The 72,089-nt window shown below is 43.0% G+C and overlaps 1 protein-coding gene across 2 annotated transcripts; it reads right to left on the bottom strand.

Moving 5' to 3' along the window:
• Positions 1-21,911: 21,911 nt before the first annotated feature.
• LOC146991411 (axin-2-like) lies at positions 21,912-40,499 on the bottom strand. Of its 2 annotated transcripts, none has more exons than XM_085770117.1 (11): positions 40,197-40,499; positions 37,656-38,620; positions 34,917-35,057; positions 32,078-32,180; positions 30,016-30,156; positions 28,456-28,883; positions 28,201-28,350; positions 27,472-27,705; positions 27,244-27,348; positions 26,463-26,588; positions 21,912-23,928 (listed from the first exon to the last, which is right to left on the bottom strand). In XM_085770117.1, exons 2-11 carry the CDS (start codon positions 38,507-38,509, stop codon positions 23,802-23,804), a joined length of 2,409 nt encoding a protein of 802 aa, XP_085626243.1. In that variant the 5' UTR covers positions 38,510-38,620; positions 40,197-40,499; the 3' UTR covers positions 21,912-23,801. The 2 variants fall into 2 exon arrangements, with proteins under 2 accessions (XP_085626243.1, XP_085626332.1); XM_085770206.1 differs by lacking the exon at positions 40,197-40,499 and adding an exon at positions 39,565-39,813.
• Between the last annotated feature and the right edge of the window lie 31,590 nt (positions 40,500-72,089).

Below are 72,089 nucleotides of genomic sequence, written 5' to 3'. Positions count from 1 at the left end.
ATTTCTGTGGATTAGCATAAGAACCTTTTCTTGCCAGGCCAGCTAATAATATTCATTTAAAATAAATACATGGGAAACGAATCTGTTTGAAAAGCGGGGCGATTGCACATATTTACTGAAGGGGCCGTCGAAATGAAAGAATGGAGTGCTCGGAGGGATGTGGACTTGCAAATCGTCAGTTCTTTGAAGTTCCAGAGACTGGAAAATTAAAGTCTTTACAAAAAATTAGAGGAGGAGAAAGGTTTTATGATTCAGTGGGATGTGAAGGAATACAAGGCTGAAGATGTCAAGCACTCGCAGTTATTTTAATGAATTTATTAATTTTGTTTGTCATAATCGTGCCACGCAGCAGATGGTAACCTTTCATCTTCCACCTATGGCAGCAGTGACTTCTCGGTGAACCACGAGTAACTTAACTCCGGCGCCACGAGCTTCTGTCCCTGATTCAGCGATGTATCGCTAACGAGAGATGTGAAACTTTTGTTTTGTTAGCGAAGTCTCAAATTTGTGACATGAAACAGCGAGCTGTCAGTAGTCCAAACACATCAGGCCTCTGTTGCTCGTAGGTTCTCTGTTGCTCATGAGTTCGTAGGCCAAGCCAATTAAAATGACCCCCGTACCCCCCTATAAACAAACACACTCACACGTACACACTTCCACGGGGCCTTGTTTATATACCCCGTGTCAGCAAATGTGTCAATGTGTGCCCTGTGTGTGCCGGCGTCTAATGATGCTGGCCCATCATGACGGCCCAGTCAGACACTGACAGCCAAGCGCTAAAGTGGAGGAACTCCAGCCGTTTCTATAGCTACTGTGGAGTTCAAAGGCGGCCATCTTTTTCTGAGCATAACAAGAGAAGAAAGAGGCCATCACAGAGCGGGAGACCAAAGACGACCTCCGGGGTTACACGTCAAACCTGGCCCCCTCGACCCGCAGACCCTCACAGCCCCCCTTACCCCATGGTGCGAAGGCACGGTCCCAGGATCTGTGCTTGGACTGTCAGAAACCTGGGATGAGGTCAACAGTGCCAGGTAAAGATTCTCCTATCAGTATTATATTAGCCCACTTTCTTAAAGTCAAGGCTTTGAAGTGACACCAAAGTCTGTTGCAAGTATCTCTCATCTTATGTCCTTTTTTCTAAAACACTGCAGTGTCGACATTTCAAGCATCTTTCAGTGTTTAATGTTGAGCCTTTGATTTTTTTTAAGACACTAATTTTAACATCTTCAAGGGAGAAGTGAAGCCTCTGCGTTTGGGTTCTTTTGTCTGTTGTCTTCTGCCCTTTCTCTCTCTTTATGATATGAAAAGATCTTAAAAGGAGAACTTGTTAAAAGGCGGATCTCCATCAAAAGTAATGCAGAATGTGCTTTTTGGTGACATTTCTGCTACTTGGCCATTTTAACACGATGCCTGTCATCCTGGGGCTACTTCTGCTGCTCTCAAAAAGATTTTTTTTTTTCAAAGCACACACACAAAGAGGCAAACAACTTAGATTGGGAAACCTTTGATATATTAGTTGAACAGCAACCAATGCAGACAAAAGCCAAAAAAAATTCACTTGTGTTGTGAAATTTGGGTATTCACTGTTGCAGTGTGTGGAGGCATCCGCCAAACATCTGGTAGTGAAATCATGTCAGAATCTGCTGGGTGAAACTGAAGACATATGCATTTACAAATGACTATTGACAAGGGAGAGGGATGGAGGAGTGAATGTTAAAAGAAGGGGAAAAAGCACTAGCTTTCAAATCACTCAATCCAATTACAGTCTTCAGAATCAATAGGTTCACGGCTTCCTCTGGTTTGTCTGCCACACAGTGCTGAAAGGGTTACTGCTAACATTAACCACCTCATCCCTATTGCCTCTAAAGGTATGCTCAGACAGTGATGTAAAAACTGAGGTACCAGCTGGGTTTACATTGGGTTTTACATTACATCCTACTCCTCATCTGAACAGACACAAGTCACACACACATAATATGTAAAGTTTCAGATAGTAACAACAAACTATGTATGTCTCCTCTAGATTGGCTGAGTGTTGCTGTTCAAATGAGACTCAAACATTTCTACTTTTTTCTTCTTTTTTTAAGATGAAGAGACAACACAGACACACTTTTGTGCAAAATTGAGCAGAGTCCAGTGACAACACAGAAGTCGCATTTAGCACTGAACCGCAGACAAAACAGTTGAACCTGATTCAACTCTTGTCTGATCACATCATACTCTGGGAGATATTACTCTGACAGGACTTCATGGATATTTCCTTGTGTCCCAAGTATCTCTAACAACCAGAAACAGCTTTCTGTAATGTTTCAAAACAGTCCTGTATTCGGTTTGAACATCCACTAAGGCATATCATAACTATGGGTATCTAGATTTAGATGTTTGTTTAAATTCACAGCAGTGATGGGACACTATACCTTGTCAACTATCTTCATTGTGTATAGCATTTTACTACACCAGTGAGGTAACCTGACCAGACTAAAACAAAACCCAGTCCCTGTCCAGAAAAGTATATAAAGAATCACTTATATGCTAATTAAATATTTACCATTGATAGACAATGAGACGGAATCTTCTCAAACTCATTGTCATAGTTTGTCTCTGGTTTTCCACTTGTCCTGTCTTATTGTGAAATTCCCTGTGTCTTAATTGGCACAGGAAGACAAGACACAGGGAATTTCACAATGGCTGTGTCCGAAAAAAACTCACTCATTCGCTACTCCCTATCACTTTATAGGCAATTCTATATAGAGGACTTTATTGTGAGCTTACTGGTAAAATGAAAAAACACATTCAGACACTAGGCTACTCCGCCGCACAGGTAATTACGCTTTTATGTTGCATAATTAAAATGTTGCAAAATGTTAGTCATAGTCAGTGCATTATGGTTAGCCTAATTGTGACCATTGGTTATACACTACTTTTCAGGCTTCATTGTGGGATAGCCTACTATGAGTCCACAGTACTGTACTGTACTGAGGAACTATGCAGGTCTGGTCGCTTTTCCTCTGTGTTGCTAACCCTCCTCCTGGCCATGTGCATTTGTTTACAACAAAGCCGACAAGAAATCAATCAATAGAGCGGTAGATAACATTATATATCATATACGATGTTACAACGTGTATATTTGTGCAGTTTAATCCATCATAAACAAGAGATTACGGGTTAAGGGGGCGTTTGTGTTGCGGTGACGCAGAGACGAGAGCTGGGACACCGGGGCGGCGGTCCCAATCTTACAAAGTTGTTTTTCAGCCAAGATATGCAATAAGTGACACACACCTGAGAGAGCCTCCATTCTCCTGTAACAAGTTAATCCATTTATTAAACCATCACAATTATGCCAAATCTGTTAAATTAAGGTAAAATTGTTGCATAGTTAAGCTACAAATCCTGCATAGTTCCTCGTTAATACTCACTAAACATTCGGACAGCACTACAAAATGGCATAGTCACTACATAGTGTGAGTAGTGAGTGATTTCAGACACAACCGATAAGACAAGACAAAAAGGAAACCAGAGACAAACCATCCACTCACTTCAGATCTCCCACAGAGAACCACATAAACCAACAAGTTGAAAAGATGAAAATATTGTTATTGATGATTAAAAATGGCAGCAGAATCACAAAGGTGTGAGTACTCAAAGTGTGTTGTCTTGTGAGAAGAGAGCTGCCCACCAATACACCTCAACTCCTCGTCTTCACACATGATGACCAAAGTGATCAGATAGACGACGCAAAATGATTTGAAATGAAAATGTTACACATAAGACGATAATGATTCCCGCTTCTAAGTCAGACTCCTAGCCTCAGCACATCTTAAGAGAGTGGCTTGATTGAACAAGTTAAATTTGCCACAGTATAGTCTTAGTCAGTATAAAAAAGGACTGTCTGAGGGCTGACATGAAGAATAATAATTACTGATATATTTTCTCGTTATGTTTTAAGACAGTCTGCCCTTTAAATCTTGTTTTTCCTTCCTCCAACCTCACCATCACACTCTAACAGGTGTAGTGCAGCTATAATATCAGCCCTGTCCCTTTTTCATCCTCTCCTCCCCTCTCTGCTCCTCTTCTCACTCTTTTCCAGCCAAGGATACCAGTTTGTATCTATGTATGGAATCATCAAACAAAAGTGAGCTTCACATCACATCAGGTAAAGAAGGCATGCCTGGGCACTTCTAACAGCCTCCCAAAGATGCCTGTTTCAAGTCCTCACAAGAAGGCTGCCTCTCATTGAAGTTCAAATGGATAGCTCTTGGGCACAAGCTTACCAGGGGGAGGGGAGGGGAGGAGAGAGGAGGGGAGAGGGGGGGCGGCTTGCTCACCTCTGTACCAAACTCACACATCCTACCAGGGAGCTACGTGACGGGGAAAAAAAATTAAAAGTGCAGCTCATGGGCAAAGCAACTGACTCCTTCTTTCCTTTCTCTCAAGTAGCCCCCCTGCCCCCCCCTGCCCCCCCCCATACCCCGTCCTCTTTTATCACCCAGCCGCCCTGCGCCGCCCCCATCCCCGCAAGCTGCCATTGCAATGTCAACAAAATTGGCGCTGGGAACGTTGGCCGTCTGATGAAAATCAGCTCGCTCAATTGGATCGTCACATGAAAAGAGCAGTCCTCAGCTCAGATTTCCGTATCTATCATTAGGAGCCCCATTTATAGTGAAAATGAACTAATCGTCTGGTTATTGGTGCCTTGTTATCCACAGTGTGCCCCAGCTGAATGGTGTTTTGCCACAAGGACCTGCCATTGAATAAAGACAATTAAACTACAAAGGGCTCGATTACAACTCTGCCACTTTGATGAGGGAACAATAATTCCACCAATACCAATCCTTATGAGTTCCTCAGGGTTAAACATTTGGGGGAAACAGTGTTAAGCTGTATCAAATTAAGTCAGAAGGGGGAAGTTCATTTAATAGCTTGGAACTCCCGATCTCAGACTAAATATCTTCTCCCATGAGCCTTTGCCTGCTCTGCCCCTCCTCCCTCCCTGCAGTGAGGCCTAATTTTCCTGTTTTTACCAAGAAGATTTCACGGTTCACAAGATCAAAAGCTTGCATAAGCTCCGCGTTTGTTTACATCAGCCTACACTCAGGAAAATAAAGCAATATTGACTATCTTTCTCTTTCTCTTTCTCTTTCCTGGCTCACACTCGTCCGCCATCACACATGACCTCCCACCTCCACTCGCTGCAAATGTGCTCTGATTCACTTCCAACGCTTACAGATGGAGGACATAGGATCAGGAAAATGAATCCCCTTTTTCTTTTCTCCACGTGGTCCATATTCATGAGGCCCTTCCAAAGTTACAGAGAAAGCAAACGCCACTTGGATCTCCTGAAACAGCCGTCTGACATCTTCGCCTCCGTCTCCACGTGGTGTATTTTGACACAGCCCCAAATGAGGTCCTTTGACATTTGAAATGGAAGTGTGACAAGGGGGACAAAAACAAGCATCGAATCAACACATGAATAAATAATCTGTTTGCCTTTTCAGTGTCCCATTTGCGACAAACCACAGGCCATCCTTCCTGAAAGATGTCTGTGACTCATTTAGTGCCCAACTGTTTTGAATGAACGTGCCTCTTTGATGTTCGGCTGAGTTTCGACATGTCTTTATAGCTCTGTTGTTTTATAACGTCTCACTAAATGAAGGCCCTCAAACAATAAATATCAAATATCATGTGAGCTTAAACAAACTTATTAAATATTACACATTGCAATAATTAACTTGTGTGTCAGAGCTGAAATCTGAACTATTTTTTCTGCACGTCCTCCTCCTCCTCTGCAGTGGCAAGTTGTCATTGGTTTTCTTAAATGCAACTACACCGCTTAATAATTGCATTGCAAGTGACAGAGTAACATTAAACACAACAGAGAACCAGAAGACCCAGACTGTAGCAGTAAACACAACGGCATAAACAACAAAAAACACTTTGTTTGTTCTCTCCTAAACCATAGAAACCAACATCATCTATTTATCACTACGCTCTATGTCCAGAGAGCTGGAGCAGATGGCTTCTTCTACTTTCCAGAAGCAGCTGCAGGAAATGACCAAAAAAAAAAAGAAAAAAAATTCTCGAAAATCTTCTGAGAACCACTCTTATTCCCGTTTGCACTGGTTGCTTCCTTTGGTTGTTCTCATAAAAATTCATTTGTCACCAAAGCCAGAACATCAGCCACAAAATATTTGCCTCAAAAATGTTCTTTGACATAAATTGGAACAAATTTAATCCAAACAAAGGCAATGATGACTCAAGGAGCACTGGTGAGGCCAAATATTATCAGCAGGAAGTTCAAGATCCAGATTTTTCACAACTCTACCACATCTATTGGCACGAGATGTGTTATCCATTATCAGTGTTATTAGTGGTTCTTGGTCTTAGCTCATGTTCCCCCCTGCTCTACAGGCTACGTGTTTAGCCTGGCTCCATGCCCCAACCCAAATATTCATACAAAAACTTCAGTCTCTTTCAGAAAGACCTGCCCAATGCAGATTGTATATACATTTGTGAGGATTGGATGGTGTTTATTCTCATTTGTGGAATGTGTGAAAATGAGTGAGAGGAAATTATATCATGTTGAAAATTTGATGAAATAGTCCCCGGGTGGATTCCACATCTGCTTCATACCGTTACACTACAATAGAAAAAAATGAATATTGCACAGTCAGATGTGACTGATATTGTTTATTTTACAAAGAGCTAAATCATCATAGAAACACTGTGATTATCAACTGTGTAGACCTAAGCTGTGCACTAGCTGCCACCACAATGCAATTTCTGAGTGTCAATATGATGTGGATGATAAAATCAATACGACATATTAATAAAGAATCATTCGCTAAAAGCCTCAGTCATTCAGTCAGTGTAACGTTAGCTTCTATAGCAGCTTTGCACACAACTGCTTTTGATTCTGATGTTCAAGTTATTTTAAGGGGAACTACACAAGTCCGGCCCCTTTTTAGCTATTTTGGTCCTTTTTTTCCTCTATGTAGCTCCCCCTACAGTTTCAAAGTGCATATTTTCACTGTTGTAACCGTCGTGGAGCCTGCCTGTGCGGAGGAATACTGAGTGAGTTGGTTAGTTCCAGATTCACGGGAGGTTAGGGGGTTAGGGGCGCGAGTCTAAGTAATTTGACATATTTGAGCATTTTATTAAAAAAAAAAAACGTAATAGTAATAACGCTACAGTTACTTTTCCTGGTAATTATTTAATTTTATAATGTAGTAATTCCTGATTTAGCTACTTTTACTAGGTACTCATTTTGATGTCTCACTTTACTTAGGGTAATGATTAAGTAATAGTTAGTCCCTTATTAGTTCCTCAGTAATTTGATTGGGAGTTACTGAAGAACTGACCATTAACCAATAGTTAGTTCATCATTAGTTCCTCACTAACTACTCTAATTTTTGTGTAACTTAGTTTCTTAGTAACTACTCATTTGTTCCTCATTAGTTCCTTATAGTTCCTCAGTAACTATTTTGTGTACCGCAGTTCCTCACTAACTACTCATAGTTCATCATTAGTTCCTCAGTAACTACTCTAATGTTGTGTACCTTATTATAAAGTGTTACTGGGGAAAGTAACTAGTAACTATAACTATTTTTTAAAAGTAACATGCCCAACACTGGCCAAAGGACTATAGGGGTTTGGCAGTTAGGAGCCCCCAGTCTCCCAGCAACAAGCCATTTAACCATCGCAATTATTCCAGAAATGTTTAATTAAGATGTATAGTCTTGCACACTTCATTTTAATGTTTCTTTTCTGCTCTGTTCCAGTAACTGCTCTGACTTCAGTAGGATTTAATACACCAGAGTCCTGGTGTAATTCTGTCCGTAGTTGAAATACAACACTTGTATAGACTGCTAGCTCTCCTTTGATGAGTCTTTAATGACACTGTCAACAAGGACAGGTGCAACCTGACATGTCAGGACAAGCTAATAGGTAATTATCCAAAGACTGGGAGAGGCCAAACACACTGAATGAAACCACCACATTATGTTTTCAAATCCTCCACCACACGGATCTACTTTTTCTTTCTCCAAAACCATGACATAACAACCTGTTGTTCGTGTTTGTACTTCATTTACAGGCAACTTGATGGGCATCACAACCGTTTGCAGTAAAATGTTTTAATCCCAGGCCCTCAAGCTCTTTCCTGACCTGGTGATCTGTACTTTGATGTTTAACGATCACACAGGGAGAAATCAACCGTTAGATAGAGATGTTGAAACAAGTATTCAAAACAGCCCTGTGAGAAGTTACACTTTAACTAAAAGCTCTGGTTTAATAATGGAAACTTAAAGCAGTGACCAAAGTGTTGCAGATGAAATCCAGTATTGCTGGGTATTAAGTATTTAAATTGAAGTTGCATCACAATAGAAACACCTGGAATCACTGATTGGTGATGTTTAACAGTGTTAGAGTATCCAAGGGTGTAGTTTTCCTTCATTAGAAAACCAGACCCACAGCTTCAATAAATTTACACACAACCTTTACATCCCACAATCTGTGAAAATTACAAGATGATAATACTTCCCACAGAGTGCATAAAGTCTGGTCTTGAGCAGATTACAAGTCAAAGGTGTGCAAAGCAGAATGAAATCCCCCACACTCCCCGCTGCCTCCCCCACTAGGCAATTGGACAACCACCGACTTATGTGGGTAGGAGCTGGCACACCTCAGAGACAGGGGGGGGGGGGGCAAAGTACCTGGTTTTTGGTTCTCATGAATGCTTTATAATGGTGAAGCTGGTGCCAGCAGTTGAGGTGCCCAAGGCATACAGAGTGAAAGAGTTCCAGCAGGGGAGTGTGCACCTTTGAGCCTCGGCCATAGAGAGACACGGAGAATGTGAAAGTGGGAAAGTTTGTATCACTTTATAGTGAGCAACTATTTTCACTTCACAATCAAACCTCATCATTTTCAGTAAATGTCAACTTCTCTGCTTTAAACTGCTTCTTTTTTTTTATCTGAAGTGTATTTGTGTACATGAAAACAATCTATATATTAAAGTAAATACTTGATTTCAAGGAGAAGCTTCACTAGTGCCTGGGGAGGAGTCAAATTTGAAGATGATTACAAGAACCTATTTCCCTCTGCTCGTCACAGGAAACAAACAGTCCGGCTCTGAATTTAACTCAACAAACAAGAACCATATGCCTGTCTTTCTTCTCCCGTCATCCTCTTCCACCACCCTCTTTTCCATGAGAAACATGTAAATACAAAGACCCAGAAACACATGTGGTTAGTCATAAAGCTGTAAATGCAACCCCCCCCCACCCCCCCCCACTCCTCGTTTTTCTTCTTCTCTCTGTTCCGCCCCCAGCCTCAACCTCCTCACCCGAGAAACAAACCCGCAAGACAAGAGGGAGAGAACCTAAGGAACAGGAAAACAACAACAAAGAAAAAAAGAAGAAAAAAAGAATGTTAGAGAGGATCACGGCGTTGGGAAACTGACTTAATTGCCTGTGTGTGAAAAGCAAAGGAGAAGAGGGACAAGCTGGCGACAGGGAGGCAGCAGACAAAAAAAAAAAAAGACAGACAGACAGAACTGCTGTGGGCTCCTGCAGACTGCAAAGCCATTCCCTCACAATGGTGGCCTCTTGTCGTGCCAGGGGGGCCATGTTGGCCCATCAGTAAGTGGCATGTGGGATGAAGAACACAAACAAGGAAAGACGGAGCCACTCCAGTCCTCATTAAGAGATGACTGAGCTGTCTGGTCGTCCATTAGCTTGTTGGAGGCGAGCGGATTCCCTCGGAGGCCGCTGCCATTTTGCGTTCGCAACTTTCTTCCCTCCTCATCCAACTTAGTCCCTTCCCATCATCATGGCTGTTTAGCCTAATCGTTTGTGCCACAGGGATGGTTATCTTCTTGGGTGTTAGATGAAAATGGTTTGCAGCTGGGTTGTGTACAGCTCAATCTCTAACAGGTGCTGGGCTCTGTGGGTAAAGAGTAAACAATGGTGGCTAAGCCCGGAGCTTTGCCAGGCAGAGCGTCTGCGATGGGAAACAGTGGTGCTCCAGGGCTCGTACACCCACAACCCAGGTGGTTTTTAGAGGTTCATTTAGGCATATGTAAACTCTTGGTGTGGTTTAACTTGTTTTGGATGGTGAAAAAATAGAAATAAAACGAAGGTTTAGATCATTTTAGACACTAAATGCTGATCTGGTTTCCATCCTCGCTGCAGGGCAAAAACACAGGCGATAGAAGGCTGTGGCTTTATGGGATCATGAAATAAGATATAATACATATGAATTCTGCTCACATATCATTATATTGACTAAACTGATGAAAATCCTCTTTGCCTCTCCTCTTTATAGGACACCAGTTCTGTGAGAGTCACGTGACTGCATCACATGACGCGGGCTAGTTTTTATCCCCGTGGTTCCTGGGAGGCCTCCAAACCCAGAGTGGCCTCACCACTTTTCCCACAGCCGTCTGGGGAATGGACTGTGGACCTGAAGGTATGTGTGAGGCACAACACTGAAGCACTATGGCTGTCTTAGGATAAAAGCGTGGAGAAATTCCCCAGTTTCTAAAAAAGAGCTCAGTTCAATATTGTCAGTGGCAGCCACACCCAAGCCAGACATGTATGGATGACAATGTCTGGTCTGCTGCTGCAGGTTCTCTGTGGTTCAAGCCTCTTGGAGCATAAAATGTTCTTTGAATCAGTTTGAGCTGTAATAACAGGTATAAATAAAAATGAGATTTTATCCTGTGCTATTTATTGATACATTTTGGTTTTAAGCTGATAAATAGATGGGTGTACATGTGCACTGCGATAGCAAAACTCCATTGTGCACTTTTGCAATATGGGTTGAGTCAAGCTGAACTGAAGTGATAATATAATGATAATAAAACTAAATCACAGACTGGACAGCCAGCTCCATGTTGCAATGTATCCACACCCAACGAAGGAAGGAAACAGCACAAGAATGAAAAATCTGACCGTTACTTCTTCTTGATGTCTGAATGAGGACAACTTTACTTTTGTCCACGTTTTCTTTCACACCCACTAATAGTAAAGTATCATTTTTAAAAGGACTTGTTGAACAACCACAACAGTCCAAACGACGACCCAGAGCTTTTATCTGTGGTAGGTTTCAGTTTTCCATCTTGTCCATGCCACTGACTCATGAGTGGACTTGCAGGGCTTGAGTGTGGTGCTGGTTTATTGGTCTCATCTGTCCCAGATATAGCTTTATGACAGGAGTATGTTTAGCTTCAAAGCCTCTCTGACCCCAAACTCCAAACCAGCTCTCTGTTTGCATACCAGGCTGCCCGCAATGTAATGTGGGCCGACGTGTTAACAAGACTCAAGGTTGCCATATCTTGACACATTAACATACTTTGTGTATGTACAACGGCCCTGAGGGGAGCTCGGTTGAAGCGTTCATGTGAAAAACAAAAAGACAACGCCTTAATCGCTGTATTTTTAGAAAATGCCGCTCCCAATATTCTGGATGGTACAAGAAAAGACAGGAGTCTGATGGATTCAAAGTACACCACACACCCTCCAAACTGAGGCCACAGGCGAAGCCTTTCGAGGGACTGCATTCCGATGGGTCACAGAGGAATGTGGACAAAATTGCGTGCCATGACAAACTTGCGTTATCGGATCATTTGGCCTTTCTGAGGTTCTAAACAATGGCGGTCCGAGTGGTGGTCAGCATAGACCAACTTTGGGCCGCATGGCATAATTCTATCTCTGTTTCTCCTCTTGAGATCTGAGAAAGATACCGTCCTGTGGTGTTTACTGACGAAAGAAGACTGCTAAATGGAGCTGTGGTTCACCAATCTGTAAATATGGCCCTTGCCAGCCAAATTGTTCCCCTTGTTGACAGTGGTTTGGGCCCAAAGCTCTATCTTGCCCAAAGAACACAGGCTTCCCTTGGGGGTGGTTTGAGACCCGACAGGGGGTAGTTAGACAAAACAGACAATGCTTATCCGCCGCTGACACAGAGTTGGCAGAGGAAGAGAGAAAAGAAAGGAGATGGATGGATGCGCCCAAAATAAATGAACAAAAGTTGTCCAAAAAGAGTGCTCTTAAATCAGAGCAGAGAGGGCTAGACAGCTACTATATGCTTTTTCTTCCTATGAGTTCCTATGGACAGAGTCTGATCACTGTAGCACAGAACTGCTGATCATGAGATGATCAATGTTATCCACAATTTCTCAATAAATCTGCTCAGAATTTGAGCAGAAAAGTGGATAAGCAAGGGACACCACGGAGAGCATTACCACACATAGATGATGGTCACTTACCAAAGAAATAAATGTCCAATCAGTTATTTAGACTTTAATGTGTTTTACAGTTAAAATCATGAGTTTTTCACAAGCCACAGCTGAGCGGACTATTCACTATCTCTTGTCCGCAGTCCAGAATACGGAAACCCGCTGTGGCTGCAGTGTAGAGCCACAGCAGCTCTGCTGCAGCCTAATGGTTGATCAGTGAAGGGAAGTGAGATGATGGCTTAATGTTACGTGGTACAAAGCAGCTATTTCAGAAAGCCAGTGCACGTCTTACCACTTGTGTGTTACAGACTCTGGTCAGAGGATGATGCACTGAAGAAAGCTTATTATGCTCTGAGTCTCTTTTGCGATGGTTACCAATTAGCGGTTGAGTCAGCGCAATAATTTAGGCAACTGTAAAAGTGTCTTTTAGCCCTTTCTAACAGACACCCTGCAGCCAATCAGAATTGAGTATTAAAAAAATTTGATTAGATTAAAGACAGGGGATTCGACCTTCACCTGCAGGTCCACATTTAGGCCTGAGGTACTTCCATAACAGATCATCACTCAGTCAGTGTTTAGACTGAGAGAGGCGAGAACATCAAAGTGACGTCACTGCATGCAACTTTATGGTAATGAGCCGTGATGCAATTTGGTGGGAACCAATCAGAGCACAGAAGTTTCGCACCCTCAAGAGCACAAAACACAACCCTGTAAACTTTTTTTTCCATTAAATATTGGTTTCACAGCAAAATGATGGAGCTTTGGTGGTAGATGTCCCCATCCCTTACAATGTGTCCCTGTTCACTAAGAAGGACTTAAAGATTCCATATTATTCAGAATGAGAGTCCCATGTCTTTTTTTATTACAAAGCAGATCTACCTTCAATATTAAAACTGTAAAAATACCAAAGCGCTCAGTCACAGAGAAATGAGAACACATCCTGTTTTCAGGAAGCACGCTGTCAAGACTTCTGTGACAATAGACCTGTTCAGACCTGGTATCAACCTGTGTCTTCAGTGATCTGATCACCAGTGGTCCACTCCAAGTCTGAGAGTGAGATGGAGAAAGAGGAAGAGAGAGCAGGTTGTGGAGGGGTAAAACTGATGAATGTTCAATGATGAATCACAGATGAACAGGGCCTTTGTGATGCCACCGCAGTAAGTCATAGCTGAAAACGCATCCACCTCGGCTCACCATCTGGTTAGTTCTCTGATACCCTGTTTACACCTGTGATAAGATTGCAATAGTATAGTGCTTGACCACATGAAAGTATAGATGTAAATGCACCCAAGATACCTTGAGGATGGATTGGGATCCGATTGGCCAAACCACCTCTGACGGTGGTCAGTGTAAACAGTAATACGTCCTGTATCCGCATACAACTACGTGGTGGAAATACATCATGGCGACATGCGTTACGGTTTCCAAGACAAACTAGCCAGGCGGAAAGCGTTGTAGATACTCATAGATCGAGTGAGGATGGTTACCATTTTCTCTCTTCTTCTACTATTTATTTTCTTCCATTTATATCTTATCCATATATCTTCCTTTATTTTCTTCTTCCAGACACAATCTGGATATGAGGTGCATGTCAATGCCAGGTGTAAACGGGGAGTGAGTGAACACCTGAAAGCTGTCTGTCTGTCTGTCTGTCTGTCTGTCTGTCTGTCTGTCTGTCTGTCTATCCATCTATCTATCTATGGAAGTATGCCACATTTCTTTTAGGTATAGTCAGTAGAACAAACAGAGTTGTGTACTTGCTCAACAAACATACATAATGCTAGTGGTGGTTATGTTGAATCTAGATATTCCCTCCAGATAGTAGATACCCCCTCAACACCCTCACACCCACATACACATCACCCTCACAGCAGAATGACAGAGAAACAAGATAGTTCAGGGGAAATGGAAAGATAAGTAAACTTGACAATACAAGAGAAGAGAGGGTGAGAGAGACAGACAACCAGACTGGAGAGAGAGAGAGAGAGAAAGGGGGGTAGAGACAGGGGAGAGAGAAAGAAGGAGGGATCTCCAGCAGTGCCAGCCGAAAAGAGGATCAAGGTGATTTTGGATGAGTTTCAGAGGTAAGCTGTAGTTAAAACCCCCAGCTTGGACTGTTCACACGCAAATGCCAAGCCCCACCGCACACATCATGAAAAACTAGACAACATTCAGGTGTTTGGTGACAGCAGAGAGGACAGCATCCACTGTTTGGGGTTCGCTTCAAGAATGAAAATGCAGAATTATTTCTAGTGTCCCTCCATCATGTCCAGAAAATTCTCATATTGCACTTGTTTGTTGTGCATGTGAACGTATGAAGATAATCTCTTTATAGATGCTTCTTTCAGCTCAGCTTTAAACTCAAATCCATCTAACGAATTGTGGCCTAATTTATGAGAGTAATGATTATAACATGATATAATAACAGAGCAAACTCCAGTGAGCGGTTAAAGTGATGCATGGCCTGTTTCTTCAGGATGCAAGTGGCTGACTTCTCAAAGCACTGAAGTCAACAGTGTATGATGTTTGTCAGAACACCCACACCTGTTGTTTTCTTTATAAGTCTTCCTCTACTGTACCCTGACTTCTTTTGACAGTATCATGTGCGTGATGTGTTATGCCTGCTCCCCTCAAGTGTGGCAGAGGGAGGGACAGAGCTGGCTGAAGGATGAAAGTGTTTCATGAAAGAGGTATATATAGAGAAAACAGGCGCTTGAAGTTTTTATATATCGCCCAAAAGACAGAGATGATCAGGGCTATGTGGAACCTTCTTCTGCCCACTTGAGTCTGCAGTTGTGAATAGGCGTTGGTAGTGCAGTATATCAACTTTATAAGGTGTCAGGGTTGTGTTTGCAGCTTGTTATCCTGGCTCTGATTGGCTAAAAGCAATCAGTGAATGTCAGAGATGGGACCAAGACACACATGTGCAAGTCTCAAGTAAGTCTGAAGTCCCCCTTTAAAGCAGTACTAAAGAACTTTCAGTTTTGGTTGAGTTTGGAGGCGCCAGTGGCCCAAAGCGGTAGTGTTTTGCCTGCAGGAAGACTCCATTTCCCATGAGCACTAGCGCGTAGTGCCGTAACCATTCTGATCTCCCGGTACATGGAAATTAACAGAAGACGTCCAAACTAAGTTTCTGTTACCAGCGGATCATTTCTCAGTAAACACACATACACAATCCGATGGAAAGGTGCCGCATTGCCTGCTCCCTCCTCGTCGTGACTCGCGAAAGTGAAACTTAAGTGAGAGCCGGGTTCCTACCATGCTCCTCAAAGCTGCTTAGTGCCAGTGAAGGTAATACAGACCCCTCAGGCCATGACAGAGGTGTCATTCAACCTGTTGTAAGTCGATGTACCATCACAAAAGTTATGAAAATATTATATGAAGGTTGAAAAGTTCCTTAGTGTTGGTTTAAAAAAAGAAAAGAAAAAAAGATTTTATTTATTCCACTTTGATTCACAAAATATACTTTACATTTCAGTAATGAACAAGTGCCACCAATGCTAGCCTTACAAACAAAATAAATTACCAACAAGTAAGTAAGTCCCAAGTCATTTTTTCTTGGCCAAGTCAAGCCCACTTATAGGTCAAGTCAAGTCACCTTATTATTGTAATTTTACCCACATAATATGATCTTAATAAAGTGAAAAGAGATTATTAGAAACTGTCAGTTCACATCATTGGCCAGTTTATCCAACCTGTTTAAAAAGTGTGACAGTGAATGAATTTGCATTGCAATTACTGATATTCAGTAAAATACATGGAATCAAACATGGGCATGACTGATTGACAGGGTAGTGATCCAATCATGACAACGCCATTCTCAGCCTGCGCTCATATGGGGTAATATTAGACATGAATTTATATTTCATAAAAACATGAAATAAACAACACTCAAGTCATCATGTCTCAAGTCAAGTCCTGAGTCTTTAAAGGTGTTCAGAAATTGCCGTTTGTCCTATTCGTCGCGCCGAGTTGTCACGAGTTGCCGCACGAGTTTACCCGAGTAAGGAAAACTAATTTGATTGGTCATTATCGAGTGGGCGGGATATTCAAAAATAGAATTTTGCACAAAGTTTGGCCTACATCGTCTGATAGATGAGTTATTACACTAATGTTAAGACCCACAGTGGGCTCAAATTCAATTTTCTTTTCTGTACAGCTTTAACGTTCAAGTACGAGTCGAGTCTAAAGTCTTTCATTTTTTTGTCAAAACAGAGACTCGAGTCCAAGTCACAATGTGTCATGCCCTGAACTTGCTGCCACTCAGTGGCTCGGTTTTTTGTTCTTTTGGATTCTCATTTTGGACTTTGGACTCTTGTTTTCTTTAGTTCCTGTATTATTTTGAAGTTCTGTGTCTGTCATGATCTGTGTCTTGAGTTCCTGTTTTACTTTGAAGTTCCTGTCTTGTCTTCCTGTGTTCTCCCTCCTGTTTGATTACCTCATGTCATGTGTCTCACCTGTGTCTGACTGTACCACCTGTGTCTCATTTGTATTTAACCTCTGTGTTTCCCATTGTGTCTTGTTGGTTCATTTGTCATTTGTCTTTGTGGTTCCATTGTGTGTTTCCTATGTTCCCCCTGTCATCCCTGAGTCCGGTTAATAAAGCCCTTTTATTTCAAGCCTGTGAGTCTGCATCTGGGTCCTGCAATTCTTGAAAACCCTGACACACTTGAGTTCCCATCTCTGGTAAATGTCAAGTTTATCACTTGAGTTATTCTCAGGTTGTTCTACGTTTGTATGATTTGACTAGCGTTATGGGATGCTAAACTGAACATCAATAACAGTTTACATGGTGTAGCATCCATCCAGTTGGTTTGCTCAGTAAACCAACAGTTCCAGTCATGAGGATGAGACACAACGAAGTGCTCGTGACTCATGATGGTACCGATGTGAATCCTCTGGTCTTTAACCTAAAGGTCTGACATGGCCGTGGCCTCCTATAATGACTGCCAGCCTCCAGTCAGTCGATTTGACCCATCCTCTCCATTACTCACCCTTCGGTCATTACAGGAAATGAAAGTGAATAAGTCCAACTATAGCTTTTCTCGTTCTCACTTTCCTCCTCTGTGTTCAACCCTTCTATCTGGCACCGGGTTCCAATGTTTATGCATTTACTGAGATTGCTGGCGGGATTGTCAGAGAAAAAGGAGGGTTTATTTATTTTTTTTCTTTTCTCTCTTTCTTTTTTTTTCCTGTGCAATCTCTTGCCTTCAGAAACCATTAATGCCCATTCAACATCAACATCAAGGCACAGCTTTGATGTCTATTCTGGCAACAGACCTCTTTCTTTCTCCGCTGCCTGCTGCTCTCTCTCTCTCTGTCTCTCTTCTTCTCTCTATCCCCCTTTATCCCTTCCTCTTCCCTTCGCTCACTCTTTACGGTTACTGTACAATCAAATAATTAAACGGATTGTCGACAAAATGATTTTACCTGGCAATTAAATATGCAAAGCGAGTCGGCAGGCAGTGTATGAGAAGGCGATTAAAAGGGGCCCGCTGCAAATCTACAAAGGCTTCAGCAGCACAATAGGCAGCAGCCCCTGCCTGCCTCGCACACTAGCTTAGCCTGGGGAGTGACTGGTGCCTCTTTATACCAGTCTCACACAGCCATGTTTACAATAGCCTCAACCATGCTATGCCAATTACCACAATACAAGGAGAAATGAATGCCACTGTTTGGAGAAAAGACAGGGATGAAGGTAGTGGGATATGGGACGTATGAGGCGTACGAAGTGGTGGGAAAGAAAAGCGCACGCTGCCAAATGAAATCAAAGTTACACCATAGAAATGTTCTCCATTGATGAAAAAGGCACTGTGAAAGAATTGTGTGCTTCAAATTAAAAATTAAGGAGCCAAAAGCGCCCAAGTGGGAAGTTAAGTTTCTGTGAAAACGGGAACTTCAGAGCCGACATGTAACCTGCGATGCACTTCAACAAAGCACCTATTAGGACTGGAATGCCACAGAAAGGGTTGAGGGAAGACATGGGTGGGGGGGGGACGGGTGGAGGGGGTAGCGGTTGGCTCCTGATGTGCAGGAGAGGGAATGCGACAGTCAATGTCCCTCTATCAACGCTTTGCTGGGGAAAAATGCAAGCAATTTTCCTGGATAGGTTTCCCTTCAAAGCCGAAGCCCCAAGAGGCTGTAAAAATAGAGTTGGGGGGTGGGGGGGGCAAGGGGGGAGATGGGAAGGGCAGCAAGCAGAAGGGTGGAGGGTTACACCTGCCCTGTTCCAAAGAGTTCAGCAGAAACGAGCTGGTTCAGCCTGATTAAACCCCCTCATTGTGAAGTTAAGACCATGAAGGAATTGATTTTCGGGTTTTAGAGGGTATGTAATGCATTGATTGCATGTTGGAGTTTTCACCACTCTGTGCCTTTGAAGAAAGGAGAGTGGGAAATGCATCTGCTAATTATGAACTTCAACAGCATTTTCTAATGTCAAGAAAATACATACTATATTGTACAAAACTAAGTATTCAACGTTTTTCTCAGTAAAGAGATATCTAATGGGGCTATTGACACAAAATTTTCACCAGATGCCGGCAACAACCCAAGTCATCCAAACATCCAAAGAAATCAAAACATATGTCCATAAATTAAGTGATGTGTTATAAATTGAAATGACACAGGGAATAATTATTGACAACATGAAGAAAAGGAAAAGGTGCAGAAAGAAATGAAAGACAAGAAAGCAGCTGGAGTCTGTCAGTCTTTAGAAGGTCCTGTCTCCTATCTCCTCTCCTATCAGTAACATCAGCTGCTTTAGTCCTAATTGATGCCCATAAAAAGGTTTCTCATCACCAAGGTGTCACACAAGAAGGATCTGATGATGGGTCAAAGCAAAGAGCTCTCTCCAGACCTTCACATCCCTATGTTGAAAAGTACAATAGCCTACACTGACGGCGTTGGTTACAGACGTGTTTCTGAACCCCTGAATGCACCGCTGAGGCCTGGAAGTGACAAGAACATCATTTGACCATAAAGCGGCCATGACTGCTCCTGTAAGATTTCTGACATAACAAAATTGAGTCAAAACAAAACTCTGAAGAGTTGTCCGAGAGCCAATGAGCACTCACAGAGCTTTCGGCCTTGTCCACACGGAAACGGTGCTTCACCCAAAACGATCTTCTTGTTTTGAAAAAATCAAGAAATATCTGCGTACACACAGATCCACTGAAAATGACTGAAATAAGCTGTAGTACATACTCCAGGCCTGTGTGGAGCTTGTGTGGCGCTGCAACACTGCCACACATGCACCAACAACAGAGCTTCCCCACTGTGTTCAAACTCCAAACGTTATAAGTGGATTAAATGTTGACTGGGAGTCGTGTCAGTGCAAATATGACAATCGATGATGATTTAACGTCTAGCGGTGTGGCTCAGGTTACAGGTTAGAGCGGTGGGGGGTATGACATCATCATCATTTCACAAAATATCCGTTTGGGGTGTCTACACGAAAACGCTGGGGCGGCGTTTTGATATTTTGCCACTATGGGACCTGTTTCCAAAAAAATACAGTTTTCACCCCCCAAAAACGCTGTTTCCATCTGGACAAAACGCCAAAACGATATAAAAACGTCACTGAAACCCGTACCCGTGTTGACGCTCTCTGAGTAATGCACTCCACCACCATGGCCTCTATGCACCATGCAAGACTGTTCTGACACATTCAGTACCTGTTTCCCCACTGTATATGTGTGTTTTCAGAAAGAGAAAGCCTGTCCTACAGTATCTCATAAATGTGACAAGCATTGGCAGCTTGTCTGTTTTTCTCCCTTTTCTTGGCCACGATGCCAGGAACAACTATCAGGGGGAGAAATGAATGAGAAAATCATTTTTGTGAGAAGTGAAAGCTCGTCACTAATGACCGTTGTAATGTTTGCTACGTGGCTACCGCTGCTTTTTGCCAATCGCAACTCTATTTTCACGTCAGCTGAACTGTGACGGCGTTGCGCTCCTCACCCCCGCCAATGATTCCCCGGTATTAAACGGTGTCCTCCCCCCACCGCTGAAATAAATACAGATAATTGAGGCAAACATGGCTGGGCCCTCTGATGAGGAATGCAGGGTGCTTCATTAATGTTTGTGTTGACTGTCGGAGAGCGGCGCTGGTCCTCATTGCTCTTTAATAGGACCAATTAGCCCATGCCCCCATTTCCATGCCTAATGTCTCCTATTTAAGTGTTGAATACGGAGCCTTCACAGTGAACCACCGTGGGACTGTAATGTAGGTTGCAGCTTTAAGTGATTTCTTATTAACACGTTGGATTTAAAGTAGTATTCCTCTTCCCTGGTTTCACTCATTTTTGAAACTAGTAGCAGTAAGGAATTCATTTTCTGAACTGTTTTTTTTTTTTTTTTTTTTTTTGGGGGGGGGGGGTTCTACTGTTTTTCTAACCCTCCTCTTGGCCAAGTGCCTTTTTTTTTTTTCAACGAAGCTGGTGAAAAAAACAATCAATAGAGCAGTAGATAATGTTATTTATCATTTTGTGCATTAGTAAGATGTGCCGTATCTGTCATAAAAAAGATATTATGGGTTACGGGGCGCGTTTGTATTGCGGTGCCGCCGCGAGGCTGATCTTACAAGGTTGGTTTTCAGCCAAGAGCCTCCATTCTCCCTGGAACAAGTTACAAGTCATTTATTTAACCATCACAGTTACTCCGAAGCTGTTTAATTAAGGTAAAAATGTAGGAGAGTAAAGCTAAAAATCCTGCATAGTTCCTCTTTAATCTACAGGACAGTTTAATAGGGAGACAAAGAGGGTAGCAAAGGGCCACCGGTGCAATCAAACCGGGGCCACTGCACTGCAGTGACCATAGCCTCTGTATTTGGATCGCCTGCTCAACCCAGCGAGCTATAGCTTCAAAGTGTTTTGTTGTAAATGTGGATTCACCTCTCTGTCATCAGTCTACATGGTGATGTGATCACCACATGAACGCTACTGTTCTTCTTTAACGACGATGACAAGAACAACATTCTACGTTCCTCATTACCGATGAAGACGCGAAGGTCACAGAGGCGGCAGGTAACTGTCAGGGACGATTCCTGCCGGTGTGTGAGGAGGAGCTTTTCTGCATTGCAAATTCTGTCCTTATCAGTATAGATCACCTGACTATGAGCACAGAGCGGTGCAGTTTCTACTATCCAATATTTCCTATCATTTAGCGTGTTATAACATCTGGCAGTGGTGTCTCTTAGAGGCATTTATAGCAACACACCCACTTCCCCTGTCTTAGTGTATCGGTGAAAAAGCTTGGAGTTCAACCTGGGTGCATGCACGGTATTATTGAGATTATTTGTGATGGCCGTTTGGTGCAGCACATCAGCCAGTGTGACATGCAACAGATGTCTCTGGCCCAGAATCATACCGGGGACAGTGTAATTACATGGTACACATCTTAAGTCAGTAGGCCACCAGGACACTGTGGCACTTGACTGGCTAAGTGATACTCTTAGTTTTGATCCATGTGTTCTCTTTTTTTCTAGATTTGCACAACTACAAGAACCTTTGTATCTGACATGATGTTGTTTATACATGTGTCCCAGGCATGTCCAGGTTTAGGAGGACAAATCTCAACAGTCCATTCATGAACTGTTGTGTATATGAGGGGAAAACATGCTGACAAAAGGTGTGAGAATCTTTGTATGGGCAAATAAAATCATTGCAGGCACAGCAGCTTTCATTTGAAAAATATAAAACTTTAATAAAGGCTACATCTCTCAATAATTACAATAATTATAGGTCCATGTAAATCTTTAAATGAAACTCTTTATATAATGTATAATTTACATATTAGATAGAGAGACAAAACAAAAAAGGCCGTGGTGTAAAAAAATAAAACAAAACAAAAAAACAAAAACAAAAACAAAAACAAAACAAAACATGATTACAGGATATTATTAAAAGCATAAAAATATCTTTTCAACATAAAACCCTTCTGAGAATCAAGGGATATATATTAAAACCCTGAAACAGGGTAGCACATGGTATGGCATCCATGTAGGCACAGGTGCTGTACTCATAAAACACCAGCGATAGTGTGTGTGAGATGTGTGTGTTGTGTATTGTCTATGTGTGCATCACATGTGTCAGTATCCATACTTCAGAATGCATAATTACAATGTATACAGGAACTCTGCTATATACGATGTTATTGTAACAACATTCAAAGGATATCGGAGCCATATTTCTTCAATATTCACTTTTTTTTCCTTTTTTGTGTGTGTGTTTTTTTTTGTCGACACGCTAGCTGACTTCTCTCTCAGAAGTCACTCTCAATCACCCAAACTGTTTTTTTTTTTTTCTGTTTACACAAGTCGTTTTGGTGTGCAGGCTGTAAACGCTGCCGTCAGGTGGTACGACTTGTGCTCCAGGTCTCCTCTTGTGTGGATTTGCAACCACCCACCCCACCCAACCCCACCCACCCACGCCCGCCCCTGTGCAATGCCTGGTTTACAAACAAAGGCACAACAAAAAAGATTGAGCTCTGTTGCCGGACTGAGAGAAAGAGAAGGAGAGAGGAAATGGGGGGAGGTAGGGAGGGGGGAGACGAGGGAGTTGAAACGCTAGTGTGACAAACTTAACATTACAAACTATCAGCAGCATTTAAGACTGGGATTGCCCATAAAGATAGTGGAGGGAGCGCGCCTCAGACAAGACCACTGCTCGGGTTGTTGTTCGTGGGTCAGACAGGGTGGGGTGGGGGTGGGGGTGGAGCTACAAGGCTATGGAGGGTGCTATGCTAGTGTCACATCCTTTTGTGTAAAAGTAAAAACAAAAACAAACACAAACAATATCACCACAGTATTCTCCCAACATTCAAAGCAGCTTGCCCATTGGCTGGAAATAGGGAGAGGGAGGAACACAGGTTAAAGGGAGGCTAGGGGAGGAGGAGGAATGGGTTGTTTTTTTTTCAATAAATACTTAATAAAAACTTTCAACTCATGACAAAAAGCATCTATATATATAATACATGTATATATACATATATGCATGTATGTATATGCACACGTACAGACGTTTTTGTAACGATGTTGGAGTGTTAACGTTTTAAGAGCAGGTTGGTGGCGCCGCGTTCTCCGGCGCCTGCTAGTCCGCTGCGCTCGGCCTCAGTCTCTCTTCACGTCGCGACAAAACAGTCATCTACGTCTTCAGTGGTTATGTTCAAGAAGAGGCCGGGGCCCTCGTCTTGGTCGTGACGATCCTCATCATCCTCATCATCCTTGCATTGGCCTTTTTAAAAAGTCTCTCGTATCATTCCCTTGTGTTTCTAAGGCTGATTGGTTGAGAAAGTTAGGGAGGGGCGGCACCTCCTCTGGATTCGGTATACTTCATTGGCTCATCTTCCTTCAATCACTCCTCTTGTGCTGGATATATTAACTCTGTTTAGCTTAATATTAAGAAATAGAAAAAAATAAACAAAACAAAACAACAAAGGAGTCCAGAGTGTTTTTGTTAATTACATAGAGTCTCTTGCTCAAGTTTTTTTTTTTTTTTTTAACTTTAGAGACAATTTAGCTTTTGGTTGGGCAGGGAAGGGCATTCGTTGGCCTGCAACAAAGTGGCTTTTAGTCCATCCTCTCCACCTTGCCCAGAACCTTGCCCTCATACATGGGCAACACGGTGGCATCCTCCCACACCTCCTCGAACACGGCGCCGCACTCGAACTCATCGCTCGCCTTCTTGAAGTAGTACCTGAGGAATAAAAAACAAAGAGAAATGCCTGTGATTAGAAAATGTGGAGCGTGGGAGTATATGTGGGAAAGAAGGAAAAAAACAAAACAAAACAAAAAAAAACACAAGAACTGAACTTAAACGAAACCTGACAGAGTGGCAGCGGGAGAGCATCTGATACATTTCATCGCGTTTTAAACCGCTTTGAGGCACCTACACAGCTACTTCCATATACATGCTTGCGCACAACTCCCTTTAGTCCAAATCAAACACAAACACACACACTCTGAGAGCCAGAAATGGATCCTGCTCAAAACAACTTAGTCATAGCCTTCAATGCCATCCCTGCACACTTCAAAGGCAGAGCCTGACTCCACATCACACCGCTGCACAAACAGAGCTGAACCCTCCGTTTAAACACTCCCTGTGATAATTCAAGCTGCTAGAAACAGCCTGTGTGTGTGTGTGTGTGTGTGTGTGTGTGTGTGTGTGTGTTCATCCATGTGTGTTTGTCTCCTCATCCACTTGTTCATCTTGACTGCTGGCCATTCTACAGATGCCTATCTGTCCTGCAAGGTCTTATTAAAGTTGAAGGGTTAATTAGAGACTGTCTTAAGTCTCCTCCTCCTCCTCCTCTCTCTCTCTCTCTCTCTCTTCAATAGTGACCCACCCCCCACCCCCCCTGCGTCCCTCTCTGTGTTTCCATGGCTTCTAATTGGGCTGGCTGTCAAATGAAGGGCCTTTCTGTCACAAAGGTTGACATTTCAGGTGCCTGAGAGTCTGCCCGTGACTGCAGGACCACACGCCACCGCTTGCACACATGAGTCGCCATCGCCAGAGGAGGAGGAAAGCAGATGCACAGTGGAGGCCTTTCCTGGTTTGGTGAGTGGGTGCAATAGGTTGGATGCGGGCTGAGCCTTGAGGGAGAGGGGGTGGGGGGCTTTATCCTTGGGGGAGGGGGGTGCGGCTGCTTAGACAGTCTCCTGGAGGTCACGGGTCACCTCGCTAGCCCACTCTTCTTCTTCTCTCAAGCAGAGATAACTGCCAGGGTGAGCTTGGTCCCGGTGACTGTGAAGTCTCCTGGAGCTCCTAATGATTTCTCCTCTCTACTTTAAACCCAGCGAAAAGACCAGCGGGAGGGGATTTAATGATAAGCTTTGTAATGGAAAAATGCCTCATTTTGCCCATGTGTGCCTGTGTTCAGAATACAGAAAAAAGGAGGAGGGGGGGGGGGGGGGGGGGGGGGGGGGGGGGGGGGGGGGGGGGGGGGGGGGGGCGGGGGGGGGGGGGGGGGGGGGGGGGGGGGGGGGGGGGGGGGCTCTTTTATCGCTCAGCTTAGAGTCATTCAAACAAAGGAGGGGCATACAAAAATGTACTCACACTGTTTTATTTTTCCATGTTGATTGTAATTACACATAAACTAAGGAGGAGGCTGCGTTACCACGGCTGCAAGACCGTCTAACTCAAGATGCAACAGAGGAGTGACGCGGCATTCAAACAAACTCCTACTTCTGTTTTCTCACCTTTGCCGTGCATGCTATTTAAATGGCTGTTTTTTTTTCTCTCCTCTCCATCAAAATGCTACATTTTCACTTACAAATAGTTCAAAGTCATCACTTTGTTGCAGCGAGCGAGGCGGAGAGAGAGGCCGAGGGAGTCTTTTCCATTGGAACATGTTTTATGTGGCAGGATTTTTCTCTCTTCGCAACATCTGGCACCAATATCATCTGGCAGAGCGGCGGCATACTGTTCTCTGCTGTACCGCTGCCATGTCCAAATTAACCAACTCCACACATTCTGCTGCCATTGAAGCCAGACGCTTCATCCACCTCCTCCTTTTCTTGCTCGCTGACGAGTTATGGGATAGCAGAGGGTGCAGCGACTTGTTTTGCGGGGGCCACCTTCTCTCTCTCTCTGTTGCCTGACAAGCAGATGTGCCTGCAGATTCATCTTGATGTCACGGCCAATGCAGGTTGTATGGCTTTTTCAGTGGAGTACTACTTATGCAATGCTACAAACAAACAATACTACTTCCTGAAGTGGGACCTGATTGTTTTTTCTTCTTTGAGATGATTGGCCGTTGTATTTTAGAACACCTTTACAAGTCTTTAAACAGTCTGAGTGTCTGACTGGAGGTATTTTGCTGTGTTAACAGCTATCAGTGGTTGCAGCGTTTGATTTCTAATGTCTGATGCAATAGCAAGGAGACCTCGCAATGGTCTTTGTGCACAAAATAAAATGGCCCGAGCTTCAAAGCCGTATTTATTAAGGCTGCCTTACCATGGAAATCAGTACCAGATGTGAGAAAAAAATTCAACCCCCCTGCCCCCATTCTCGCCTCTCTCTCTCTCTCTCTCTCTGTAAGTTCTGAATACAGTTTCTTTTCAAGTATCAGGCTCCAGGTTTACACGCTCGCACCCAGCGGACAAGCGTAGACAAGAACAACAACAAATGCACGTACACACACGTGTGCCGCTACAGCGCCGACCTCAGCCACACAGGTGCCAGTACGAATCTACAGTAGTGAAGAGTTGCTGTGGGTGCGTCGTATTTACCGGTAGTTGCCTTTCTTGCTGAGCTGCTCCTTGAAGTGTCCCAGGGTGAGGCAGTGGGTCTTCATCATGCTGCGATAAGGAATCTCTTCACCACAGAAGAAGTAGGTGACGACCAGTTCCTTAGACCTGCAGTGGCGATAGGAAAAAAAAAGTCGGTTAGTTCACCGGCTGAACTCGCGGGGAGAAGAAGTCAGGCTGTTGAATGTAGACAAAGAATCTTTTGGAGTATTATTAATTAAGGGTGCCAACAGACAGCTGGCTCACCGAGGGTCATCCAATTAAAACTAAAAGAGGCCTCACAGTCAGGTGGCTGCAGCTTAACATCAAACACCTACCCCCCCTTTCAACAACACCATGTATGAAGGGGGCTGATAAATTTGAGCTACCAGGGGCTACTTAACACATCTTTGTTGGGTTCCAGTGGTGAATGTGTGTGTTGGGAGACTGGTGGGTAGCTGGGATTCTGTATTAAAGCATGTTTAATCTTAAATGATTAAAAAGCGAGAGAAGAGGAGTTCAAAGACATAGCTATGCTGACTCACAACATCTCTCTTTGAAGGGAAGAGCAAGAAAAATCTGAGAGGAAGAGGGGCGAAAAAACAAGCTTGGAGAGAGAGAGAGAGAGAGAGAGAGAGAGAGAGAGAGAGAGAGAGACGCTTAAAAAAAAGTGTCTGAGGAATGAAATCCCAAAAACTAGAAAGTTAGAAAGCAGTTGAGAAAGAAAAAATTGAGCCATAAAAAGAAAGGCGAGATTGGGTTATAGATGTGAAAAGAGCCGTACTCGTCTGTCTGGAGTGCTGGGGTGGGGAGAGGGCTTCCTCCAGTGGGGAAGGCAGCTGCTGGATGGCTCCTGTCTCTCTGAAGGCTGCTGGCTGCTGTTGAATGCCTGTGGACAATCAGAGGTCAGTTAGTAATCAGTGAACATCATTTACACTGCACTCTGGTCCTGATGTGGATCTATGTCTGTATGAAGGCTTGGTGTGAGTTCTGCTGTGCTGGATGTGCCCACCTCTGTTTCGGGGGCTTGGAGACCTCTTCAAGTCTGCGACAGGCCTCCTCCAGCTGTGCCAGGGTGTTGGGCGGGGGCAGGGGGGGCATGGCTGGATCCTGGATGAACGGGTGGCCGGGGTGGTGGCCGCGGGGGTGAGCCCCGCCACTGCCGCCGTTCCCGCTCCAAGAGTAGTGAGTCCGACCGGGCAGGATCTTGGAGTCAAGCGGGCTGGACTTCTTCAGGCCTTGAGTGCTGTTGGGATGAAAAAAAAAAGGTCAGTATATGACTAGGGATGGGTACTGATACAGAACAGATGCTCGGTTCCTGTTTTTCCCTTTTCTGTACTTTTTATGTATGGTAATTTATGTTATTTTGTCTGTAAAAAAAATTGTCAAAACTTCCGATTTTGTCAACAACATTACAACTCCTCAGCCGTTACCAGTATTTATGTTTTAGGGATGGGCAATGATTTTCGAATAACTGAACAGTCATTCAATAAAATAAAAAAAATCAAGTAGTTGATGAGACTATCTTCTTGTTTGAAAAAATGTAAACGTTCCCTTTTTACTGTGGCAGAGGGAGAAACATGGAAAGACTCCTACATGCACTGTGATGAGAAGCGGTACCGTTACAATATTCTCCGGTACCAATTCTTATAATAGTCCGTGATTACGGTGACCATCGCCATGTATGACATGAGTTGTGTCTTTGGTGCAGACGATGAGCTGATTCCTAGAAGACACCTACCTGTGTGGCTTGTGCTTGCCCTGCCTCTCGCTCTCTAGGATCCACTGCCAAACATTCTGAGAGCGATCGGTGGCGTCGAGGGGAAGGCGAGGCGAGGACACGCCCTCGTCTGCGGCCTTGACCGGCCGTCTGGACAAAGTGCTGCAGCGACTGGGAGGAGAGAGAGGGAAGGTTAGGGCAAGTGAACGACCGGCTTTACCGGGCAGGATGATTATGGTGTGCAGCGCTGACGAGCAGCTCGGAGGTAGAACTCACGCAGGGGTGAAGTCGGAGTAATTGGTGCCCCCTGGAGGGCAGAGGCACTGCACGCGCTGAGCCGCCTCGGCCTCGATCTGCTCCTTGGTCTTGGGCCCAGCGTGGTGATGGTGGATGTAGTGGTGGTGGATGTGCTTCGTGGACTGCTTGCCTGTCATCAGAACCTTGGCGGCTCCGGGATAAGCGCCGAAGAAAGGCCCTCCGTGGCCGGAGGACACCACCACGGCGCCCGTCCTGTCCGGGGAGCGCGAGCGCGGCGAGTGCCGAACCACGCCCGGCGACTGGCACCCGGGCGTCTTCAAAACGCGGGACAGATGCTCGTCCAGAATCGCCTGGGGGTCTTCCTCGCACTGACCGCCGGACGGGAGAAGAGGGTGATGGAGGTTGGTGCTGCTAGGAAGGTCGGTGCTCTCCTCCCGCTCCTCTTCCTGGACAGGCAAAGAAAAAAAAAAGTTATGGCAATTGACAAATTCATACACAGTCACATATTGGAAAGGCAGCAAGCCGAGGAATTTATGTCTCAACTTACACCAACTTATATCTATCGCACTCTGAAGTCAGTGAGAGCAAACGCCTGGATAACTTGATTTGAGTTTCCTTTTTGCCGCACTGTTATCTTCACTAACAGGCTTTGGGTGCACTTCATCTATAATGCAGACTGTGCCTGCGCTTCACAAAGAGACTGGCGCTACACATACTCGGTAAACGTGCCACTGGAGAGTAACTAAGTGCTAACTATTTGAAGGAACTTCAAGTGTGTCTAGAAACATAAGTTTGAAAGTTCCTCCGGATGAAATAATGGAGGACAGAGAGGAAAAAGAGAAGATGTAGCTAAACCGAGACAGACTTTCAAATCCCTTGGCTTTTTTTCCCCCTGTTCTTCGACAAGCTGAAGCTGGCATATCGGCTTCTGTGGTGCCATACGCAAACCGTTGTCCCATGCTAACTTAGATATGAGGGAGAACTTCTAAGCAGCAGCCAGGCTTAAAGGGATATTTCAACATTTTGGCAACTACACATATTGTCATAATCCCTATAGTTTTAGCAGTAAATTCATTACCTTTAATTGTCGGTGCAAGCTGTTTTTAGATCGGCGGAACAGAGACGTGAGCTGCTCAGTATTTCCACATTTCCCTCATCAAACTAAATACACAATCCAACGCTATGAATATAACTACACAATGAAATAATAACGTATAATTATGTAACATTACGACGCATGAAGCAAATACTCAGAACTACTCGTGCTTTTGAAATCACTCCGCCCAGCCGTGTCTGAAATGCAGTTCTGGCTATGCGTTTGCCTGGAAAACAACTCTGTCTCATAATGTTACATGATTATTTCACAGCGTGGTGAATGTGCAGGTCACAACTTGTACATGAGAGCATTTTGGAGTTGTTGGATTGTGTATTAGATGAGTTTGATGAGGGAAACGTGGAAATACCGTGCAGCTCACGTCTCTGCCCCGCTTATCTAAAAACAGCTTGGCTTGGATTATGGCAATAGGCAAATTTGCCAAAATGTTGAACTATCTGGAGCAGGTTTGTGTGCGTGCGTACCTCTTGGATCTGCTGCAGCCTCTCCTCCAGTGAACTCATGGTGTCCTGCTCTCGCTTCAGCTTCTCCAGCCTGGCTATGAGCTGAGCAGCAAAGGCCGAGGGCTCGACGGGGGTCATCTCCTTAGGCAGCCGGTATGTCCTCTGCAGGGTGAAGCAACACAGGGGGAAGGACACTTTAGAGTGTGTGTGTGTGAGTGTATCTGCTTAGTGTTTCTGACAGATGCAATATGGTGCATTAATCCACTGCCCTTGCCCTAATCCTATCTTGTTCCAAAAAGCCTGCTTCTATTCCAAAAGGCCTAATCCAGATGCCCTTGCCCTCGAGCTAACCCAAACCTTCTCCCTCCCCAGATCTTCTCATGCCCAGTGCCCTTGGCAGTGCCAGGCTGTTGGGCGAGGAGGGGAAGAGAAAGGGGGGTAGCGATGGCGGGGTAGCAGTTGGTCTCGCTCGGAGGGGAGGCCCCCCGCCTGCACCCTCTGTAGCCCGACCAAGCCATCAGCTAGGCAGCCTCTGAAGTCAGCACACTTCAAAGGGCCCTTGTCAAACATCAAACGCACACTAGGGGTGGGAGGGACACGCAGCTTTAAATCTCCGAATAAAAGCCAGATATCGACAGAGAAGAGAGAGTGAGGAGAGGAGCAGAAAAAAGAGGAGAGGGGGACAAAATTAACAGCTTGAAAAAAAAAAGAGGAAGAGGATTGAGATGTGCGTTTCTGAAGTGGCAAAAGTGGCAGGGAGAGAGCGAGACAGAGAAGGAGGGAAAAGAGGGAGGGAGAGGATAGACGAGTCAAATACTGGGAAGATCTGAGGGGAAGTAGTAATTTATTTCCTGGCTGCATGCAGGGCAGCTCAGAGGTACTCTGGTCACATTATCCTCCTTTTTCTTTAACTATATGCACTGGTTTCTTTCTCTCTCTCTCCCTCTCTCTCTCTCTCTCTCTCTCCCTTTCTTACTTTTTTGTTATTTGGCACACTGGCTTTCTTGATTTTGACTCTTTTTTTTGTTGTTCCTCTCATCTCTTTGTAGACACGATGAAGGGAAGAAGAAGAAAGGCAAGCGAGAGCTGCTGGCAAAGGAGCGCCAGCCCTGCACGGGGCCCCTGCTGCCTGGGGCTGGTGCATCATGGGAGACAGAGCCATCTCCAAATCAGGAGGGAGACATTAAAGGAGTGCAAGTGGGAAAGGAAAAGAGGGAGCGATTGAGAGAGAGAGAGAGAAAAGACTGAAGAAGAGAGAAAAAAGGGGGGAACAGACAACACTGTCAAATACATGCACAAACACACACACCTCTTCCACATACACATACCTGTGTTTGGATATGAAGACAAAAGAATTTCATTTCTTTTCTTGCCTCAAACAGACCCACCTCCTAACCTGTGTCAGTCTGTCCTAACACAACTCCTTAAACCTTCCCACAACAACTTTAGCAGGTCAACAAAACCCTGCAATCAAAGCACCTACACTGTCTGACCCAAATACGAATAAAGACATGTAGACTAATTAGATATTAGTTATCATTGTACAGTACAGAAAACAATGTTTCATAACGATGCGCTCCCAATTCATCTTCCAGAATGTAAACTGTCGTTTTATTAATAAGTAATAATTAAACCAGTCAAGGGGTAATTTTACAATTCATTGTATTTATTGGTAATCTTTTACCTCTCTGCCAGCATTGATGCATAAAAACCATGAAGTTGAGACACTTTATGGCTCACTATAGTTACTGAATACAGAGATGACTATACAAGTTTATATTTACAGCCCTACCGAAGCGACTGGGACACGGGGGGAGGAGGAGGGGCTTGAAACAGCTGAAGAAGAAGCGGTATGCAAATCCTGCCTTTCATTTACCCCGGCTTTTATATGAAAACGAGAGGGGGGAATGAAATATAGTATTCTGTCACAACTCCAAAAAATAAAATAAAGCACAGCTACCTCCAGGGAATCGGGACCCAGTTGTCTGTCAGCGTTGAAAAAGTTTGAGTTCAGCAGATTACAAAAAAAAAAAAAAGAGGAAACACCGAGACAGGAAGTAGAAGTTAAGGAAGTAGGACTTACGGGAAAGTGGGGTAGCGTCACCTGCCCGTTGATCTTGACGCTACGGTGAATCTCTCTCTGCAGCTGCTTCTTGGTGCCCAGCTTGTATGGAGGGATTCCATCTCTGTAGAAACCAAACAATATTTACATTTGGTTACAGTAGAAAAAGAAAAACAACAGAGGAGAAAAGTCAAACAGTCAACAACCGATGTGTGATTGATAACTATTCACTGGGCATTAGTTTTGATGCCTTAGCTCACAATACATCCTCACCAACATTTGTTGCATTAGTACCAGTAGTCAGTCCCCAATGGAGGCGGTTTATCATTGAAGTGACCGACAAAGCACCACCCAGTAACCACCCACTAGGCACATTACAGCTAAATCAAAAGGCCGGGAGCCCTTGAAGCCAAGGCAACAAAAACACACATAACAAAACACACCAGGACAATGGGAGAGATATGCTAAACATCCCTGTGGGCTTCAAAAGAAGAGCCCCACTGATAAGATTACATCAGTCCTTGTCAACTCTGACAGTGGCTGTTCAAAAAAGCTGAAGAATTAGCGCTACCTCAGGAGCTGGTCAGGGTCAGAAACTACAGCAGGTTAAAGCAAGCCTGGCAAAACGTGGCTTAAGCGCTTGCCGGCTTTGTCGCTCTGTTATATTAATATGAAAATAGAGATGTAGCGCGGAATACTAGCAAGTCTCCGGACAATTAAGCATTTATTCTGGGAATCTTATTCCCCCTTTTTTTTTTCATTCTGTGTCTGCTAGCTTTTTCCAGTCAGCTGCCACTTAAGCTAGGCCAATTATCTTGGCCGTTTTGGCTGCTCAGAAGTGTCTGACCTAGCCCAAACGCTACTTTTTCTGCTGCCTCTTTGAAATCTCACACTCATGCACATATGCACCCGCTGCCATCTTCGTTTGGCAAGCGCTCTGCTGTGAGCCTCTGATCTCAGCAACATCAAAAGGCTGGTTTGTAAGATAAGGTAATGTTTGAAGTTGGTGCAGCAGCATTCCCCAGCGTCCAAGTAAATCCATAAATAAGATATAAGCAAAAAGAGAAAAAAAAAAATCCCCCCACCCTTTCTTCCACCCCCCCTTCCCAAATCCTCCTCCTCTTGTTCTTTATCTGGGAAATGAGATTCAAATTTGCTGTGTGTCGTTAACCACTATAAAAGGACACACTAATCAAATTGTTCCTTTAAATGAGAGAGGAAGAAGCTGTATTCTTTTTTACAAAATATCAGTTAGGGCCAGAGAGGAGCGAGAGCTCGGGACAAGGACAGGAGAGACCTTGGTGAGAACTTTTCAAAGACGACCTTGTCACATGATGGGAGTTTTTTTTTTTAATCCATCTAAACAAGTTGGACAAATAACATTTGAGAGTGACACTGTCTAGAATAATCTGATGGTGCTGAACAGTGGCAAGCTTCTTGCAGGCCCCTGCTACCCAAAATCAATGTTTCACAAAGCGTACCCTGGAGACTACAAGCCACCATCCCTCGAGGCGCAGGAAGAAACACAGGAAACTCTTCAAAAGTAAAACTCAACAGCCCAGAGGAGCTTATGCAGAAACAAGAACCTCAAAACTTACCAGCAAAAAAAAGAAAACATCATTAACAAACAAAAGCTCACCAACTTCCTTCTCACTAAACTGCTTTATCATGTCCAAACTGTTCCCATCCTGGCAAAGCATGTGACGGGCTGGATGCTTTGTCCAGGTTAGGGAAGAGAAAACAGCCGTGGACTCTTTCATGGTTTCATGGGCCCTTTACTTTATGGGGATCTCCTATTCAGTTGTGCAAGTCATTTTCAAAGCATCCAGCCACCCTCTTATCCCCCTAAGCTCCCCTCACCTAACAATAGGCTGAAAGCGATTCAGTTAAGCCCTTTATACTCCATGCACTTTATTTTCTCACTCCCTAGTACTTTGAGCCTCACCACTCCTGCTATTGGCTCTGGAGGCTGGAGGAGAGAAGCTGTGTAGGGGCTGGATGGTGGGTGGAGGTGATTTTTTTTTTGGTGGGGGGGTACCCTGGTGTGGTCAGGGGAGTTCCTTATGCCTTGTCCCAAGGTCTAGAAATGAGTAACCCCTGTGAAAGCCTCGCAGACACATGATCTCAGCGAGCTGCAGAGGCCAGTGGCAGGAAACCGACCCACCATGTGAGTAAGCCTCCTTTCATTTGGTGCCAACATTTTTCAATGAGTTTGTCTTGAGGCCCGAATGGCCATTTTCCTCCCCCTCTCCTCCAGCTCTTCAAAGGGAAAAAGCGATTAGATAATAAGAAAAAAAAAAAAAAAACAAGTCTGTTGTGGCAGAAGGGTGGGATGGATACATTTCAACTTTGAGGAAAATGAGGCAACGCCCCCACCCACATCAAGACGTTCTCATTTTTTCTTCCCTTCTCTCTCCAGCCTGTAACGCATCAGAATATACTTCAAAAGGTCTTCAGACATAATGACTTTCCCAGAGTTATCTCCCTGGAGGCCACAGCAACAACTACACTTTAATAGAATTACCTGGAGTCAATCATAGAGGATAATTAAAATACATTACAGGCCATTATTTTGCAACACTGCAGTCCCCTGGTCCCAAGAAAAGCTGAGTCTGTAAAACTTAAAGGCCAAATATTTTTCTTCACACCCCTAGACTTTTTCCTGGAAAGGTGTTGACTGAACTCTAGCCCGGGCACGTTTACATACTATGGAAATAATAAAATTCACAGGGCTTTGGCCGGGATCAGCTGAATGGAAATGAACCCTTCGGAGTCGCTACATTATCTCCAGAGCGAGCTCCAATGAAGCTGACGAGCAAACGTGTTGATTTCAATAAATAAAAATAAAAAAGACACTTACACACTACTGTCTGTCATGGACATGGAATCATCTGTCGTGGCATCGCTGGAGATCTCGCTGTCGTTGGCACTAGTGGCGGGGGCAAAAATGTAGCCAGAGTTGACGAAGTAGGGGCTGGCGGGGTCTCCTCGACGGTGGGACCTGTGGAAGATCCAGACATTCTTTACTGTGATGTCTCATTGTGGTGTAAAGAGATGAAACACAGTTGGATAAAGTTTATTCGCTTTGGTTTCCTATTGTTAACTTGAACCAATTTTTTTTTTTTTAAATAAATGTTACAGCAACTCTGAGTTTGTTTTGTTGTGACATTCTCTGCAGATTTCTGTAATCAACAGTCACTTTTATGAGACTTTGAGGCCTGAGGAATGTGGCAAGTGTTAGAGATGCAGCCATGTTTTTTTCCCTTTCTCCTCTTTCTTTCACTCTCTCTTTTATGTTCCCCCTCCTTTGCATACAGGGGCAGTTGGTGTGTGTGTGTAGGGGGGTTGACTTAAGTTGTGATCATGGCAAAGTGGGTGAAGTGAGCAGCCTGGCTGTGTGAATGAACAGCATTTCCCTTCCTTCTCTCTTCCTCTATCTCCTGCTCTTTCTTTCCCTATGTCTCTTTCCTCAGTGTGTTTTCTCCTTCACATTCTCCCCCTTCTATCTCTCCCTCTCTCTCTCTCTATCGTCCAGTCTGGGGCCCCTCCTTTACCACTCTCCCCTGCTTTCCTTTCTAAAGTCTCTCTCTCTCTCTGTCTTTCTACTCTCTCCTGCTGTGTTGCATTCCTGTTCCAGTAGTGAAGGGGGGGTGGACAAGGAAGAGGGAGGGAAGAAGAGGAAGGGGGAACTTGAGCTTTAGAGAGGGAGGGAAAGATGGAAAGGGGGAAGGAGGGCCCCTTTCTTTATGAGAATGCCTTCTGCCGGGAGTGCTGAGAGGAGAACCCCAGCATGACTAAAGCCGTAGGCCCCAAGCACAAACCTGACCTTTGGAAGGTCTGCGCAAAGAGTCAGGTATTTAGCACAGCTGGGCTCTCTGCACCCCCTGCTCTCTTTCTCCATCTCCTTTCTTCCTTTCTTTCTTGCTGTCTTTCTTCCCCCTTCCCCTCCTCTTGTCTCTCCCTGTCTCTCACCAAAGCATGCTTAGTCTCTGTCAGACAGATTTTCTTTTTCAGAAGAAAGAGCGAGATGAAAGTGTGAGATAGAGGAGAAAGAGGCTAGGAAAACACTGACACGCACTCTCACAATCTATAGCAAAGTGGTTTTTGGTGGTTGAAGCTGTACGACTGAGCTGAGGATGTTTTGTTGTTGTGTTTTTCTATCACTTTGTTGTTAAGTTGAATATGGGAGGTTTCTCGAAAAAGAGGGAAAAAAGGAATCTGTGCAGTGGCAAAATTAGTTCCACATGTTTGAGATGGAAATTGGTTGACCTAAAGAGATGGCGAGGGGCAGGGGGAAAGGGGGAGAGCGCGGGTGACGGAAGGAGAGAAAGAGGGGGCTCTCTCTCCCCTCCTGCTTTTCTTTCAGTGAAAAACAAGAATGCAGGGGAGCACACCAGGAAACCAGGAGATGCCCACATGTCAACAAACCCCGTGCTTATTAGACCCAAACTCACTGTGATCACTTTGAACCAAACAGGTCCACTGTGCTATCAAGTTATCTGACATCTGCCCACATGATGGATAATATCCTTAAGGGAGTGTTAAAGTTGAGTTACTACATTAATCAATTAGTTTTTACAGTATCTTCTAAAAAGAGTCATGCTGGAGATCATTTCTGAGCCTTGGTCTCTCTAAATGTTTTGTTAACTTGACAGGGAAAGTATGGATTATCTATAAATTGCTCCTTCCACCCCCCTCCCAAACCAAATATTAAGACATTGTCAAACCTCTGAGTGATAATCATGTCCAGATGTGAGGACAAAGCAGTGGAGTGAAAAAAAACTGCATCAAAAGTGCCCTTTGAAGCAGTTTTGTGAAAATGTTTCTGGTTAGGAAATATCTCAGCTGTCGGACAATGTGTGGGATGGGCTCTTAAGATAAAAGTCCAAATGATTCCACAAACAGCTCAACTTTCATCTCTGACCAAGAAAACAATAGCGGCGCTTGGCATGAGACTGCACAAGTTGTTTTAACTCTCCACTAGCGGTTTCTCTGGGGTTAGGGGGATTTTTTTTTTTTTTTTTTTTTTGGCAGTATGTAATAATATTTAGCTCACTATTCTATAGTGAGCAGATAGAACAAAAAGAAAAAAAATACAGGATAACTTTACAACAGCATCAGACTGTTTCATGTAGCTGTAACAGTCATGAGACTTTGGTGTCTGAATTTGTGCCTGAACCGGAGGAAGGGTTTCAAAGCACAGGAAACTTGAGCAAGCCAGCAGAGGGCTGCCTGCAAGACACCATTTACTTAAAAGGAAGGCTCAGATCCATTGATGTTTTGTACCCACCCCGCCCCTCCACCCCACCACCACCACCAACCCCTTGGCTAACAGCGAGGCAGGAGGGCACAAATACACAGACATGTTCCTCTGAGACCCTTTGATTAAGTGCCTTTATCTCTCTGTGCCCGTTTGTGAAATAACTTCCAAATGCCACATTATTCACTGTATACTTTATATTAATGAAGGAGTGGTGATCATGAGAACAGATACCTGAGCAATTGAGCAATGCCCCCCTCCCCGCCCCCCCAGAAAAATCAACATGCATTAAGTAGTGATGACACAGACATGCACTGCTGAGGTGAGCGCTGCTCTTACCTGCAACTGTTCTCCAGGACTTCAGCTGCTGTCCGGATGGTAGCAGTAGCCCTCAGGGTTTTCGCAGACAGTCCAACCACAGACCCTAACGCTTTCGCTTTCAGGTCGTTACAACTCCACTCCTCTTCCTCCATGAGAGGAGGAAGGTATCCGCACATCAGCTTGAGGCTGCCGAGACCGCCGTGGTTCATGTACGCGGCGTTCTCGCAGCCGGTGCGCACGTATTCGAGGTATATGTCAGAGGTCAAGAACATCTGGTAGGCATTCTCTTCCATGTTGGACTGAATTTCCGTCTGTGCCTGGTCAAACATGGCAGAATCTATGAGTTGTTTCTTAATACTATCCCTTATGAAGGTCTTGGTGGCGGGTTTCAGCTGCTTGGCGACGATGCTGTTGTTCTCGATGTACCGCTTGAAAATAACTTTGGCAACTCGCAACGTTTTGGTATCCTTTAAGTCCATTTGCCTGAAGCCGTTGCAGGCGAACCAAAAGTCCAAAGTGTCCACGCAATTCTCCCGCTCCAAGAAGGTCCTGAAGAGGTGAGCGCCGTCTTGGTCGCCTAGGAGAAAATGCAGGGACTTTGTCCACCGGACGAGCGGCGAGTCCGGGGACGCGCTGCCCTCTGGCTCCCCGAGTCCATCCTCGTTCCTCCGCGCTGTGGAGCCGCAGGGCGCAGCAGCAGCAGCGGCGGCGGCGGCGGGGGGGAGGATATCTTTAACCTTGCTCTGGGCTCTCATTTTGGCAGATCTGCTGGGGTTGTAGCATGACGCCTCTCCCTCCTCCCCCGGTACCGGAGGACGAGGAGCATCTTCTCGGAAGCTACTGTTGATGTGCTCCGTAAGCGCCCTGCTCATGGCTCCAGCTCCGGTTGCCGTGTGAGAGTGCCGTCGTGCCTCCACTGAGCTCCAGCCTAATCCTCCTCACTCTCTAAAAGCAGCGGGGGAGCTTCTTAGCTCCTCTTCACTCTGAAACACAAAGTATTGATCTAATCAAAGCCAGATCCTGCTGAACTTCAAAGAAAGACATCAAGTAAACAGTCCCCTTCAAAAAAACCCTCGCCGGGTTCACAGAGAAAGGAAATATGAAAGGCTTTTTTTCGTTTCATTTATCTATTTATAATCTAAATGAGAGATCAACTGCAGCCTACATTCTCAGCGTGCATTGATCTGTCACATCAAAAAACATTTTACAAGAATAATCATCTCACACAGTCTCACTCCGCTCCAAAAACGTATTCTCACAACTGTGGCTTACACGTGTTTTCCTAACGAGTCCATGTCACAGGCTTCAACTCCAATTAATTCCCAATCTGTTTCGGACGACGGTACCCTACCCCTGTCTGCATCATACACACACACAGACGCGTTTCCACTCGGAGCCTACACTTGTCCCCCACGATCCCAGAAATGCACAGACCCGAGTGGGAAACGCATCTGATCAGCACCAACAATGACCTTAAACGCTGTAACGCACGAGGGTTAAGAAGCCCCGCGGGAAAGACTAGCCGCTCATGCGTAAATGTAGGTGATCAATCGCCATAATATCCGCCCGAGAAGGCTATTACAGCACATTATTGAAGTCACAGCCACTGCTACGTGTCTGAACTACGGAAACGGCGGTAATACTTGATCTATTAGTGGTAACAACCTCATCCAGCGCCCCGGTGATTTTTATCGGGGCAACGGCGTCAAAAGTATGGACTGCAATGTTGTTGCAACGATGTGCAACTAAAACGGCGTAAACTGTGCAGCTGGCGGCTGCAAAATGCTACATATTAATCTCTACAGCCTCAACAGACAGTGTAACTCTCCAGCATAACACAAGCGATGCTTTAAAAAAAGAAAAAAAGAAAGAAAATCCAGCGGGTGACTGATAACGAGGCGGAATAAAAAACGTGTGTAAAACATACCATCGCAGAGTAAAAAAGAAAAACCGTTAAAAAGTTGAACTGCTACTCCATTTTCAGTCGAGATGGATACAGTCCAAAAACTCTCCGAACAGTTAATCCAGTAGAGAGAAAAAGCGACCACGGACTAGTTCGAGCCTGTGCCGTGCCACATGTGTCCTAGCTCGCTGCACAACAACCACTGTAGTTTAATGTACCCTGTCCCATTCAACAACTGACCTCAGAGTAGGCAGGCTCAGTCCCTATGTAGATCACTGGGGGGTGTCAAAATCTGAAGGAGGTAAAAGAGGAGGTGGAGGAGGAGGGAGGGGGTCTGACTGAAGAATACATCCCACTTTTTTCCCAGCTAGAAGACTCACCACCCGACAAATATTCGGTTTTTATCTAGTCTACACATTCATACGCTCATACGCGCGCGCGCACACACACATACTCAGCCACAGACGGACGCACGCGCGCGAGAGAATACACACACATACATACACACACACATACATAAGCTTCTTATCTATCTCACCGTATTTCTCGCCCACAAACAAGAAACATAGCCCGCATTTCTCAACTTCAAAGCTCGGCAGCAGCACATCAAAGCGGCCGAGAGAGGGGGCCTGTGGAACAGCTTTCCTACAACTTACCATCCATGTACCGGAGTAGCCTCACTGATTAGAAAACGTGAAAAGTAAAGTAGTCCAACAACAGACTGTGCCTTAAAAACCCGCCCCGGCGTTGCTGCACACTCCCGTCCTGTAATGTCCTATCGCATTGGACAATTTAAATGCAGCCACGAATAAAAGAAGAAAAAGAAGCGTCTCGCTATCGACTTTTCTCCTCAGGTAGTTGTTTCAAGAAGTCATGGCAGGCGGTAGAAATCCTCCGGGCTGTTCCTACACCAACTGGGCTAAGGGTTTAACTGTGGACTTCAAAGTAAGGAACCGCTGCTCTGGTCCCGGAAGATACATAAAAACACGGCGTTTCATCTTCACAATAACCAACGAAATAAAACAAAATAGAATGGGCAAAAATAGAGATAAAGCATCGCAAAAGGCCAGAAATTACCGTAGATGTTTTCTATAACAAGTCTGCACTCACAAACCCATGCGTAGACGTCCGAGAGTGTTGACCAAACTTTTCTTGACAGGGAAAAGATTTACTTCTGTGCTAGGACCTTATCAAAGACAGGCAATCTAGAGCCAACTCCCCGAGGCTTTGGAGCGTCAGAAGTAAGTGATCTACCGCGCCAATAGCATTATTCTTACAGTCCGTCTGTTACTACACAAAGTTTCAACAGAAACACAAAGCAAACAAAAGCGATACTTTTGTTGCCTGTGGCCTCGGCAGCTGACAGGAGTGAGTTTAGTGTGTCCACCTAGTTGAGCAAGAGTCATTATGAGATTTACTATTCCTTTTTGTTAGACTATTTATCTCTAAGATGTTTCTTTTAAATTTCTATATTGGTTTAGCCCACAGTGTATGGGCAATGTTATTCGTATGCTATTCCGTCTTAATTACAAAGAGGAGTGTGTGTGTGTGTGTGTGTATTTACCCAACTTCTTGGGTAAATATAATTTTTTTAACAATGTCCAAAATTTTGCCGAAAAACTTTATTTTTTATTTTTTTAAATATATATATAAGTTTTACCCCTGGTTTGATAATCCTATAGAGTGTAACTGTCAAATAATTTACATATTAGTCACAGGCTTTTAGCCACAAAGATGTCAACCTAACACACTTGCCAGTTCCACATTCAGGGAAAATGGCACAGCATGACATTATGATTGAAATTGGACAGAGAGCAAAGGCAAGAGCTGTTCTCTAGTCTTTTAATTCACATGACTTCCCTAATGTCATTGTGACAGAATCTTAAAGAGTGGGTTAGACGGTGATCCAATCCCATGGTACTTCAAAGGCTATATTGTCCCTTTGATGTTGGAAATCAACTTTAAAGGAGAATATAATTATATAAGTCAGAGGATTCAAATTCACAAAACTCTCATGATGGTACAGGACAAGGGAACTAATGAAATCCAACTTCTCTGAGGTCCCCAAGTGGTGATTAATTCATGTTGAGCTATACATAGAGAAATAAGCATGCTATGTAGCAGTTCTCATGTGGATTTACACTTGTGTCATCATCTTTGTCAGTTTGTCCAAAATGTTTTATCACACCATGTAATTTCATCCAGTTTGACACCGTTGACAACTGTGAAAGATTGTTCAATGACCTTATTATTTTCAATTTAGATGCTCAATACTTAACCATTGCATCCTGAAACCAGGCTGCATATGAGTTTACAGCTTGTACATCTTAGTTCCGACAAAATATATAATAAGTAGTTTTTGCATAATGCAGCTATCTTACAAATATATATGAAGCAACAAATCTGTATGGTTGTCTTTGTAGCCTAATGCAGAAGAATCCAGTTGATTACACTGAAATCCTGCCAGCCTCTTCCTGTGTGTTATGAGCTTGTGTGATGATTGAGTCCAGCTTATTTCAAACCCAGTCTTTCAAGACATTTTCACACAAAGCGAATAGTACAGTTGCCTTCTCTGTCTGTCTGTGTCTATATGTGCGTGCATATGCATGTGACAGTGTGAATATGACGAGGTCATTCATAGCCACTGTTTATACTAGAGGGTTCTGAAAGACAAACATCACTGCCACAAATCCAAACAATCCAGCACCAATGCACAAAAAGCCTCCAACGCTTCACAAAAGGGGAAGTGCCAGCTGTCTGTGAGACGGAACGCAAAAATCACAAAATAGGTCAGCAGCATTGGCACCGTGACGTTCAAGGGGCACTTGGCTGATCATGGAGGCCCAAATTAAAGCAATGAAATATGTAGCCATACTGTTATCTGTGCACTAACTCCTTTAAAGTCTGCTTTGAAAGGAGAACTGAGATATAGAGGGGTTATAAAATGTAATTTTTGAAGTGCAGGACAATCTTAAAAGCGGGATATTTCACATTCAGGATAAGATGTTATCTTCACTCAAATTAAATTAGGCCGCACATATCACTGCAAAAGGAAAAAAAAAGAGTCCACAGACAATTCAAGTTCTGCTGACAGGCAGGAAGCTTCCTTCATGCTTTGCTCTGTTTTGAATGACATGTAAAGTTTGGGCTATTCAACTATTCAGGATATTTGTTTTTAATCCACTTTCCACAACCAAAACTTCTGTAATGACCAAAGTTACAGCCAAAATACAAGTTGCTATCTTTTTCAATTCATTCGAGAAGTGTCATGATATCCTAAAACCATGAGACCACACCTGTTGACCCTTGAATGCCCACTCTTGTGTTTAACAGAGACAAAGGAGAGAGGGGTGCTGTAAAGTAGCCCCAAGAAGCCCCCTTTTTGATGTTGACCCTGCCCTGACCCCTTTGTTGGGGCCCTAGCCATTTAACAGGAAGATCCAAATGTTTTAAAAGCACAATACAGGACGAGGCTACCGCCACTGACTTGCTATGAAGCCCCAATAAAACGGGGTGACCTGGAGGCTAATTGAGAGCTTGTGGTTGAGAAGAAATTAAAGGCATCTGGTGTATCACCGCAGATTGGAAATGAAGATCCTCTTTAATTAGAGTCTGCTTTAAAGGCACAGAGAAAGTATGCATTTCACTGCCGTCAGTACAGGTGTCATACAGGACAAAGGACTTAATTATGGGGCTATATATGAATGAAATGTAGGTATGTATATATGAGGGAACAATCTTTATTTTTCTTTCTTTCTTTCTTTCTTTCTTTCTTTCTTTCTTTCTTTCTTTCTTTCTTTCTTTCTTTCTTTCTTTCTTTCTTTCTTTCTTTCGTCGCAGTGTACTGCAAAAGTCTTTGATGGTGTATCATTAGTTTCATCAGTCAAACAGTAAGGCTGCGTTCTCCCTTTTTTGTTGATTTTTCATAAGAACTTTTGGATTTGCATCATATCACAGCCCACTGTATATGTTACCACAATGCGAACAATAAATTCTGTGAAGCATTTTATCGCCTTTTTTATCCCCTCAAATCCTGCACTTGAGCTGAAATAGCTCAAAAAAAAAAAAAAAGAAGAGAGGGTGGATAATTGCAAATAACCCAATATTTGGGAGTTCAAAGGCTGCGGTGGGTTTGAGTGATAATTTTGGCTGAAGCATCACCATAAACACTAATAAAATTAAGTGCGTCGGAGGGAGGAGGGGGCGTGGCCAGGCGTCCCTTTGAACAGACCCTGTGATCAGTTCCCCCTCTCAATTAGCGTATTGTCCACTTCTCCTTTCAGCTGGGAGGGAGGGGGCAGTCTCCCCCGTAGCTTCCCTTTGAAGTGATTATCCCTTTATCTCAAGCCTGAGCGAGGAATATCTTGGGGGACAATGGCAAATTAAAGCCCATATGGAGAGAAGCGTGAATGTCTGTTTGTAGGCTCAGAGAAAAAAAAAAGGAGAAAAAAAAGAAGTAGTGATAGAGAAATAAATAGAGTGGGGAGAGAGAGGAAAAAAGGGGCAAATAGCATCATTCTGTTTGCATGAGCTGAAGGGTGAGTGGTAGATGTCAACACTCATCCAAAAAATAATTTAGGGCTTGTGCCTGAGTTGACACTTGTAGCAGAGTGACTTTAGAGGAGCTAAAAGAAAAAAGAAGGGAGGGGGAGTGTATCTGTCATGACAGATGGAGAAAGACGGAGAGGGAGGAATAGAGAGATAGACGGATGAGCATGAAGAAGAGAGAGGAGTGCAGTTGTCAGCAGAATCAGATGGCGGTCAGGCAGACAGGCTTGAAGAAGATACAATTAAAGTGTGGAGTTAAGACGGGCTTTGAAGTCGGACATGGTGCATAACACCCTTAAAGTTTGAGAAGCCAGCCATTCATCCGCTTGTTATGGCTTATTAAGACCATTCCTTTTAAAAGGCCCAATTTGAGAAAATAAACTTTAATTTCAACTTTGTGAAAAGTCTAAATAAATCAAGTATGACAACAATCATGTTCGGTTTTCAACAAGGTTAAAAAAATATATAGTAAAATTGAATGGTCATCTTTTGAAAGTCGAGAGAGGGATTTGCTAAAGAAGGTGTGGGGGTGCGTGTGAGCACTCAAGATGAATAATTACTTTCTCTTCCCACTCTCCCTCTTTTTTCTTACAATCCTGTTTTTCGGTGGCTTAAAGTTTAATAATGTATAGAAACAATGCCTGTGATGCTTGGCCTAATCCGTTTTGGCTTGGCAAACCTTTGTGGTAACTGAAACCCTATCTGATGTGAGCAAATATTTGCCAAGCCAGTCGGTACAGACAGACAAAGTGTGTGTCTGTTTTTCCGTCTGTTATTTAGTCCTTCTAAGCTCCAAGACAAAATGCAATAGCTGAAAAAACCAACAACCTTCGCACACTGCATTGTGTCATTGCGTGACTGCACAGAACCATGGTCAATTTCATATTAGATATATAGCGTTCAGACTACTGTTACAAGATTGTACGTGTGCATTGTCCTCCCGCAGTGAATCCTCTGTTTAATTGTGTCAGTTGTCGCTGCAGTAATTCTACTGAAACAAATTCATGTGTATTAATTATGTTTGTCAATTCATCATGCTCAACGAATCAAATGATTCTCATTGTGATTGTGAATGCGAGAGAAATGCGAGTGTTCACTTTGAGCTCAGTTAGCCATTCTTAATGAGGATCAGACAAATGATGTAGAAAAATGCTTGATATGAGGCAACAGTCAGGCCTATTAGAGGCTGAACAGTCTTGTTACAGACCAGCGGTTTAAACTGACAACGGCTAACTGGCTGGGGCTCACCCTGACAGCAAATCCATGCACTGATAAGGGAAACGAATTGGCCCTATTGATCAAATGTTCCAGTGTTCAACTGTTAACTTCAGGACAAGTCAGGAGTAGGAGACGCCATAAAACCAACAGGCGGACATGACAATGGTTCATTGTTTGAAATTCAGTCTTACAACCAGCCCTTGTGATATCAACATATCCACATCCCGCCAGTTCAGACATGCTCCAAAAGAAAAATGTGGGTGACTGCTGCGTCCACACATCTGTGCAAAAACTAAACAGTTTACGGTATGGGTAGCATTAACCTGACAAACATTTCATAACGGAATTTGCTTTTATTGTTACTTAAAATGGCCTTTTCGAATCATACAGTCTTGTGCATTATTTCAAGCTGTGTGCCACAATGTAAGGGAGCAATTAAAAAAAACTCAAATAAGATTTGAGGTGAACATAACTACCACAAGGGGGACAAAAGATGCAAACACCCCTTGAAAAAGGACTTCAACTTTGAAGTAAATGGACCACAATACAAAGGCTGCACGCCCGAAAAATAGAGCTAAAAAAGTGAACTTATGAGTGACACTTTATTTGTACATTTTTAAGCAGCTATCAGTTCTTATGGGGAAAATGATTGGTCTGGCCAAGTCATTACACATTTATAATTACCGTATTGAATGTGGTTCCAACGTCACTGTTAAGACAATGTTTGATGCCAAGTATGCCAGTTTAACGTAGCATACTGACAACAGGGGACATTGATGTTTTGTGTTTTTGTTGTTGTAGTTGTGTTATCAAGTCAACAAATTCTAGCCAGCATTCACGCTAGATGTGGAAAAGGCATCAATTAGCTTTTATTAATATGATAACCATATTTATAAACTTGCTTCCTTGCTAATTGTGGTGGAAAAGGGCTAGAGCGATCAAATCAAAATTAGCAGATTTTAGGAAATCGTTCAGTAAGACCAAATCATGCAAGGTTAGATGGGAGGGGTTTGGGGCGGTGACTATCGTTGTGACATCACAAAGTTACAAAAGTAGAAATGTTGGCATTGGACATAAGTCATGTGTTTATTTTTGTCGTGGGATTTTTTATTCTAAAGTTAAAAGGTATTGTTCTTGGTATTTTCTACACCACCTGTTTTGGGGGCACTAACAACTGTTGAGCAACATATCACTTGCCTAATTCTTACAAATAATTAGGTTAATGGCTAACAGCCAAACGGATAAGAAGACAAATCTCTCTGAAAGTAAGAAAAAAGAAAGAAAGAAGGGGATAGTGATTCAGACCAGAGAAATGTAGAAAATTTAGAAATGTAGGAATGAGTCTCTGATTGTCATCCATGCTGACGCAAATTACCTCACTGAACCAAAGGGGAACAAATGTGCTTGTCATAAAAATCTATAATTATTGTTGCTGTCAGCTGGATGTTTGGCTCATGAGCTAATTACCTGCCAATCATGTGTGGTGATGATGCGTTGTGTTTATTTACCCTAAATGTTACAGCATGTGCATAGCCTGCTTCGCCAGCTCCTAATTGATTAGATTTGGGAGCAGCTCTTATTGATTATTTAAAATATGGTTCATTTACATAAGCATGATCATTCACATTACGCATACAGTCTGTGTCATTTTTTCCTCATACTGTTGGTAAATGTTTGTGTCTGTGGCTAATGTGCCTGAAAAAACATGTGCATGGATGGTGACTTTTCTGCAGTATGTTAACAAATGGGCGGCACGGTGGTGCAGTGGTTAGCACTGTCACCTCACAGCAAGAGGGTTCTGGGTTCGAACCTGCCGGCCGGCTGGGGCCCTTCTGTGTGGAGTTTGCATGTTCTCCCCGTGCATGCGTGGGTTCTCTCCGGGTACTCCGGCTTCCTCCCACAGTCCAAAGACATGCAGGTTAATTGGTGACTTTAAATTGTCCATAGGTGTGAGTGAGAGTGTGAATGGGTGTCTGTCTGTATATGTTAGCCCTGCGATAGACTGGCGACCTGTCCAGGGTGTACCCCGCCTCTCGCCCGAAGTCAGCTGAGATAGGCTCCAGCTCACCCGTGACCCTAGTGCAGGATAAGCGGTATAGAAAATGAATGAATGAATGTTAACAAATGTAAAGTGTGCAGTAAATCTAATTGTAACCTTACCAGACAAACAGCACATTTAAATTTTGACTTTTTGGTTTGAGTGTGATTCATACACTTTACACACTGTGCCTGACATTCCTCACGGTCCCCAAAAGTAACACACACTAATTCAGAAACTACAATAACAAATCAAAGCAGTCTCAAATCTTAATTTGTAGCATTTTGTCATTTTCAGTAAGAACCCACAATGAATTGTTGGTGTACAGAAAACATAAGGAGAAAAGTTCCTGGTTTTCAAATTAAATTGTGATTTTATGTGATGTTTCAGTGAAAAACAAACACGAGTAGGACCTATGAACCAACATAAACTACAACTATAGTCATGGTTATTGATTCCTTAAAGGGTGTGCACGCACATGTCAATGCATACTTTTATGAGGTCTTAAACCCATATGTGTATGTCCTATTTTGCTCTTTGGTGGGACAAAGGGTTTCAAAAATAGCCACTGTATTAAAGTCCTTGACTTTATTCTTCGAGGTTATGATATTTTTACAAGATGAAGAGTTAACCCCACCTACTGTGAATAAAGGAAGTTCTGGATACAGCAAAAGAGAGCAATCATCCAGGACCTCAGCTCTGGCCAGCTGCATATTGTGCGTTTATTCCTGAGAGAGTTTCTAAATCCATAACTAAAACTAAGATAAAAGTGTTTTGACCCTATTGTGGGATGTTTCCCAGTGTCATGCAGCGACGCAGCAGGTGTGCAGAGGGAGGGTGAGTTTCAAAACACACTGCGCAGCAGATAGGCAAAGAGGAACATGGCAACAAAGCCTTGCTGCTCTGCACCTCGCTGACTGCACTGACAAACGATAGGGAAAACATTCCCACAGAGAGAAAAAAAAAGATGGAGAGAGAGTGTAGAGCAAGCAAAGAGAGATCTACACTAAAAGGTGGAGAAAAATGAGAGGGGAATAAGGTCAAAAAAAGAGAGAAGAGAGAGACGCCAAAGAGAGAGCAGAGGAAAAAAGGAAATATGCTCCTTTTATTCATGGATAATGTCTGTGTGTTTTAACAGCAGAATCAAAACAAACAAAAAAAAACACAAGAGAAATTTGAGAAGATCAGAAAAGGAAGAGAAGATCTGTCCATCAGGACCTCCTCTTCTTTTGTTTTCCTGTGTTGTGGGGTTGCTCAGAGATCTATTTTGGGTCCCGTCTTGTTTACCATTCACATGCAACCCCTGGGGAAATCATCCATAGACTTGTTATAATAATTCCCAGTGCTATGCAGATGATAGACAGATTTATGTCTCAGTAAAACCAGCTCCCACAGAGGAACCTTGTCCTGCATTTGTCCTGCCTCAGATATCAAACTATGGATGTCCAACAACTTCCTGTAACTGACTCCAAATTAGGTGACTTCTTGTCAAGCCCAGTACTAGCAGCATCAGTTATCCTCTCTCTCTTGGGACCTGATCCAACAGTGTTTGACCAGGGGCTCGCAGTCTGGGTGTTGTTTTTGAGTCGGGTCTGGTTTTTTGATGCTCAGGTAACCAAAGTGGTGGAATGCTGCTTTGCTCAGCGGAGGCAGGTAGCTGATGTTACATCATTCCCTTTTGTCTGTGTATTTGAAAAGGTCACACACGCTTTTATTTCTTCAAGATTAGACTATTGTAATGCACTGGATCCTGGTAGCAGCAGACAAAACATCTATAGACTATACTGATTCAGAACAAACGCTGCTGACAGGTTTTTTTTTTACTTGCACTGGGAGATATCACACCAATCTTGGCTTCCCTTCACTGGTTACCCGTGAATTTGACAATTGATTTTAAGACTTCACTACTTGTCTTTAAAGTCTTGAATGGTCTGACTCCATATATCCACAATCTGCTAATTACCCATGAGCCTAACTGCTGCCGGAGATCTTCCCACAGGGCCCTCCTGGTGGCAAACAGGCATACTTTGTCCCTTCCTTTTAAGTCTCTTCTCAAAACTGTCCATTTACTGACTGTTGTTTTTACTGTTGGTTGTTGGGTTTTAACTTCCTTTTCAGTTTTTATGGTAATCGCATATTTCAGAAATGTGACCTTACTTCTTCTATCAAGAGAGACTTCCTGTGTTTTTCAACTGTATTTGTGAAGACAAAATGAATTGAATTGTACAACTACCCACAGCCTGCACAAAAATAAGAAACACATGGAAAAACTTCAGAAGAGGAAAAGAAAAGAAAAGGGAGGGAGAAAAAATTAGAAAATAAAATAATTTTAAATAACATATAATTGATAATTGAACTCATAAACAACACTGTTCAGCACATAAGGAAACACCACAACGACCTGGTGGAAGCATGCAAACGTTTCAGCCTCTGGGAAGCTTTAGCAGTAAGGTGGGAGAATAACAAAGACTGTGGGAGTGAAAAGGTCAACAAAGTTCAGCAGGCCTTGAATTAATAAGTAGCACCACCTTGGAGTTGAGCAGAAAGAGTGGCTGCCAATCAACGCGGCTCCTTGAGCGCCGCTGCAATGTGTCAACAAAGCAGTGTGAGAGGAGCATGCTCCACTGTTTGCCCTCCCACACCTGAGGATGATGGAAGGATGGAGTGCAGAAAGCGAGGGGAGGACACATGTAGTAGCCCTCCCCACACACCCATCACTCCCCCTCCTCCTCCTCCTCCTCCTCCTCCTCCTCCTCCTCCTCCTCCTCCCTCACAGAATAAAATCCGGTGCCATAAAATGTAAGAGTGGGCAAACAGCTCCTCCCCAGCTTGTCGGAGAGTTTGTTTTAAAGTGGAAATGAGGCTGATGGCGCACTTGGCGATTAGCCCTGCGGCTAACATGAAAGCAGAGGAAAAGACAGCTGCTAATTTTCTCCTTTGACCTTTGGCTCCCGCTGGTATTTCATACAAACGCTGATTTATGGAGGAGTCTAACAGCTCACTGCTACTGGAGGGATTACCGTAAGAGAAAGAGAAGGGAGGGGGTGGCGGGGGGTAACCTCTAGCACTCACAGTATCTGGATCCATTCATTTCATCTTTTTGTTTCCATCTCTGTCCTTTTTACTTCACTTGTCCTTCTCCTCTCTCCCATATCTCTGACGATTTTTCCTTTGTTTCTCTGTCTGTATGCCTTAGTGGATTTCAAACTCTTTATCTTTTTCCATCATTATTTGTAGTCTGTTTCTGCCTGCATGTGTCCTTCATCCTGTCCATCCTCTCACCCTGCCTCTTGTGCTCTCATTCTCTCTACACTGCCACTGTGAGATAATCATTTACAGCACATTAGGTATATGTGCACTTTGTTGTCACACACAGAGATTATCATTACAAACCCAGCCATCTAAAAAACAAACCTAGACATACTGACGCCTCTGGTGCAAAAATGAGAAAGATGACACCCATTTCATGTGCTCCGCAGTGCCCATGTTGTGAATATGAATGCAAGTCGTGTCCCGGCACTTTAGCTGCAGGGAGATCCCATCAAAGTCAGTTTCATGCAAATTCCATGTATGGATGGGTCCCATGTAAGGCGGCCCTGAAAATGGCCTCTAGGGCAATAGAAACCCAGGAAGTGTAGATCCGCCTGCACATTCCCTTCCTCCCCTCCTCTTTATTACTGCCTCTCTGTTGTCCCTCTATTGTTCCCTCCGTTTGTCAAAGGGAGACAGAGGTTCACTCAACAACTTGAAAAAAAAGGCAGTCACTGGAAAACCTCACTTCAAACATTCATTCAGGATTAGCTTGCACAGCATGATTGTTCTGGTTATGCCTTCTGTGGGGTTTTTCCCAATAAGATAAACTGTTAAATTAGACTAAAATTGTGTTTATATGAAGATCAACTGCTCCAGATACATATAAATGTTTCACTTGTAGCAGTGTGCTGAAAATAATCGTAACAACTTATTTAGCCCTCAAGGCTGAAGTGAAGAAAAAGTTTGATAATGTAGCGAAAAAGTGTTTAAATGCTTTCTGCTGCTGGTCCTTTTATGGCTCAAAGTGCCCCTCTGGACCAAAGAGAAATAAAACTTATTACTGTAATTATTGCTAGTAACAGTGTGCCCACATGTGTTTCATGCATAATTTCAGCTTCATGCCTTTCATAACAAATATGCTTCATTTTCAACCACTGTAAACCTCCACACAAGCTACACAGGACCAGTTAATCCCAGTTTTGAATGTTTTTTTTTCTCTTAAATTGAGTGAACAACAAATAAGTAAATATCTAAAAATGGATACACAGGAGTCAAACCCATCACCTGGGGGAAAGTGGTGCTTGGCCCATTCATCCCACATGGCCCCCTCCCTTATGACTGTTACTCATTACAAATCCTGTCTGACTGATGATGAAGGTGGACAACAATTTGCACCAGTTTGTGCAATGCTGAAAACGAATGTGTTTAAGGAACCATTGGGTGATCTGAATGGGTGTCACGTAACTGTGATGTGACTATTAGGTGCAAATAGACACATTGTTTTTTGTTTCAGTTTGTTCGAAATGATATATGATCATAATACTGCCCTTTAAATATTCAGCGGTGCTGACTGCCTACAAGGGGACATTTCTTCTTGATATCTTGAAACCAAGACTATTTGAATAAAATCACATGAAATATGTTTTAATATTCTTAACCTGTTGTTCAGTCACTCATTTGCTTTAAGGAAACTATATTTTAGAAATCAATAAAGGATAAATTCTAGGGGCACCTTGATAGCTCACTTGATGGGGTGTGTACCAGTCAATTTCAGTGCATGTGTATATGTGTGTGTATCTTGCCAAAATATAATGTACATTTCAGGGCCTCTACCTGCCCTCACTTTCCAGTCTCTTTCATTCTTACCATTATGATAAAGTGCAAAGCGGCCAATGTAGCTGTAGGTTAAAAAAAGGCCAAATATAAGCAATAAATGACTTGTTAAGATGGATGCACACTTTTTCCAGGTCAAAACACATTAGTATCATACAAATAAATAATACAAGGGAGCCAAACAGTCACAGCAAGAGCTGCCTATAACCAGCCAGACACAGCACCCAAAACAAAAGTTGTGGGCAGATGCACAGCACGATGAATGGAAGCAGCTGAGGATTTCTATAATCATGCCACAGCTCTTCCAGCTGAAATACAGAATATTGTATTCGAAGGATTTAGAACTAGAAATGTGAACATAGAGACAATTTCCAAAGCTGGATAAAAAAATACCCATGTAACATTTCAGGGCAGTAACACGTACTGGCCTTTGTCTCATGTTATTACCTTAGTGCTATAATTTCTCAGCTGAGCCATATATTATGATATTCATAGTCATTTTGGTGTTAAGGTGCAGGACTTTGAACAACACAAATTTAAATCAACTACCAGTTTTAATTGCTACCCCTTCATCCAAACTCTAATAATGTGTACATAAAGTGCTCACACAATGCTTGCCTTTAACTGTATCTTCCTTTCCACCTTTTGTTCTGGGCTTCATTCAGAGTTCAAACAGGTTCATTAGCAGAGTGATTACAGTGGGAAGGAGGACATCCATTAAGAAAATGGCGTGTGTGCGTGTGTGTGTTCATGCGCGTGTGTGTCCATCATCATCATGTAAATGTGCACATGCACGTGTTTGCCTAACCGCGATCACAATGCGTGTGTATCAATCACTCCACTGTTGGTGACGACGAGGAGCTGTTTGTCTTTCTCATAAAAGAGAAAGGGATCAAAAGGACTGGTCTACCAGCTGGACCTTCAATCACACTGGGACAACGTGACTTTTGAGCCCTGGGCAGCTGGAGCTCTGTGGACTAATGGCGTGCGCTTGTGTGTTGTACCCATTTAATCAGGGTCCCTGCACAATGTCCATTTCTAAATTCCATGTTTATCTTATACGTATGAGGATAATTCTGTTTTATTATTACTCTTATACATCAACCTTATACACTAAACTGTATCATACAGATGCAAAACTTGCATGTGTGCTCTACACTAACCTTCTCTTGCTCCCAGTCATTTGCTTTCATAGTCTCTCTCTCTCTCTCTCTCTCTCTCTCTCACACACACACACACACACACACACTCACATATAGCCCTGAACATTTTCGTCAATTATGCAACTCGCTTAATGCACAACACAGTGCATAAAATGCATAAAATACACATTCATACACAATATGCATTTATATGCACATGTAGCTACTGTTGCATAAAGTAACCTTGGCACAGTCCTGACTTATAATGCTTTTTTTTTTTTTTTCCATCAAAGGGTTACCAAATTTGATATTAGGGCATTTGTAGCAAATGCAATATATCTGCATATTCCCATATCAATTATAATGGTGCTGTTTACTTCACTAACAATAGTATAGGGAAGAGAGAAGGTATGGCAGACAGTCTGAAAAATAGGGGGTGCCTCGAGTCTCGGGGAGAAAAGCCACTGATTGCAATCCAGTGACTATTGTGACATGAACCCATACCACTACTTTTCCTGCCAGGAACAGAAGGTGGTGATTGTCACTTGTCAAGAACTTCAGCCATTGTGAGAGCTACTTTGACAAAATTAAAATAGCCAAGAGCTACCCGTGTTTTTGTTGTTGTTGTTGTTGTTAATTATTCATTCTTTCATTCTTTACATTCGTGAAAGAAAACTGTTTCCCACTCTTCATGAAAACAGTATGCTTTTAACCTCTATCATCCTGATAACCCAGGAAATGGGTTACTCTTTGAAAAATAACCCAGAAATGGTATATAACCCAAACAGCCCGGGAACTGGGTTAAAATATTAGCTTTATAACACAGAAAATACTCTCTTACTCTCTGAAAAATAATCCATAATTTTAACCCAACACAAGTAACCCAGAAATTGGGTTAAATAAAATAACCCATGAGTTTTTTTGGTGTGTATTACTGTCAGGTGTTGTACCCCCCTCTATTAAATATGAAAGTCATAAAGAAATATTAGTTATATAATTTATATTATACATCTCTGGGCGGAGCTATGTTGGAAACAGTAGGGGAGACACAGCCCGACGGAGACACTGGGAGCATTTTGCTGTAGGAGAAGCAGGTCCATTGCTGCCTTCAAAAAGTTGAGATTTTTCCTCTGTGCACCATGGACATGCACAAAAAAACAGGCGCGATGAAAATGAATGGCCCCCATGCTTACGCATGCAGGCAGCAGCGGGCAAAATCGCCAGGGTGCAGATTTGCTGAGTGACCATCAAGTTTTCAAATTTATGTATGACTCATTAACCCTTTGGGGAGCTACTTGGAAAGGGGCTGAGTGACACATTGGAGGCCCCTGCTCTACCAAATTGAAGCTAGCTGGTTAGCCTGCTAACTTCAGTTGTAGGAAAGATATGACAGAGACAAGACACACTGATGCTGCTGTCCACTACTGGAGACAGCTCCTGGTGAGTAAAGGATAGGGGTGCCAAAAATAATAGTTTTCATAGAAAATTGAGGATGTGATGCATCGTATAATTGTATCGAACCGAATCGTAGATGGGTGAATCATAATCGAATCGTGAAGCCAGTGAAGATGCACACCTCTAGTAAAGGAGTGCAGTTTGATGCTGAATACACTTCCTTGAGACAGGTAGAAACAGCTGTTAATGCTGAAGTTAGCTGCAATAGCAAAGCCTACAAATAATAATTAAACACTATTCAGAGATAGGTGGGATAAGGAAAAAGATATTTATTTTTTTCGGAGATGTAGAAATGTAATGTGCTTGATGATACATGTTTCATGAACAAACTTTCCAAGGCTGGTGTGATGCTGGGATAATTTAAGGGCATAGGCATAAACATGCACTTACCAACTGTTGCATATCATCTGTATTTTCATGATGTTTCCTCCAAGACATCAGCTGACATCTTCAAAAGACAAAAACAAATGCTAAATCATTTCTATGTAAACAACAACATATTCCACATCCTCTTATGTTCCATAACTTTGCAAGTTGTATCATTTACTCAAGCCAGCGCAGGTTGCTCCCACACCGGTGCTCATTTGTAACTGGCTGCGTAACCCCGGTGGGTTGTGGGGATGATGTGTGATATGGCACAGATGAAAATACTAGCTGCATGTTGTCAAATGAATAGGAATGCACAAGCTATTGCAGCCAGAGTTCAACAGCTACACAGATGAGATGAGAGTTCAGAATCCTTGCACATTCTTGTCAAGGCATTCCAAAGACATTACTTATCATGTTTCCTCCATATTTTCAAAATGTCACCGTACTTGCTTTTCTGCCTTATATAAATCACCTCTCTGCTTCACAAAGAGGGGTGGATTCTACTTGGGTGTGTGTGTGCGAGTGCGCACATGTGAGCGTGTGCGCGCGTGTGCAAATGTGGAGATCAAGGCTGCCGCGGCAGCATGACTGCAGAGTTTTAAGATCTTCACACGCCTGTTGAACCTGTCATGTTGACAGTCATTGTCTGTGAACCTCGTTCGGACTGTTCTTTGTTCTGAGGGGATCAATCTGTGTTTTTGAAACACAATGATTTCCTCATCAAGTACAAACAAGGATGGTTGAAAGCAGTGCTTTCCATGCCATCGTAGTGGATGACCGCTCATTTAGCATGCTCAGTGCGCTGAGAACACACAGTGGTTTAACCGGCTGAGTTATGTTAGTTGTTAATGTCTAGTTATTTTCCATCACAACAAAAGGACCAATAAAAGACAGGCAGCCAACAATTATACAACAATTGTCTGCGTATGTAGGCGACAGCATAAACAAGTCTAGTAGGAATCACTGTTACAATTAGCGAGCAACGCTAACTAGCTTCCACTTTCTGATTACTGAAACTGACAATGCACCCTCCAAACTATGGCTGCTGCCCTCCAGGAGTCAAACACTGCTCTCATAGGAAATGCCCACAGTCCTAAATCCTGTTTCCACACCTACGTACAGAAAGTGTTTTATCATCTTTTGAAAAATGGGAACAAAGCACAGCAACTGTGACAAGAATTCAAATTTTTTGTTTTACTTCAATTTAACAGACCTTATGAATTATTACCCTCAAATCTGAACCCTCAAATCATCCTGATCTTTAGTATGAATACACCACAGACCACAGTCCCTTTGAAGTTTTTTGATGTCTGTCTGGTTCAACATGAAACTTTACCAAGCTGAACTTATACCTGGTTGAAGAGAGATGTTACAACTAACACCTCTTTGACACATATAGACACATTAGGTCATGTATTAAACCTTTTGATGACACTCTGAGTGGGTGTAACTTTATTTGCATCTGTCTTGACCTAGTCTGTCTCCGGTCTTTCTGAGGACTCAGTGGGTAAACAGGTTCTGAGACGAGGTTTTGAAAGCACACATCAAAGGAGGAGGTGTGTTACAAATGAAGTGAATTACAGTGTAGGGAAGAGATAACCGGTGTGGTGACTGCAACCCTGCCAAAAGCCGTCTCATAAACTCCTTCAAAGGTTGAGGAGAAGTTGACGCAACATCTAAATATATCTGGCTGTGTGTTCAAGAACTCCGTCGTTACCTTGTATGTCCAGTTTTAGCGGAGGACCAAAGGATTATAATCTGTCTTCTATGGATTTAGAACATTTTTTGAAGCCAAGACTCAGGCGAACCTTTCAAAGCCTGTTGTGTAATTTCAAAAATGCATGGTCACCAAAGTAGAACTTAGAATAGTAAGTGCGAAGTTGGTGGAAGGTTTTTGACCCTGCAGCAGTGATAGCTAAATGCATGGAAACAGCTTGGGAATGGTTTCAGACACATTCTTTAGGCAGCCTCAAAAAAGGTTGCCTTTTTTTTTTTAGTCTCTTTGGAATCTGAATGATATTTCAGTCAAAAGGCGAGAGCAAAAGCCTGTGGTTGTGTGGGTGAAATTCGGATACCATCCAACATTCAAAGCCTTGAAATACATATGCCACACAATGTTAAAGCATTCCTTTTCACAATTTACAATGCATAAACATGATGGTTTACAGAGGCCCAGGGTGATTATTTGCACTGAGGTCTAGTTTCAGCTATTTCAGGCTTTCTTGAGGCCGCCCCACAAAGTGGTTCTTGAAAGTGTTAAACCACTGGCCCCCCAACCTTGGTGGAAGACAAAACACTGACTGTTTCGACTTCAAATAACCAATACAGATTGTCCAGACAGTGCGAGCTACAAAGAGCGACTCAACGCCTGTATGAGACCAAAATAAGCATTCATTCATTTGAGCATTCGTGTTGTTTAATTGCCTTCGGCGTTTCACACATTTCAGATTTTTATGAATGAAAGAGGTCTGCTTAACGTTGAAGTGAGCTTCATCTTTGTTACTTCCTGACAGCAATATATTGTTTCTGATAAAAAAAAAAGAAAAAAAATGCAAGAGATAAATCACAATACTGTTTGAGATAAAGTCTGACAAGTTGCACCTTAAAACTCGTCTTTGCTCCGGGTCATGTATTCGTGGCATTGTCTTCCTGCATATACAGAACATGAACTTACTGTCAGCAGCTCTGATAACACAAGAGAGAATGCACCAATTTCTCATTTTTCAAAAGTTGTGAAAAACCTAAGCAGAGCAGCATCTCCACAAGGGCCCCACTGATCTTGAAAGACTGTGACTTCTCAGTTTGCATTTGATACGGTGTCTTTTTAGCAGCCACACGAGAAAGCCAGTTACGGGAAAACTGCAAAAGGGAGAGACAGGACGAGCTCCTGGGCCTTCAGAAGTCTTGTCAAAAGCTTTTCCTTTCTATGCTTTGTCCCACCGATATTCATCTTGCCAGTTGAAAAGTGAAGACGGCAAAAACTTCGAGCTTGAAAAGAACTTTTCAACTTCTAAGAGGCACCTCGCAACAGGATTGAGTATTTGAAAAAAAAGAAAAGAGGAAAAAAAAAAGGCCTGAAACAGTAGGAATGGAAGGGACTTCCAGACTGAGAGGCATGTTAAAGAATCAGATACCGCGTTTGGAAAATGGAGCGAAGATGAATATGGCATTGTCCTCTGGTGAAAAGAGGAAGCAGACACATACGGAGTTGTTGATTCTGGCGTGCTTTGTGTGCCTACATCCCTAAAATCAATATGACACATCCCAATAAATTTATAGTTAGGCGTTCTACATATCCTCAGTCTAAATGAGCCTCACTACGTGTGTGTCTCTGTCTGTGTGTGCACGCAGGAGACAGATATAAACAGATGTAATAGAAAGAGAGAGATGTGTGTGCGTGTGCGTTGATGTGCATATGTTTGTGTATTATCGTCAACCATCAGTAACACCTTGTTAGACAGAATCCTGCTCAGAACTGCCGTCCTGCAAGCGCGTCGTTAAAAGAAAAGTTTAATAAAGTCTGAACACCGTTTATTTTATCTGGAAGATCAGTGAGGCCTTTCAAAATTTGCAGAGCAAAAACTTTCACTCCACATCTTTTTACCTCAACTCTGCTCGTCTCTCAAAAGAAAGCTGACTTCATCACCACACCTCGAGAGTTTGACGAAAATGAATGCTAAGCTCTTGAATCCTTTCTTTCTTTCGCTCAACGGAAAATGAATAAATGATATTCCTCCCTTTAATCGACGCACTCAGCGATAACAAAGAGACTTTGAGACACTTTGAGGACACCTAACGATCAGAAGCATCAGGAGGTGCTCTTCGTTTTCGTTGACGGACAGGCAGATCAAAAAGCAAGCCCCTTAAATGCTTCTACCCACTTTAGAATAATCTCGCTTTTTCCCTCTTTCAAGCACAAAGTGGGAAGAGAGAATAATCGTTTCATCTTTACTCTCTTTTCCAGTTTCAAAGTTATTTTGCCCGTGATAAAGCGCTCTGTATTGACGACTTCGAAGGTGCCTTGTCTCTTGAAAGAAGTGACATTTTATCTATATATAGTGTTAGAGTGTGCTTCAATTTAACTTTGTCTGGCACAGAGCGCGTCTAGTGTTGATGTGGCTGACAGCTGCTGGTTGAAAGACACGGGGAGAGAACTGAAGATTCAAATGAAGTTTTGCCATGACGACAGGGGCTTGATGTATGCTAATCAATCGATGGGGTAGAAAATATGCTTGCTGGTGGAGAGAGAAAAGGGAAGAGGAAAAAAAAAAAAGTGTGAGTGACAGAAACTTGTCAGACAGCGCTCACCGAGAAATCAAAAAAAGTCGCAAAGTTTGCGTCGCCACACAAGAGCCCAAATCGCATGTGGTATATGCTACAAAAGGTTCGAGTTGAAACGCGTAGCATCTGATATAAAGGAAGAGAAATTGGGACAATTCTCCATATGGTGTGGCAGCGAGCAAGATTCTTTTTTTTTTTTTTTGACAGGAGAGGAGGGCAGGCTTTGTCTCTGTGACACCTATGGTGAATTCCTGAGAAAATTCTCCATCGAGGTCTGTCTGAACTTCTTCCATCCTTCAAAGGACACGGGCCATAGGATGTTGAATTTACATCACAAAAGCCCCTGAACTGTCCCAGGAAGTAAAGGTATGACAGATGATCAAACAGGCCCCGTCACATCAAATACTACATAAAACATCAATATATAATAGAACAGATTGCGGGAGACGGACAAAGACGTCTTCTTTTAAAGAACAACTCAGCTGAGACTAAAAATATTCTCTTCACTATAGTTTATCGGAGTTGTTTAGAGGCTGGGTAGTAATCTCGCAGCCAGACGCGTACAAGTTTACCACCTTGAAGCTTCTCTCCAGGCTACCTGACGTGGAGCGCTCGGGCGAAACCACAACAACATCTGAGCTTCTGCTGCTCGTTTCAGCTTTCGGCTCGTCAGTCAGAGCTTTCATAACGCAGTAAAAAAAAAAAAAAAAAAAAAATCCATTCCAGATGTGGATCCCTGTGGAATTCCAGGAAACACGCACTATCTCCACTGATCTGTTCATCCCCATGTATGTCTCATATGTGTCAAAAACAACAGGTTAAGACGACTCCGACAGCAAATTCATTCGCACACACACACTCTCCAACCACACACACATACACACACAATCTTCTGAACTTGTCATGTTTCATGTCTTGAATGTGGAGCTATCAAAGTATTTCTGGCCTCCACTCTATATGGAGGGTCTTAATTGCATGTTGTTAAGCTGCTACATGTGAAGATTTAATCATGGGCCTTTCTGTTAACCAAAACAGACCCACATCATTAAGAAAAAAACAAACATGGGAGGGTCATAAAAATTTTAAAGCCTGCAGAGGAGAGTTAGGAGGCACAGCTTTTTTTCCCCCCCTTGAATGTCAGAGTGATATATCCTCAAATACTAACCATGTATACAATCTCTGACTCATTCAGTCACACAGAGTAGATGTGCTCATGTTGGCACACACAGACACACACACACACACACAAGAAGCTATGTTATCACCAAATGTGATTAACACAGTAAAACGATTAACATCAGGGTATTTATTCAAATCTCGACATCAAACACATTCTTTCTTCTGTTTTATCTGCACAGATCATAGAAGTTACTGTCAGGGGAGAAAGGCGCCTTCCGATCAGCTCAGCGTCCAGCGCGGTCGGCCCAAACAAAGCCCGCGCTTTCAGCACGACTCCCTCGCTCTCTTTCATCATTTACAGAGGGAGCGTGCCGTGCCAGCCCCCGTCCTCCTCTAGAACAAGGCCGCTCGCTGTCGGGGAGGACAATGGACAGTAGAGCCCGGGCGGTGGCAGTGGACTCATTGTGACGGGTGATGTCACCGCACATCGGACCCCGGCCGCTGCCAGACACCACGCGGAGGGGTCAGCGGGTCAAGAGCGAGGGGCGGGTGGTGGCCAAATGGTAACAGTGACACCAGGCTGAATGAGGAGTGTGTGTGTGTGTGTGTCTCTTGTGTGTGCGTCGTGAAGTGGCTGAAAGCAATATGCCCTCTAGATAAGCAAAATATACACAATGATGTATAGAAAGGAGGAATGAGGGGGATCCAGACAAGACCAGCGTTTGAATGGTGATGATTCAGGCTGATTAAACAGACAGTGGCTTGTAAACTTCACTCAATGCACAGCCATGGATACAGCACAACAGTTGTCCTATGCTATTACAGAGACAACACACTAATATACATCTATATGTGTCGCCTATAATATATAACAATTAATAACACATTTGCTCAGACAGAACACATACATTTTGTTTTACCTTGATCTACTGTCTATAACCATTATTTATACACCAGTAGGCCGGACGGGTTACATTTTGAACCCGTCCTGCTTACTGGTGTATATAATTACTATTACTAGTTCTCCTTTCCCCACTTTGTCTCAGATAATAAATTCAGGTGAATAGCTTTGTAGCATTCCACCACAGGCAGGGGAGTGGGAGAGTGTCAGATACTCCCGAGGAGCATTTTAAATCAGCTATTAGGGCCCTTGCATCAGATTCAGGCCCCCTAGTGGAAATTGACTGTATTAGTAGATTTCTGAAGGAGACACTCACAGACAGTGATGGTGCTTTTACTTGAGGGAGATTTTACAAAAAGAAAGTGTTGTTTTTTTCACAGCATATTTGATTTTAAAAGAAGACAAATTATGTTGGATTTCCATAAGTAGGGGTGAACAAAGTGTAACATGAGGAGGGAGCTCTCTGAGAAACAGAATCATTTGGTCTTACTTGTTCTTTCAGAGCTGCATGTGAACAGTCACCTCCAGCATTGTTGTCTTCAAAACAGAACTGTAACTTTCCACTTTTACTCAACCTCAACATTTTTACACAAAATCATTCATCTACCAGTTCTAAGCACCACACAGCAGTGGTAGTGGTACAGAGTACTATTACACATAGAGTTGTTGAGTAATTTATCTATGTCTTCTGTAGAGGGTCAGACAAAACAACCATTGATGATTTTGCACTGACGTCATCAGAGGTCATTTCAGTTAAACAACCAGCTGATATTGTGTGGTAAGGAATCAAGACATATTTTCATTCATCATTCATTCATTCATTCATTCATTCTTTCATTCTTTCATCGGACCTCATATCATTTTAGTGGTATGATTCTGGAGGAACTGGAGACACAGATGAAAAAGACAGGTATGATTGAATGAAGAACTGATTGATTAACTTAAGGGGAACACAAAGGCAACACGGAGCACAAACGCAGATGAACCAACAAAAGGACAAAGGGAAAACACAAGAGGGAGAAAAGAGACACAAGAGGAGCAATCACACACAAGTGAGACACATGAGGTGATCACAGATTGGCTTGATCAACCGATTGTTTTACACTCCATCTAATTCTTATAATAATCTATCCTGTATGTCTGCTTCATTCATTTCCTTTTTACCTATTTTTGTTCAAGTTTAGTTCAGTGTGTTCTTTCTGGTTATTGTTGCTGTATTGATACATGTTCCATTTTGCTTGCTTTATTCAGGATAATTGTTGTTTTTGTTACATATGTGAGCATGTGAGTGTGTCATTGTTTAAACATAAAGCTGCAACATAGCAAATGGTGAAAAACTGAAGGGGATTTGAATACTTTCCGAATTCACTGTATGTGTATGTATACGTGGAGAAATGTGTACATATTCGCATCAATTACACTTTAGCTTTTTAATTATACTGTAACTGTTGACCCCAGGAAGAATAGTCACTGCTGAGGTGACCAATGGGGATCTTAATTACACAATAAACAGCAGGGAGACAAGAGACACGAGAACAGGAAATAAACAGGGCAAAACCATGACATTTAGGGTTAGAGGGCAGATGACACTCTGAACAGGCTGCCACATTATCACAAGGCTGACACATCCAGTCACAATTAAATTTACACTGTTACACTGGTCCAAAGCAAGACACTGTGATGATGCCATCATATGTTTAGACAGATTAAGTTTTTAGAGTTGTGATCTAGAAACACTAGGTGAAATAAGTGGATGAGTTTTATGTTCAGACTTTGTTCCATCTGTCGTCTTCACTGTCAAACAACACCAGGATGACCAACTATCACACTAGCGCTTGTTCCCATGTCTGATCTGCAACCAGTCCAGTTTTCTTTCCACCAGCAGAAATATTTAGAGGGCGAAGCTTCAGACAGCCTCAAGATTGTGAAACGGTCTTTTTTATTTCTACATCTGCTGATGTGTGAATTGAAACAGAGAACACACCAAGGATGATGTCAACATTAGTGTTCCTCTCCAGACTACCAGCATGAAACACATCCTCCCGCTCACGTCAACCACAATCCCTCCAGTCCGTCCTGTGCCCACATTCTCTGGCATAATTTGTTGTCTTAGTAATCACAGACGCGGCTTTCGTTCTTAGAGCGTTGTAAGTGGGAGTGTGATGGGTGAGCTGTGGCTTAAGTCAAGTCAACCCACTGTTTTAATGTAAGGGTGAAATGTGGCTTAAGGCCTGTGTTTAAAACCATTACTTGATTATTCAACCACTAAGTACTTTACCTATGACTGCTGAATGAATACTGACAATGAAGAAAACCAAGAGTTCATCATGGTGCTAAACCTAATGGCCAATGTACACAACCAGTCAAAAGTTTGTTTTTTTCTTTATTTTTTATTACTTTCTACATTGTAGATTCACACTAAAGACATTAAAACTATAAAGGAACACACATGGGATTATATAGTAAACAAAAAAGTGTTACACAGAGCAGAATATGTTTTATATTATATATTCTTCAAAGAAGCCACATTTTGCTTTGATGACAGCTTTTTACACACTTTTGATTCTGTGGTCATCTTCATGAGGTCGTCACCTGGAACAGTTTTCAGAAGGAGAACAGTCCTGAAGGAGTTACCAGAGGAGCTGAGCACTTGTTGCTGTTTTACCTTCACTCTGCGGTCCAACTCATCCCAAACCACCTCAACTGGGTTTAGGTCAGGTGACAGATAACACTTTTAATTAACACTTTTGTGTGTACTATATAATTCCATAATTCCTTCATGGTTTTGATGTCTTATGTATGAATCTACAACATAGAAAGTAATAAGAATAAAGAAAGACCATTGAATGAGAAGGTGTGTCTAAACTTTTGACTGGAAGTGTGCGTATATAATATGTACAGACATACTGTATACACTTGCCGATAAAGTTGGAATAATATTGTTTTCAGGCACATTCTTCTTTTTATTCTTATGTATACACATCAGTAATCACATTTGACCAGGTGCAACATACTGAGTCTCAGATAACTGTTATGAGAAGATAAATACTTGACGAATAAATCACATTGTCACGATGATTTCATGATAAAAGGTTTAAAAAATAAATAAATAAAAAATATATTCCAACTTTATGGGCAACAGTGTATTTCTGCTCTGATCAAATATATCCAGTGAGGAAACATGTTAGTTCAGCTTTGTATAATGACAAAAGCAAAGGGCGGATGATTCCAGCACATAACTAAGTATGGTGGTCCTAAGACCGCACAACTTTGCATGTGTTTCAAGAAAACACATTCAAAGACACAAATTATAAGCGAATTCAGAACACATCATTACAACACGTGTCCAAAATCACATTTGTGTCTTTCTTAAGTTGCAGTGTGTTGATCTCTCAGGGCCAGTGTGAACAACCCCCCATAAAACCACAACTTGTCAAAGGAAAAAATGGTATTAATTAATTTTTCTGAAAAGAAAAAGATGTTGCTTTACAGATTACATCTCCATGTGCTTCAAAGCACAAACTGTTGCTTGGATCGTTGATGAAATCTTTGTATGTGTGTCTGCGGCTCAGTGCTTTCACCTTAAAGGCTGGTGATGAGTTTTCCAATGAATTCTTTTGTCCTCCATGATAAATTAAAGTGTTTGAGCCATGACTGTGAGCCATCTGGCACCAGACTGTCTTAGGACAAATGACTGCATTTATTTAAAAAATTTTTTAAAAAAAAGGTCCAATACAACAAAACATATGTTTATGTTCCATTGAACAAAGCTCTGTGGCTGTAGAAATGATGACGGCTGCCCATCAGGAACACAAAAAGTACGGTAAGTGATGTTGTTAAAGGGAAGAATGAATTACTGCTGCTGAGTGGATAAACAATACACAGGATTTTGATGGTAGATGACTATTTTGCTTCCTGTTTCCAACGAACAGTCAACTTGCTTTTAAGCACAACCACACTCATTTCCTAACCAGGTCGTTTTTATGCCTAAACCAAACTCTCACCACAGCAGTGTTAAGTTCAAAAAGGGATTTTTTTTTCTCGGTTTAGGAAGGCACTGACAGATGATGTTGCCCTGCCAACGAGAGGGTCAGATCAGAGAGGAGGGGGCAAGAGTGTGTTTTATTAACCCTTACCCTGACTGACACTGACTCGTGCAAACCACAACAGTTGTTTGTTGTGACGATGTGATGATTTCCTGGTAAAGATAAGCTGATGTGACAGATGTGGTGCGATGAGCGAAGATCACTGGAAGATTCCCTCAGTCACAAAGATAAGAGAAGAAGAAACAACTAACAACAAGAAAGGAAGTGAGAAACAAGAACAAACAATGGGCCTCATCCACCAATATCTTCTTAAGTATTTTCTTAAATTTTTTCTTAAGTAGTTCCTAAGACATTTCTTCAGAAAACTCTACGTCAGATTCATGAACGTATTGCTAGACCGCAGAAATGTTCGCAACTGCTTTTATAAATTGATGAATACAATCACCTCGTAAGTTGACAGCGTGTGCTAGGTGATTCTAATTAACATAGGATTAGCAGGTAAATGCTCCATCGGTCCATAAAAAGATTGCAGGGCTGTGTGCACACAGAACCCACAGAAACTGAGCAGAGAAGGTGAGAATTGATTGAGAAAGAAAGTTAAAATGCCCAAATGAAAATCTGCAAAGGGAGCAAATGTAAAAAGAACTTCAGTAGTGAAGCGGTGGTAGCCTAGTGCTGCAGGAAGTGAAACAAAAAAACAGCTGTTACATTTAGTAAAGTCAGCAGTGGATGCAAAGTCACAGAGAATAAAGATCAGTCAATTTATTGCCAATTCCCAAAAAAAACATAATTAAAGCAGAAGTACGCGGAATGTTTGTGTTAATATAAGTCTTAAATAGTTAGGCTATATCTTCCGACAGCCATCACTTATATAGAGCGTTTGGTCTGAAACAAGGGTCTGTCAGTCACTCTGCTCTGCTCTGAGCCGAGGAGAAAACTTTCCTTGTATCCTACAACCTTTATCCAATGAGGAGAGAGAACGGCATAAAGGGGCGGTCCTCTCTGTGTGTGCAGCCAAGGGATGCGCGTGAATGTGGTGACGTAGGGACGAGGGGCGGGGACTGCTAACTCCATCTGCTGACAGGAAGTTAGCCAAAACCACCGGATCGCTTACTTCTGCTTTAATGTGAATAATTGTCAAAAACATCATAAATGATAAGAAAACTATTCTAATTCAAATCATATAATATCATACACCTCTAGAACAGAAGAAAACGCAATGATCAATTAATCTGTACAAGTGTCAGCTCTTAAATGTGCGTAAGTGTGCTTTTGAGTGTGCGTAGTTTTTCTTATTTTCCTTAGAACAAATCCTGGATAAGAAAACATTCTTGAACGCCACAATCTTTGTTTTTTCAGTTTCCTTTAGTCAGATTAATGTTGCTGTTCTTGTTTTTCTTAATTGCACAGTCACTGGAGTATTGCACATATCATTTCACTGCAATGCTCTTGTATTATTGTATGTGACAAATAAATCATCTTGAACTTGAACTTGAACTTGAAAAACTGCGAAAGTGGGAGAATGGTTCGTGAATGAGGCCCAATGAGCTTTGACTGGATGTAAAGGTCAAATGTTTTGTGAGAAGGTGATGCATTTACATGTAAGAGTGACTGACAAGAAACCATTTGAGATTTTCTACATTTTTGAATCTGCGTACAAGTAAAAGCAGAGATGCAAGATGTCTGCAACACGAGTCTTCAGTCTTTCATCTTATTTCCATGCCGCTGCTTCAGCTCTATAAGCTGTCCCAACTATGGAAACACCACCAGTGTGTGTGTATGTGTGGGGAACATCAAAACACTTTTTAATTGTGGCTAATCCTGGACTAAGATTATTTCTAATGGGAAATCTTCAGTGGAGATGCTTCAGCTCAACTTCCATCTGGGATTATTGAACTCTTTCATTCACGGGCTTATATCTCGGTGCGGATAATCGGCCTTCCTGGTCTGAGATTTATTTAAAATATCAAAAATAAATAAATAAATAAATATGATATATATATGGATTAAATGTTTGTAGTGTGCAACCCCCCCCGTGCGCACACACAACACATGCGTGCGCTTGTTTATCTGTAGTGTAATGCGTTGATACTGTAACCTCCCTGGATGTAGCCTAGTGTGAATTTGAGATGTGTTCTTCGTCTTCGCCTTTTTCTTTCTTTTTTTTTTTTTTTTGGTGCTTTTTGGAAAAGAACACGAGGCCTAGGACGCCCATGTAGGTCAAAAACAAATCCTGCGCCTCAAGCTGGGAAGCCAGAAACTTCTTTGAGCATCTGAGGGAAAGGAGCAGGAGCACTGAGTTTCTTCCAGGTGCTGCTTTTCACAGTGGTAATCCTGCCACGGCGTGACTGTGATTTTTACAGAAAATCTCTCCAAACAGGGCCCAGATGGTGGGAGGTAGAAACACACACACACACGCACACACACACACACGCACACACACACACATGCACAGAAAGCACATTCATTCACAGACGCACACACACATACAAGACTGTATACAGACACAGGCGTACACTTGCGCTTATAAAGTACAAAGCTTGCACACACACACACAAACACTCAGACTAAAGGTGAGAACTGACTTGTTGCTCCTGGGTGGTCTCTGTGTAAAGATAAGGGCAGACAGGAATAAAGCCTGTTGGTTACATCGAGGCACAAGTTTGGGACTGTTGTTGTTACGTTCCCCTTTTACACACATGTGGAATTTCTGTGGCAAAAAAGGAAAAGAAATAAGAGCTTGTTCCTTTCTAAGTTTAGCTGCGATTACAGAGAGCATTCTTAATGACAATGAGTCAGGACTGGAGCCGTGTAAACCTCCTCCTCGCCTCCGTTCCTCCTCTCATCAGCTCTGTTTGTGGAGGAGTGGTACGTGTCCTAATGCGAGAGACACCTCTGCTTTGTAGTGGTTGTTGGTCAGGCATGAAGATCCTGACAGTGGTTATAGCATGTGGAGGATGTGGATACGGAGGACGTTTTGAAATGAAGAGATAAAAGAGTTAATCTTCCACCGTTCCTAAACCGATTCCCTCCATAGCTCCCTATTTATGTACGAGGAAAAGAAGGGAAAAAAAAAAAAAAACTTGCTCCATCTCTCCCAGCCTTTCTCCATCTCTCCCTTTCTGTTTCATGTGGTTACTGGAACAACAATGTACATTCTGAGTGCTGGGCCTTTGATGTTGTTGCATTCACCGAGCCGTCTTAAACCGGAGGAGAAAAAGACGCAGGAGAGATTCTGTGGTGTGCTTTTGCTCTCTCTCTCCCTCCCTCTCTCTCTCTCCCTCTTTCCATCTCTCTTTCTCTCTCACTGGCAAGGCATCTGACATCTCCCGGCAAAAGACAAATTCGGTTTCGCCTGTTAAGTCGTCAGTCAAAGCTGTGCAAGATTTTTTTTTTCTTTCTTGCTCTCTCTGCCTCTTTTTCTTCCTCTCTCTCTCTCTCTCTCCCTCTCGCTCTCTGTCTTTGCTTCATTTCCGTGGATGCGGTGTTGTGAAGGCCGCTTACATGCTTTTCAAACAATAACAGTTCAGCCCCCTCCACATCCCACCCCCCCCTCGCCTCCACCCCCACCGCAAGTTTCCTCTCTGCCAGAACCCTACACATGCCAGCACATCCTTTAGAGAGCCTTGAACCGACAACAAACGCTAAGCATTTTCACTGCCGAGAGAAAAGAGGGGCCCATCCGCAAGCCCCTGTGTAATTAAACTAGATCTAATACTGTTATATGTTTCTCTTAGTGAGGAGGAGCGTTTCGGGGGCCCTCTTTTCGCACAGCACTGAATAGCTGTTCCCCGGTCAGCACAAAGCCCTGCACGGAGGAATAAAGCCATAGGAAAAAAGGACATTACGGGTTTTTCAAACTGGCTCTGCAGGCCTCGGAGAGTGAGACGTGCGCCACAGCTCTGATCAAGAAGTGTCTACAAACTGTGATGAGGAGTTTTCTTCTGACTTTTAGCTTCATCGTGTCTCAACTTACACTCACTGTGAATTCTGAAGCTTTTAGCAAATGTTCAAACAGGACTGAGTCTGCAGGAGACTAGTGTCATCTGCATTGAGTATTTAAGACACCTTGACAGTGTATGTCACACTGGCTCAAAATAAAGTACAGTCTGCTCATGCTAATAAGGGACAATGTGGCTCATTTAAAGTTATATGATGCCATTGTTCTACATTTGCAAGTAACTAGACCTATGGCATGTCCTTTTTTGATTCGTCTACTTGCATCACCCCAAATATTTACAGCATTTCTCAAACCTGTCTTTTTTTGTGGGGGTGGGGGGTGGTTAAGGACAGTGTGAACTTGTGTTAATCATTGAAAAATGAAAAGATATACAAACAAGATTTAGCAGGAAGCTACTTTCCATCTGTGGTCCTCACATAAAACATAAAGACAAGCTAGTACATGATGCATTCCCACACACAGCATCACGCAACATACAATATCCTATTTTTTCTTAAAGGGATAGTTCAACATTTTGGCAAATTGGCCCATTGCCATAATCCCTATAATCTTAGCAGTAGGTTCATTACCTTTAATTGTCGGTGTAAACTAATTTTAGAACGGCGGAGCAGAGCCGCGAGCTGCTCAGAGCTACGCTACGGAGGCTGATGGGATTTCTTGGTTTCCCTCATCAAACTCATCAAATACACAATCCAACAACTCCAAAACGCTCTGGTGGACAATTTGTGACCTGCACATTCACCACGCTGTGAGGACCACAGATGGAAAGTAGCTTCTTGCTAAATCTTGTTCACACATCTTTTCATTTTGCTACAATTAAAGGTAACGAACCTAGGGATTATCGCAATGGGCCAATTTGCAAAAATGTTGAACTATCCCTTTAAAAAAAATCCTAATAAAATGTGAGTTACAGCAGCAGCTGTAGCCTAATAAAAAAACAAACATGAAAATTGCGCTGAATATTCATAATATAGTATATATAGTCATAAATTACATAAAGTGCTTGTATAAAGTAGTGCTAGTCATCTGTCAGTGATGTCAGATCCTCTGTGTGTGTGGTTGCCTGCTAGGGGATCAAAATATACTTTTATCAAAGCCACATTGATAAACTTTTTACACCTCTTTACTTCACTGGATGAAGGAGTTCAGACAGATCTACATATGAAGCCATTGGGGGAAAAAAATCTCCACTGTATTCACTGAACTGCATCGTTCATGCACTGTTTTTTAGACACACTGTCGACAAATAGTGTAAATGTTTCTGAGGGATTTCACGTAACAGACGTAATCTGATTACTCCAGATGTAAGACAATAAGATGATTTCTGAAACATAATTAAAACGAGAGACTCCCTCTGATGTGTTAATGTTAAAGCAGCTCATGATGAACCACCTCTGTTCTATAGTTATCTACAGTACAGTATCAGTCAGTTAAAGATTTACTTCATGATGATAATTGTATCTGACGCTGTTTCTACCACTACACCTTTTTCCAACTCGCCCTCACATATACGAGAGCACGGAGGTAAAACCAACCTCCCTCCAGTGCCTCTGTCCATCACCTTGGCAGAAACACAGCACATCTCAATCTCCCTCCACCGCGGTAGTCCGCTTCCGTCGGGCTCACCTCCGCCCCGGCGTTTGCTGCTTATACACTGAAGGCAGGAGGAGAACATGAAAGAGACAATCAAACGGCAGGCATCAGAGCTGTCACTGCTGCCTGCAGAATGCAAAGTGTTATCAGAAATACAGCTGAACCTGATCCTCCGCTGCTCTGTCCTTCCCACAGGCAAAGTTATCCTCTCCGCTCGCCGCGGCTTTCAGGGAACACACAAACAAAAACACAAGGCCGGAGTCGTTAACTTCAGAGATGGCTGCGTGTTTGAATATTCAGACATGAGAATACTGCTAATGGTGTGGTATCTAATACCTGTTCTGAAAGGAAAGCTGCAGAGGGAGAACACGACTAAATGCTGATAAAATGATGGGTATCATTTTGTGTTACTTTAAAGTGTTCCTGCAGGCTTGTTCTTTTAGAATAGCTTTATTTTATTTTATATTTTTTAACTTAATTTCACATCACAGAAGCATCCGAGTCATGACGACACTTCTGTGTGACAATCAAGCGAGCTGAAGTTGCTGGCGGTGTGCAGGAGGCCTGCAGCCTCTTCTGAAACGCTGAACACAGTGGCGCTATTGTCACAGTAAAGGGGAGGTGTGAGGATGTGCAGATAGAATACCCACAAGCCGCAAATACCCCGACGTCAGTGCAAGATGAAAGGGCTCCACCAAGCCAAATCACTTTATCAGCCCGAACAGCCTCTCGTATTGTGGGATGCCTCTTAGACGCCGGGTGTTGAGATGTCACACCGCTAATTGAGAGTCACAACAAGCACCGTTTGTTTGGCCCACTCCTCTGGTTGTGTACAGCTACTGTAATCACCACAATAATTTGGCTCCCCCCAAAAAAAACATCAAATGGTGGTGTGGAAGCTGCAGGAATTTGCTTTGCACCCTTTGATCTGGTAAATTTAAACAAAGCTATAGCGCTCAGTGCGCGAGCGGCGTGAAGGTTACAGCGTCCCGTCACTCCCCGGCTCCTCGGC

This window comes from Trachurus japonicus, chromosome 1 (genome assembly GCF_045865225.1).
Source record: "Trachurus japonicus isolate A0001 chromosome 1, Traja_1.0".
Classification (NCBI taxonomy): Eukaryota; Metazoa; Chordata; class Actinopteri; order Carangiformes; family Carangidae; genus Trachurus; species Trachurus japonicus.
This window is presented reverse-complemented; position numbering and strand designations above follow the sequence as displayed.

Excerpts from the sequence above, each read along its gene's own strand:
- LOC146991411 (XM_085770117.1), bottom strand. The coding sequence starts at position 38,509 with ATGAGCAGGGCGCTTACGGAGCACATCAACAGTAGCTTCCGAGAAGAT. Across the intron at positions 32,181-34,916 it reads TCCATGACAGACAGTAGTGT|AGATGGAATCCCTCCATACA; the intron begins GTAAGTGTCTTT and ends TGGTTTCTACAG. Across the intron at positions 27,706-28,200 it reads GGCAAGCACAAGCCACACAG|CACTCAAGGCCTGAAGAAGT; the intron begins GTAGGTGTCTTC and ends TCATCCCAACAG.